At 53.8% G+C, this 60,948-nt stretch overlaps 3 protein-coding genes across 3 annotated transcripts; all 3 read right to left on the bottom strand.

Moving 5' to 3' along the window:
• Positions 1 to 24,155: 24,155 nt before the first annotated feature.
• On the bottom strand, positions 24,156 to 27,664 carry ADRA2B (adrenoceptor alpha 2B). The gene has a single exon (XM_041757556.1). The coding sequence runs from the start codon at positions 27,299 to 27,301 to the stop codon at positions 25,967 to 25,969; it is 1,335 nt and encodes a 444-aa protein (XP_041613490.1). The 5' UTR covers positions 27,302 to 27,664; the 3' UTR covers positions 24,156 to 25,966.
• ASTL (astacin like metalloendopeptidase) lies at positions 27,349 to 48,440 on the bottom strand. Its single transcript, XM_041756999.1, has 12 exons — positions 48,389 to 48,440; positions 47,605 to 47,733; positions 45,622 to 45,683; positions 44,023 to 44,113; positions 43,476 to 43,593; positions 42,528 to 42,709; positions 39,821 to 39,902; positions 39,575 to 39,729; positions 34,340 to 34,734; positions 33,698 to 33,739; positions 28,250 to 28,352; positions 27,349 to 27,584 (listed from the first exon to the last, which is right to left on the bottom strand). Exons 1-12 carry the CDS (start codon positions 48,438 to 48,440, stop codon positions 27,349 to 27,351), a joined length of 1,647 nt encoding a protein of 548 aa, XP_041612933.1.
• A 5,057-nt stretch (positions 48,441 to 53,497) lies between these two features.
• On the bottom strand, positions 53,498 to 56,072 carry DUSP2 (dual specificity phosphatase 2). Its single transcript, XM_041756146.1, has 4 exons — positions 55,604 to 56,072; positions 55,053 to 55,174; positions 54,423 to 54,642; positions 53,498 to 54,303 (listed from the first exon to the last, which is right to left on the bottom strand). The coding sequence occupies exons 1-4, from the start codon at positions 55,989 to 55,991 to the stop codon at positions 54,089 to 54,091; spliced, it is 945 nt and encodes a 314-aa protein (XP_041612080.1). The 5' UTR covers positions 55,992 to 56,072; the 3' UTR covers positions 53,498 to 54,088.
• Positions 56,073 to 60,948: the final 4,876 nt, after the last annotated feature.

Below are 60,948 nucleotides of genomic sequence, written 5' to 3' on the forward strand. Positions count from 1 at the left end.
AGGCTATGGTGGTGTCTCCAAGAAGATGAGAAATGAGGGAGGAGGAGGGAAGGAGCCACTATGGAAGGAGGCCAAGTGCCACAATGAGCAAATTTGAGGTTGTCTAAAAAGTTCTTTGCTTTGCAGGGTATGGTGAGACCCTCCCCCTTTCAGAATGACCAGCTGCTTAGAGGCATCCACTATTCCCACAATGCTTCAAGACGTGAGGGGGCTTCTTAGAGGCCCAAGGACCAGACCCCAGTGTGGGAGCCAAAGTGGGAAGAATAGGGGCCCATGAGCTCTGCCTTGTAGTAACAGACCTCCTAGAGGGCCTCAGGCCCCCCACCCAGAGCATGGGGCTTGGGGTTCTTGGCCATCTTATCTAGATCCCCAGGGTGGGGAGGTGCTTCTGACACTTGCATGATGCTCCCTGGTAGGTATGGACATTATTGAAGATGTCATTTCCCACACATCACAGAGTGCCCCGCTGAGGACCAGGGGGAGAAACAGCCCTCTGCCGTGGTTACCGGTGCTGTGTCTCAGCCTCACCATGTATCCAGCTCATGATCTGTAAATTGGGTCTCTAATCAGGTTTCCCACCATCACAATCAAGGCCCTCTGGTGAGTGTGCAGGGTGTTACAGAGGGCAACCAGGCATCCACTTTCCTGTTGGTGTCCTTTGAAGCACTTTTCTTTTTTAATTTTGAAGAAGTCCACCTTACCCATTTTTTTCTTTGGTGGCTTGTGCTTTTGGTGTTATACCTAAGAAATTGTTGCCCAACCCAATGTCCTAAGAGTACGTCTGTTTTCTTGTAAGGGTTTTGTCGTTGTAGTTCTTACATTTCAATCCTTGATCCATTTTGAATTAATTTTTGTATATGTTGTGACACCAGGATCAAAATTTATTCTTTACACATGGCTCTCCAGTGTCCCAACACCATTTGTTGAAGAAATGATTCTTTCCCCCATTGGATTATCTTGATACCATTGTCAGAAATCAATTGGATGTCCATGAAAGAGTTTATTTCTGGATTCTAAGTTCTATTCCACTGATAGGAATGTAAACTTGTGTCAGTACCACACAGTCCTTTTTAAAAAGATTTTATTTTATTTTGATTTAATTAATTTATTTATTTAAAATAGGTTCCATGCCCACTGTGGGGGTCGAACTCACAACCCTGAGATCAAGAGTCGCACACACTCCACCAACTGAGAGCCAGTCAGGTGCCACCACCGCCCCCCACCCCTCCAATCTTAGTTAAGGTAACTTTGTAGTAAGTTTTGAAATCAGAAATACTCTTTGTTCTCTTTCAATATTGTGTTGGCTCTTCTGGGTTCCTTACATTTCCACATAAACAGCAGGATCAGCTTTTCAACTTTTTGGAAAAGCCAGCTGGAATTTTGATAGAGCTTATGTTGAATCTGTAGGCCAATTTGGGGAATGTTACCATATTAACAGTATCAAATCTTCTGACCCATGGACATTTATTTTCATTTATTTAGATCTGCTTTACTTTCTTTTAATAGTGTTCTATGATTTCCAAAGTGAGTTTTTTACTTCTTTTGTTATTTATTCCGAAGTATTTTGTTCTTTGATGCAATTGTAAATGGAATTGTTTCCTTAATTTCATTATCAGATTGTTCACTGCAATTATATAGATCTCCGAGATTTCGATGTTCTCTTTCTTTCCTATTGTTTGGTCTCCCTTCTCTCTGGGCCATGGCCCTGAGCCACCCTAGGTTCCAGCAGCATGACCCAATGTCACCAGGGTTTGGTGCTGGCCTACATCCCCATCAGACCATGGCTCCTCAAGGGCTTCATTTGGGCACAGGTCCCAGTACTCAGGGCATGTTCATCCAGGGAATGAAAGAATAAGTGAACAAGTGAGTGAATGAGTAAATGGATGGACACATTAATCTATGCAGTATGCTGGACTCTGCATGTTGTGGGGCAGCTGCCCCCAGAGCACTGGCCTGTGGTCTTCCAAGTGAGTCCCACACTTGTCCCGTACCTTCCCTGGAGGTACTTCTGCTCCAGGCCCTCCACCCACACTCCAGGGAAATGGAGTCAGGAAGGCAGCTTCCTAGGACTTCCTGCAAGCTTCGAGGGGGCGGAGCTAAGTGAAAGGAGAAGGGAAGAGGGCGGGCACTTGGAGAGAAGAAGCCCCACCTACCAGCCAGTAGCTTGAGGCCTCCTCCCAAGGCAGGCTCCAGACAAGCAGCCAAAAAGCTGAAACAACCCAAATGTTTATCAGTGGATGGGCTGATAAACAAATTGTGGTATATTTATACAATAAAGTATTATTTGGCCACAAATAGGAATAAAGAACTGACACACTCTACAATAACTTTGAAAACGTTAGGCTTGGTGAAAGAAGCCAGATACAAAAGACCAGCCACGTATTGTGTGACTCCATTTACACAAAATACAGAGAATAGGCAAATCCATGGAAACAGAAAGTCAACCGGTGGTTGCCAGGGACTTGGGGCATGAAGGGGAATGGAAGGTTGAGAGACAAAGGGTACAAGGTTTCTTTGGGGGGCTGATGAAAATGTTTTAATATTGATTGTGGTGATCATCGCACAGCTCTCAAATATGCTAAAAGCCACTGAAGTGTGTCCTGGATGGGTGAATTATGTGGTATATTATCAATTCTATCTCATTAAAGAGATAGAATTGTGTATGAATTATATCTCAATAAAGATTTTTTCAAAATCTCCGTAGAGGGGCAATGCGGTAACTCAGTCTTTTTTTCCAGGAGAGGAAGGGGGGCAGTTTCTGGGTCCAGCCCCTGGCAGCACTACAGACCTGCCGGTCACCTTAACTAGGTCACCTCCTCTCCCTGGAGCTTGTCTCCTTGTCTCCAGAATGGAGGGACCAGGTCATTTCTGAGCGCCTTTTCACCCCTGATGTGTAAAGACTCAAAACATGGGAGTCCTTTGAGCCAGCAGCCCCAGTTCTGGAAATCTTGCCTAGAGAACCGTCCTCAGGCAGGAGAAAGCACTATGCTCAAAAATGTTCCGTGCAGCATTTTCTGTAATGCTAAAAAACCAGAAGCCACCTAAGCTTCCAAAAACAATAGAACAGTTACATAAATGGCAGTTGTGCTGTTTAAAACAGGGCCTGAAAACCCCAACAAACATGGGAAATGCTGCTGCAGTGACATTTGGAGCAAAGTGGGGACAGAGCTGAGCTAGGAGAGAGGATTGGACCCCATAAACATTTCCAGAGAGCAACAAGACAGACTGAAGCTGGCGTGTTGAGGAGAAGCCATGAGAGTGAGCATGTCTCCCACTTCCACCAGGAAGCCCAACAGGTCACCACAATGGTGTTTGTATGACCTACAAAGTGGGCCTCAGCTCCTCACTGTGTGGTCTGTGTTGCACAGGTGACCTGCAGGCTGGAGTCGCCTCATGGGGCAGGTGGACTCGGAGCCAGGGAAGCCAGGAGGCCAGTGGCCACTCACCAGGCTGCCTCAAAGCCAAGGTCCCCCAGAGGCAGAGCTCCTCCAGGGGGCAGCTGCCAGGACCCCTGGGGAGCTCCTGTAGGCGCTTCCCGCCCGCAGAGCATCCTCACCCAGCTGGGGTAGCCCTCAGGAGAAACTGAGGCTTCATCTGGGGACAATCACTACCCCGAGCCAAATTGGAAACGTCTCCTGGACAAAGACTTTGGAGGCTCACTCCAGTCTTGCTCCTCCACAAGGGCACCACTTTGGCCCAAAGCATCAGCGGAGGGGTGAGGAGGAAATGTGGGAGGGGAGGTGTCACCTCGAGGTCCAGCCCACACGCCCACTGCCCGAGGCGGGGGCTCCCCCTCCCAGACCCACCGGCAGCTGGGGCAGTGGTGGCAGGGGCGAGCGGGCCTCCCCCCACCCCCCGGCCGTGCCAGGTCTGGCCGAGCGAGCTCAGCACAGCGCTTCTGCCTCAGGCTCGGGCCACAAGGGCACCGCCTCTGCCAGTTCCCACGCCCTCCTCCCCTGCCCGCGCCTCCTCCGCGTAGCTCCCCTTCGGGCCTGCCCCCCACCCATGTCGCAGGGACAAAGAGGGCTGGCCACGAGGCCTTACCTGAGCCCCGGGGAAACCCCACACTCCTGACCCCCCACCCCTGGCGGAAGGAGGACACAGGAGATGCGGGCGTGAGGGAAGATGGAGCAGCTGGCTTCTGTCCGGGCTCTGCTCGTGAGAGCCCCCGCTGTCTGGTGGCTCCGATGGTCAGACTCGCGGTCCTCAGGCCCCTCTGCCAGCGGTGTCGGGGTCTGGGCCATGGCACAGCTGGGGAAGGCGGCAGGGCTCTGGCCCAGGTCACGGGGCTCACCTGAGTCCTGGCTGGGCCCGGCTGCCCGGGCAACGGCTGCCCTCGGGCCTCGGAGACAGAGCCAAGGCGGTGGCTGCGGCTCCCAGGAGCGGGGCGAGGCCAGGGCGGGAGACAGGGGTCTCCTTGAGAGTTTTGGGCAAGCTTTTCCATTTTCCAAAGTAGTTGCACGTGCAGGGCCTCCGTCACCCTCCAGACTCAGCCCTAGCCTGAGAGACAGGCAGACAGACAACTGCAAATGGCACAGTGAGGAAAGATGCCAGAAAAACGTGTCGTTGTCGAGCTGGCTGCCGAGCCCAGGCATGGGAGCCTGAAAGGGGCTCCGAAAGGCCTCCCGGAGCGGCGGAGGCTGGGGCAAGGGGGCCAGGCAACAGGAAGGCTTAGGGATGACGTCAGATGGCTTCAGTTTCTGAGAGCTTATCAAGTGCCTGCCATCCCCTCACTGCCTAATTCTGCAAGGTATTACTATCTCATTTCACAGATGGCAAGACTGAGCGTTATGTTACTGACTGGCCCATAGTTACCCCCAAGACCCTAATCAGTCAGGGTGGGTGAACAGTCATAACAAAGAACCCCCAAACCTCCATGGCTTAGTGCACACTGATTTCTTGCTCACTCCACACCCCTCCTCCCAGCTGTGACTCAGGGACCCAGGCTCCATTTGTCCTCTGGTACCACACTGTGTCTAGCCCGTGGCCTTGGAGGTTGCTGCAGAGCAGAAATTGAGTTGAAGTGCCCATGGGAGACTTTTATGGGCTAGGTGGAAGTGACATGTGTCTCTTCTGCCCCCTTCCCACTGGCCTGATTCATCCTTAGGTCCAGGGGGCAGGAAATGTGGTCTACTGGGCCCTCAGGAAGAAGAGGAACACAAGGATATCAGGGATACTGGACCACTCATCCCTGAGCAATTGGCCCGGAGGCTGTGTCCTTACCTGTAGGGTACTGCCTCCCGCACACTCTGGAGGAACGAGGCACCTTTGGCTACATGGCAAGCAGCTGGGGTGGTTCACATGCCAGGGTGGGGAAGAAAGAGCCCCGGAAGGCTGCGGGCCAAATGTGAGTCTCCAGCACCAACCAAGGTGTCTGGACTTTCTCCTTAGGCAGTGAGGAGCCACTTTAAGCCTTTAAGCAGGGAAGTGCCCTGGATAAGTCTGGGTTCTAGGGAGAGAAGTCTGCCAGGCAGAGGCGGAGGGGGTGGGGGGTTAGGTTATGTGACCCAGAGGGTCCCCGGTGACCCAGAGTTGTATCTCTGGCCCCCTGCTCTGGTGTTCATCCTCCTCTGTCCCAGCCCATCATGGAAGCCTCAACCCCCGGGTCTCCGCAGGGGCCCTGGGCAGGATACCACAGCCCCAACCTGAAGGACAGCTCAGGGAAGGCTGCCCTTGCTCTGGGAGGGTGGACGTGTAGCTGTAATTCTATTGTGTCTAGGAGCCGGCAAGGACAGAGGGACTGATAACCACGTTTGGTTCATTGCAGGCACCGGGACATCACTCAGGCCCAATGAGGAGCCATTAACCTAGATCAAGTGTGCCCTCGGGGAAACCATCTCCCAGCAGCCTCATTAGGACAGGACCTTGCAGCAAGACACAAAGGGGTGGGTGAGGTGGGGCCACTGGGGAGGCTGGGGGTGTCCCTCCTCAGGGGAAAGCATCAGTGGGGCGTGTAAGTCATCCAGCCCTGGATCTTGGCTCTTCATTGCCTGAGGAAGACAGGTGTTTCCTGATGTGGGTGGGCCACCTGGCGTCCAGGTACATGCCAGCCTCTGTAAACCTCCTCATACCCCTTTCTGTTCCTACACAGCCTGGTGACAATACCTCTCCTTTCTTTGTCCCCTGGAGACCCTCTCTCCCTACAGCCCCTCCCAGGCTTCTCACAGAGTGGGGGGAGGTGGGACTCTTCTCCTTGCCCCCCACCCCTGACCACAGCTCCTGGCTCTTCCCCTCCCTTGTCTCATTTCCCATCACAGCCTCCCAGCTAACCACACTGGCTGCCATAACAACCACCCCAGCCCCCCAGTGCTAGTCATGGGCAGGCCTATTCTCAGGCTCAACTTGCATTACCTCACCTTACCATGAATGAGCTGTGAGCACCGTGCTTCCTCAATCCACAGACGATGGATGGCTGCCCAGAGAGGGCAGGAAGCTTGCCTAAGGTCACACAGCAACAAGGGCTAGAGCAGAAATGCTATCTCTTCCCCTCTTGGCCCTGCCCTGTCCTCAGCCTTCTGTCCTCTCTCTGTGCTCTCCCACTCCAGTCACCCCTCTGGAGGAGAGCTCGGCTCTTGGTGGGGGTGCGGGGGGTGTCTTGTCTGCGGATACAACCTGCCCCTCAGGTCTGGGAGGGTGAAATCAGCTGATGAATGAACTTGGAGCTCCATCCCAGTGGACAGGAGCAAAGGGAAGGCAGCTTCTGTCTAAGGGAGCTGCACACCGTAGGTGGGTCCCCAAGGAGCCAAGGATGTTGTTACCTCCACCCCTCACGCCACCCAGGAGCACTGGCAAGCCAGATGTCTGCCTCTACTCGTGGAAGCACCCCCCCTCCCCGGGAGGATTTCAGCTGGCTGGCTGGGAGGCAGGGCAAGCTGGCAGTGAGAGGCTCGCCTCGGGGTGGGCTCTGAGTGCCCTCTGTCCCTGGAAGAAAGGAAGGGGAGGTTGAGAGGGGCTGAAGAAGAGGACATGAGAGAAGTATGAGAGGCCAATGGGAGGCCCAATCTTAGGATGTCTCCTCACTTCAGCCACTTGATGTAAGGAGGTCTCATCTCTAAGCCAGCCCTACATGAAAATTCCCTATACTCAAACTCCTTCACATACAGTTACAGGTGCCGCAGTTATGGGCACCTCCTCCTCCATATCTGAGCCTTGACCTGCCTTGTCTCTCTGCCTTCAGCTGTTGTCTCTGGGGAACAGAGGTCCAGGGCGGTCCTCTGGCCGAAGTAACCCCGTAACACTAACCTTGCCGGGGCAGGCAACCTTCGGAGTAGAGACCTGGGTGTCATTCTGGCCCTAACTGAAAAGCCATGTGCCCCTGGGCCAGTTGCTTCACCTCTCTGAACTTCAGCTTCCTGGAGTGTACATGGGCCAACATAGCCGAACTTGCATGGTTGTGAGGATCCCATGCCTCCAGTGCAGACCACACCTGGGCTCATGGTCCTCAAAAGCTGACCCTGTCGCCTCCCACTCTGGTTGCCCGGGATCCTGGCAACCTCCTGGCACTCTGTCCACTTCAGTGGCCTCCAAGTGAATGTGTGGAAAACTGAACTCACCAGTGGCCTCTACACCAGGTCCGCTACTTAAATTACACATGTCCAACCTGAGAATGATGATCGTCCTGTATGCTGAGGCTAAAAGCTACAAAATCATCTTTGACTTTGTCTCTTGGCTTAAATCCTTCTACCCAATGGTCACCAAGCTTGGGTAAATCCCTCATCCAAACTTGCCTTCATCCAGTCCTCTGTACCCAGACCAGGGTCAAGACCAGATCCTGTCCACAGCAAGGGCTCTCTCTACAAGCTCTGGGGTGTGGGTGAGGATGTGAAGGTGGGGCCCCGCCTTCAGGGAGCTTCCCTTTAATGCAGGAATCTGGCTTGTCCAACCTTCCCTGTGACAGAGGAGAGGCACCAACAGTCCTGTCAACAAAGACAGCCTGGGAAGTCTACAGGTGGCACTTGGATGGGCTATTAAAAGACAAGGAACATTGAAATCAGTGCTGCAGTGATGAAGGGCATTGCAGTGTAGGGAACAGCAAACTGTCCATTCAGTAATATTCTAAGCACCTATTGTGTGCAGGCACCTCATTCCAGTAACTAGGAGAGAAGACTCTGCTCTCATGGAGTTTACAAATTCAAACACAATAAGTATTATAAAGAAAATAAAATATAGCATGTGATGGAGAGTGACAGAGGGAAGCTTCTGTAAGGAAACATTTCCAGAAGGTCTTAATAACAAAAAGGAGCCCTGTAAAACTGAAAGGAAGAACATTCTAGGCAAAGAGAACAAGTGCAAAGACGATAATCCTGTCTTCTTCAGGGAACAAAAATACTTTTGACAATCCAGACAGTGTGGTTCTGGCATAAGGATAGACACATAGACTAATGGGATAGAACTGAGAGTCCAGAAATAAACTCATATATCTATAGTTAATTGATTTGCAACAAGGGTGCCAAGATTGTTCCATGAGAAAAGAATAATCTTTTTGATAAATGGTCCTGGGGACAACAGAATATCTATCTGCCAAAGAATGAAGGTGGTCATCCCCTGCCTTACAGCACATACAAAAATTAACTCAAAATGCGTAAATAAAGGCTACCCTATAAAACTCTTGGAAGAAAACATAGGAGAAAATATTCATGTTCTTGGATTTGGCAATGATTTCTTAGACATAACACTGAAAGCACAAGCAACAAAAGAAAAACACAGAAGAATTTGGCTTCATCAAAAATTTTTTTTAACTTTTGTACATCTGAGGCACCTGGGTGGCTCAGTGATTGAGTGTCTGCCTTTGGCCCAGGTCATGATCCTGAGGTCCTGGGATCGAGTCCCCCATCAGGCTCTCTGCATGGAACCTGCTTCTCCCTCTGCCTGTGTCTCTGCCTCTCTCTCTGTGTCTCCCGTGAATAAATAAATAAAATCTTAAAAAAATAAACTTTTGTGCATCATCAAGAAAGTGCAAAGAAAGCCTACAGAATGGGAAAGGGTATTTATAAATCAAATACTTACAGATTTGAAAAGAATCTAGTTTCCAGAATATATAAAGAACCCTTACAAATCAATAATGAAAAGATAAATAGTCCACCTAAAAGATGGGCAAAAAATCTGAATAGACATTTCTCCAAAGAAGATATATAAATGGCCAACAAGCACATCTGAAGATGTTGAACATCACTAGCTGTCAGGGAAATACAAATCAAAACCACCACGAGATACCATTTCACACTGCCTAGAATTGTTAGAAGTTTTTAAATGAACAGTAAAAAGTTTTGTTAATGTGGAGGAATTGGAACCCTCATACACGTTGGTAGGAATGTAGAACAGGGCAGCTGCTTTAGAAAACAGTCTGACAGTTCCTCAAAAATATAAACATAGAATTACCATACAACCCAGCAATTTCACTCCTAGATATATACCTGGAAGAATTGAAAACAGGTACACAAGTGTTCTTAAGAGTACTATTCACTGGGTTATGTAATGAGCACTGGGTGTTATATACAACTGATAAATCACTGAACTCTACTTCTGAAACTAATAATACACTTTATGTTAATTGAATTTAAAATTTTTTTAAGAAAAAGAACACTATTCACAGCAGTCTAAAGGTGGAAACAACCTAAATGCCCATTACTTGATGAATGGATTTTTTAAAATGTAGTAATATTCATTCAATAGGATAATAATCAACCATAAAAACAAATGGAGTTCTGATATCTGCTACAATGTGGATGAACCTGGAAAAAACCATGCTAAGTGAAAGATGCTAGCTGTAAAGAGTTACATATTATACAATTCCATTTTTTAAAAGATTTTATTTTTAAGTAATCTCCACACCCAACATGGGGCTCAAACTCACAACCCCAAGAGTAAGAGTTTCATACTGTACTGACTGAGCCAGTCAGGCACCCCTGTATGATTCCATTTATATGAAATATGCAGGATTGGTAAATCCATGGAGACAGATAGTAGATTCATGGTTGAGGGGAGGGAGCAAGCAGGAGAGAGAAATGGAGAGTAACTGCTTTGTGGGAGTGAGTTTTCCTTTCAGAGAGATGAAAATGTTTTAGAACAAAATAGAGGCGATGGTCACACAAGATTGCGGATGTATTAAATGCCACTAAACTGTACACTTTCAAATGGTGAATTTTATGTTACGTGAATTTCACCTCAACAAAAAAGACATTTTCTGACAAAATACTTATATTCAGTACATAAAGAACTCCTATGAATCAATAAGAAAAAGACAACCCAATTTTTTAAATGAGCAAAAGACTTGAACATGCTCTTTATAAAAGAAGATATCTGAATGGTGCATAAGCACATGAAAATGTGCTCAACATCATTAGTCAATAGGAAAATGCAAATTAAAACCACAAGGAGATGCCACTACACACTTAACAGACTGGCCTAAAGTGCTGGTGAGGATGTGGGACAGCAGGAACTCTCTCCCACTGCTGAGTGCTGGTGAGGATGTGGGACAGCAGGAACTCTCTCCCACTGCTGACAGAAGTGGAATTGGTAGAGTCACTTTTTTAAAAAAGATTTTATGTATTTATTCATTAGAGACACAGAGAGAAAGGCGGAGACACAGGCAGAAGGAGAGGCTCCCCATGGAGAGCCTGATGCAGGACTTGCTCCCAGGACCTCAGGATCACAACCTGAGCAAAGGCTCAACCACTGAGCCACCCTTGTGTCCTGGTAGAGTCATTTTGAAAACCTGATTGGCAACCTCCACTACAGCTAAATCTTTATCTTATGACCCAGTAATTCTACTCTTAGATATTTACCCAAAAGAAATGAGTGCACGTGCCCACCAAAAACACATCCATGAACATTCATATTGGCTTTATTTATAGTTGCCAAAAACTGGAAACCATCCACATGTCCATCGACAGGGAATGAATAAATAAATTGTGGTATTGGACCAATGCTGAGACAGTCTGGACAGCTCTCCCAGATGTAATATTGATCAATAGAAGCCAGACACAAAAGAATAGATGTGTTTTGATTACATGTATATGAAAGTTCTAGAGGAGGCAAGATTGATCTATGGTGCTACAAATCAGAATGATGTTCTCTCCTGGGGCTGTTGGCTGGGAAGGGGGACAAGAGACTTTCTGGGATAAAGGAAATGCTCTGTACCACTTTTTTTTTCTTAAAGATTTTTAAATTTATTTTAGAGAGAGAGGGCGTGAGTGCCTAAGTGGTGGGGAGTGGCAGAGGCAAAGGGAGAGAATCCCCAAGCAGAGTCCAACATGGGGCCAGGACCCCGAGATCATGACCTGGGCTGAAATCGAGTTGGAGGCTTAACCGACTGAGCCACCCAGGTGCCCCTGCTCTACCTTGATGTGGGTGGTATATACATATACATATAGTCTTGAGCTATACCCGTGGGAGCTGTGCACTTTCCTATCTGACCTGGGTTATCTTTCTTGGAGGCCCTTCTGAGTGCATAGAGGGGATGGAAGGGGGCTGACATGGCAGTAGGGGCCCATCATAACTGGCACATTTGCCCCGCAACCATTTCCTTGACCTGGTGGTCAGGCCTGAACCACACAGTGGCCTCAATCTGGGCCTCAGGCAAGAAGGGTCTTGAGGAACATTTTCTCCCACATTGCCCTGGCCTCAGTGATAAGACTCAGGGCCAGAGAGGAGGAGGGACTCATTCCACACAGGTGGCAGCAGAGCAGGGTAGCAACCAAGCCATGGCCTCCCAGCCTAGTACTCACTTCAGGCAGCAGGCTGCTCTTATATGAGGCTCTGTGAGAAGTAATGGTGTGTCCTTTGAAAGTCCTAAAAGGACCCCTCTATGTAGAGACACAGAAGAGCAGGAGAGGGTCATTCAAAGAACTGAAAAGTTTAGCATCCAGATGGGAGTGGGTAAGGCATTTCCACCCATCCTCAGCTGGGTGAATGGTTCAAAGGGAGGGAGGAACACAGGCCAGGTGCTCAACACACACCTGGCTCATTGCAGGACCCAATACATAGAGTGTTCAGACAAGTAGGAGTGAGCTCTGAGATGTCTGAAGAGGCTTGGGACCCAGTGGGACCCACACTCACTCATAGAGTGGTTCCAGCTCAAGCTAGAAGGGCAGGGGGATTTTTGAGAAAGAGCTACTTCCCTCAGAAGCACGGAAAGAGAAGGGGTTCTGGAATTGCTGGGCGCTCGATGGGACAGGCCTGGCCTCCCTGCAGGGCTGATGTGGCACAGCGCGAGCTCTGACTAGCTCCCAGAACTGCGGCTTCCAGAGGAGGGACCTACTTCGGAGGTGCCCACCGCTGCCAGGCCCTCCCTCATAGAGGACAGCTGGACTCTCAGGCCCAGGAGTGAGGGGAAAGAGAAGGGGGGGTTGGATAAGACAGGAGCACCCAGAGTTTGCATCCCCACCCTCTCTAGCGGTCTCTTCCTCCAGTGAGGAAGAGGCTCTGTCCGGGACTGAGTCTCCGCTGTTAAAAATAACCTGCCTTTCCATCATCCCGACAGCCGCACTCCAGGACAGCATGTTCCAAGGCCCAAGCTGCTTGCTCTCTAGGGACCAGAGCAACAGGGCTAGCAGGGCTGTGCCCAGGCCAAGAGAGCGTGCCCAGAAGCTGGCACCCCAGCCACATCAGGCTTCCTACCCACACTTCCCCCAAGATCCTGGGGTGTTGGGTCTGGCGGAAAGATCCCCAGGGGTACTTGGGGTGGTGTGGTTACCTTGGAGACCCACAAGAAGCTATAGGATTTGGAGGCCTCTCCTGGTATCTGGAACTCCCTTTGCCTTGCATGGAACCCAGCAAAGAAGAGGATGCTGCCTATTGCCTTCTGGCTTCCTTCTCTGATTCCCAAAAACATCCCTGGCTGGGCCCAGGGGAAATTTACAGGGGATCGAGAAAGAGAAGGAGGGACTTGCATGCATGTGAAGCCCATGTCCTCGTCCCTCTCTTCTGTGGCCTCTTCCCCATAAGAGAGGAGGAAGGGGGCACCAACACTCAGAGTTGAGAGCCCAGGCTCTAGAGGGAGAGAGATCTGGGTTCAAATTCTGATGCATCTCTGATCACAGAGTAACCTTGCAGAATTACTTCACCTCCCTGAGGCCTGACTCCCTCACTAGTAAATCGATGCTCATGGTTCCAGTGTGTGGGCTTGGTGTGAGGGTGACATGAATTCCAGCCATTACTAAATGATCAGTGCCCTACACACAGTGAACACTCCATAAATAGTATGATTACAGTGTCATGGTTAAGAGCATTGCAGTGGAATGGAGTTTCAAATCCAGCCTCCTCTACCAATCAGCTCTGCAGCCTTGAGCAACTTGCTTGACTCCTCTGATCTTTCACTTCATGGCTTGTACCACAGAATAAATACCCTTACATCCTGGGATTGTTGCAAGGCTTCTTTTTTTTTTTTTTTTTTAAGATTGATTGATTCTTGGTAGACATAGAGAGAGACAGAGACAGAGACACAGGAGGAGGGAGAAGCAGGCTCCATGCCGGGAAGATCGAGCCCTGGGCCAAAGGCAGGCGCTAAACCACTGAGCCACCCAGGGATCCCCTGTTGCAATGTTTCTTATACAGATGCTGTGACATTGGTGCTGAGCGTGTAGTGAGCACTCAGGACGTGTGCAAGTCCCCAGCTAGGGCAGCCTTAGAGCTGGAGGCCCAGAGAGGAAGAGACAGGGGTTGGAGGAGGTGAGGGAGGAATAAGGACCACTCCTTTGGTCCACCATTCTTCAGAAGCAGTTGGAGGTTGGGACGCCTGGGTGGCTCAGTGGTTGAGTCTCTGCCTCCAGCTCAGGGCACCATCCCAGGGTCCTGGGATGAGTCCTTTGTTGGGCTCCCCACAGGGAACCTGCTTCTCCCTCTGCCTATGTCTCTGCCTCTCTCTCTCTCTCTCTCTGTCTCTTATGAATAAATAAAATCTTAAAAAAAGAAAAAAAGAGAAACAGTTGGAAGCCTTCCTGGCCACACACCTCCCAGGCCAGAAGTTTTTGGGGCATGCCTGACCTGGGCTCCCCTATGCCCAGACCCACACAGTCCCACAGGCTTCCTGGGGCCCTGCAGAGCATATCCATCCCGGGCAACAGCCCCCTGTCCCCACCTGCCTTTATGCTATCCCCCTGCACTCAAGGGGAAAGAGAAGAAGGAGGGAGAGAGAGAGAGAGAGAGAGAGAGAGAGATGGAGACAGGGGGAAACCAAGAAAGAGGCCAGGATCCAGGAGAAGGAATGAGTAGAGAAGAAGGAAGAGTAGAGAAGGAAGGAGAGCCCAGAGGAAATGAAGGGAGAAAGGAGGCCCACGGTTGCAAACTGAGACCAAGAACAAAAGTAACAGAAAAATTCTGGGAATTTAGAAAACAGGAGTGGCCTCTCTGAAAGGACAAAACGGGAGGGAGGGAGAGAGGGGACCAGCAGGGGAACCCCTGGGGGCGGGGGGTGGGGGGCTTCGGGGGCAGTGATGGCGCTCAGGGAGCTGGAGACAGCCTGCCTCCCCTGCAAAGAGGGCTTTTACCTAAGGATGGGTAATATGTTGTCATGACAACAGATATAGCATTTAGGGTAATTACTGGTGAATAACAGAGAGAAGAGGTGGCAGCCCTAGCTGGTGCTGCAGCTGGGGAGGGAGGGGTGATCTTGGAGGCAGCCCCAGGGCCCCCTCTGCCGCTGCCCCATCCCAGACCCTTACCTCAGTCTTGGCCTAGCCAGGGCCTTCCCAGTCCAGAAGTCTGCCCTGGAGCCCACCTTCTGGGTTACCTGGGCCTGCCAGCATGGACTCCGTGACAAGCATTTGAGCGTAACTTTCTCCACAGCCCTCTGAGTGCGGTACTGCAGGGACCTCATGTTATGGATGACAATAGAAAACTCCAAAGTTGAGAAACTTTTCTGAGGTCACATAGCAAATAAGCCAGGATCTGAATGCAATTTTGTTGCTCTGCACAGCCCTCCCTGGATGACTCCTGGGAACAAGGCTGAGCCTGGGCTGGCCGAGAGGCAGGCTATTTCTGAGCACCTCACCTCCATCACCTGCTGGAAAGGGTCAGAGGCAGTGTTTGTAGGGGAGAAGAAAGGGAGGGGACGTGTTACTGAAAATGTTCAGTGAACCTGGCTCTCTACAGACATCTCATTTTGTCTGGAGATCATTCTGTCTATTTTATACCCGAGGAAACAGGCTCAGAGTGAAGTGACTTGCCCAAGGAGCCCACTGGATCAGGAACAGATGCCCTGTTTTGAGCAGCTATCTGCTCCGGAGCTGTTCCAGGCCTGATCAAGCTGGTAGCAGGGTGGCAAAGCAACTCATTGGGTACCCTAGTATGGGGCAAATTCAGGAGCTTGCCTGCAGGGTGACTGCAGGGCCTGGACCCTGTCTGTCAGGGGTCCTGAGTCTGAGGGCCTGGGGAGGCTCACAGGCCAGTGCTCCCATCCAGCTCCTAGCAGCCCAGGGCAGCCCCCACCAGGAAGCCCGTGATGTCCACAGCTATACTTCCTGTTTCCATCCTCTGGGCTATTGGCCTCATATCCACAGAGCCTCTAGACAGATGTCTACCTCAGGCCTGGCAGGACGAGGGGTAGTGGGACATCCCAGTCCCCAGAGCTCACCCAGGGCAGGGGAAGGAGTGGCCTAGCCCTAGTCAGGCAATCCTAGGGCAGCAGGAAGTACATGCTTGGCCTCGGCAGGAGGGCATGTTTGTTAGCGATCCTAGTCTCTGGGAGGATAAGGCTCTGGCCTTTCACAGGCCTTCAGGGCTCTCTGCCCTGGACCCAGAACTCTGCCTGGCTGGCGTCAGGGTGACAGCAGAGGCCCTCTTAACACCCCCAGGCCAATCCCAAGGGAGCTTCCTCAAGGATGAGACCCAGATCAGGGCCTCCCTAAAACAACCACCAGAATCTGGAAAGGCCAGCCAGGGCTAGAGCATGACCCAGTTGGGAGGGAAGAGGGCCAAGGGGCCAGGGGCTTTCAGAGGGTCTGGGCTGCCTGCCACTGGGGAGTGGGGCTTGAGGAGAAGGAGGGCACCCGTGCCTGTACATGTGAGTGAGGGGGGCAGAGTCTCTAATGGGATGGAGCTGTTGTTGGTGAGGCAGGGCTGAGGATTTTGAGCCCTTCTAGAGAATTTATCAACAAACTTGATGAAACAAAGAGGAGGGGGAGTAATCAAGGAGAAGGAATAAAGGGGGCTGCATAGGGGTCCCTCCTGCAAGCTGCTTGTCCACCCTGGACTCTTTCCCATGGCTGCTGGATGCAGCATGTCCCTGCAGCTAGGTGGCACAGGTCCTAAGTCCAGCCACCTCCTGAGGACCTCACTGCCCTCTCATACTGCCCAGGCCAACTATGACCACACGACGGTGCAGATAAACAGCGACAGGCGTTCAGTGGAGCAAGAGTGGCTCTGCACTGAGACTCAAGGATAGTGGAGTGAACTGTGACTTCTGGGTGCTCAGGGTTTGCCCCAACAGGGGCTCTTCTGCATGAGGACAGGAAGGAGGGTGGAGGGAAAGAAGGCTGTCCTGGTCACAGGCTCAATCCAGACCACATCTAGCAGACCTGGTGCTGGGAGTAGGTAAGGAGGGCTGAGGGGATAGAGAACAAGCCGCACCTGCTGAGGCCCACCCAGGCCAGAGGTCAGGACTCCCAGGATCAGAACAAGAGGGTCTGTGTCTATGTCACTCTGATGAGCTCTGCAGCCAGGATGAGAGGTGAGCGCCTCACTGGCCTTTGCCACAGAGCAGGGGGCAGAGAGGACAGGGCCCACCACATTTACCCTGGCATCTAAGAAGCTGCTCCCAACTTCTGGAGAGCAGGGTGGAGGGGAAAGCAGGTCACCAATAAGCCATGCCCCCAAGGTGTCTGGAAGCCTGGCAGGTGAGCTAAGATGGGTGCCACCTTGCCCTCACACCTTGCACCATACCTACAGCCCCATTAGCACACCTGCAGATGGGCTTTACCCCATCGTATGCCCTCCTGCTGCCCGTTCTTTCAAGGGCCCTGTGGGCAGTTGTGTCATATCTAGGCTGAAGTCACCTGTGGAAGCCTGCAGGCTGTCCTGGGCTCTGGTGTGGCTCCAAGAGAAGCCAGCCCCGTGACTGAGACAGGTCCCTAAACTACCTGCATGTGCAGAACAGAAGGGGAGAAATGACATTTGATGCACAGGGTTTATTCTCTTCCTCCCAACATGGTCTTTGTAACCTGGTCTCTTTTGCCTTCACCCACAGAGCTCCCATCTCCTGCTCTCCACTAACAGAGTCTCAAAGGAATGTGCAGGAAATCGGGTCCTCGGCATGTGGCCAGGAGTTTGGGGACGCCTGCAGGCCCGTGGAGACCAGTGCCCCTCACCCAAGCCCAGGGAGCAGCAGCCTGAGAGACTTCAGGCCAGAGAGAAGAAAATAAACAAACAAGTTTGCTGGCCGCTTTCAGCTGTGACTGTCTCCTCCCCTTCGCCTCCTCCTCGTCCTCCTCCTGACACTCATCATTCTTCCCCACTTCCTGGAGCCAGGAGACCCTGACATCCCTACTTATTTTTAGTCTGCTGCCTCTAGAGCAGGGCTGCTGGCCCTGGGCCTCACCCCACCCTGTCCCCTGTCCCTGGGGGGCAGCCTGGGGCCAGAAGGTACCTCAGATCGTGAGCAAACCCACACCCAAGCCATAGCAGGGACAGTGTGGCCCCCCCTGCTCCCCCTTCCACTCCCCTCCTGCCTGAGACACCAGCCATGACCTCTGCAGAGGCCTCCTTCTTGGCTTCCTGCCCTCCCCCAGCAACCACCCCTTTGGCCCTGCCTTCCCTCCAGGAATTTCAAAGGTTCTGCTGCTGCCCTCCATCCCTCAGTGCTCAGTGTTGGGGGCCTCTTCCTTGCCCCCTGGATCCCCCAAATGTCCCCCACTCTCCTCTAAGGTGCAGCGTGGTATTGTCTCTCTCCCAGACATTGGGTCCTCCACTCTACTGGTCATGGAGCCGCTGTCCCTCCTATGACCACAGCGAAGATGGGCACAGGGCAGAGAGTGGGAGGTGGAGGGCATCACTAGAGGCAGCCTCTACCCACCTCTGTGGTCCCCAGAAATCCCCCTGGGCCCCAGACATACACACTCCCCCCAGTCAAACCACAGCTATGCTTCAGGGGGACTCACAGCCCACCTGGCCCCCAGACAATAACCAATACCTGTTATAGTTTGAGACCATGTCTTGAGGCTCTAACTTCCCACCCTCTTGTCCACTCTTCCTCCCTCCCTGGGAGGAGGTTTCCTAATTATGGTTTTCTGCCCCCCATCATGTTTCCAGGGATATTTTAACACCCCTGGAGACTGGTGTTGGGGCAGCTGGCCAAATAGGCCAGCACTTACATTGTCACTATGTGTCGGGCGTGGTCAGGCCTGGGATACACAGTAGGCCAGTTAACCATCACAATCCTTATGGCGCTCACATTCTAGTAGGGGGTGAAGACAAGGAACAGACAGGTAAGTGGAATATCCAGCATGCTAGCCGGTCATAAGTGCCAGGAAAACTTACAGCAGGAAAGGGGGTAAGTGTTTGATCGGGAGGGACCAGGTGAGGCACAGCATGTCCTGATTCGTATGATGGGTGAGGGCCGCAGGGTGGCTTCGTGCTCTGCAGGTGGAGGGACCTTGAGCCTGGAACACAGAGAGCAGCAACATCTGCTCCAACCAGGCGATGGGACTCAGAAGCAGCAGAGGAGTAGGCCATTCACCTATTTGGGCCGGGTGACCCTTGAATCATCCTCGCCTTGCTTTCCATGCTCTTGGGAGGATCAGCCCACTCATGCCCCTGCACTCCTTTCCCCTCTTCCTGCCCTGCTCTGGCCTGGGTCAAGGTATGCTGGCTGCCACAGTCCACTCCGCTGTCCCACCAGCTCCCGGGCTGCCATGGAGGAATGTCTTTGGAGGTGACCCTTCTGAAGTTCATGCGGAAGTGGGGACCGGAGCAGGGAGCTGCTTCTTGAAAATGGATAAGTAGAAAAAAGCAGGGGTAGGGTGAGGACAGGAGGCCATTGATTGCCCCCCCTAACTCTGCCCCTGCCCAGCGGTTCTTAGGGCAGAACCCAGGACATCATGTGAACACGCTCCTGTCCAACTCCTTTATCTGATAATGAGGAATTTGAAGCCCAGAGAGATGAAGGCATTTGCCCAAGGTCACCGAGCAATTTGATGGTCCTACTGGGACCATGACCCGAGCCTCTGGCCCCTGGCCAACATTTCTGCCACAGCGGAGGAAATCTTTGAAACAGTCACCAGTTCTGCACCCCCCCCCCCAACCCCAGCTGCCAGGCCAGCGTGGGGCAGAGAGGCCAGAGCCTGCCCAGATGGGCAGCCGTGACAGCTGCATCAGAGCAGCAGCCCGGGGGCTGATGGAGATCACCCAGGGACCTAGTGGAGGCAGCTGCCTGGGGCTCCCCACGCCAGCCCCTTCCCATACTGGGAGGGAGGGCTGGGTTTAACCTTACCACCACCCCCCTTCAGTGTCCAGGGACCCCAGCAGCAGACTCAGGCAGCCTCCCACGTTGTCTCCCAGTTGCAGCCGGCCTTGGGTGAGAACTGGGACACCTGGGTCCCAAATGCCACCCACACCACCGTGGCCCAGCCTTTTCCCTCCTGAAGCACCCCAGGCCCCTCCGGGAGCAGAGACAGCAGCATAGCATCTGAGCTCTGGCTGCTGGGAGATGGGAGATCTGCCCCCCTCCCCAGCTCCAGAAGGGTCCTGCCACACACACCCCCATACCCCTCCCCGACCTGAGGAAACCAAAGGTCAGGACCCTCACATCCTGGGGCTGGGGCCCAGCACCTCCCCCGCCTGCCAGAGCACCAAGGACCCCAGAGAGCTGTGGCAGGGCCAGAAATAGCCCCAACTTGCCAGGGAGGGAAGCTCTTTTTTAGACTCTAGTATGTTCTGGTCCCCTTGCAACCATAATTGCCCAAGGAGCCTGCAGGCCCCATGAAGAGCCTGGACTATCCTCAAGGGGGAGGCTGAAGTCAGAGGGTCAGCAGGAGGCAGAGGGGACACTCAGGGAAGGGGGAGCAAGCCTCTGAGGACCCGGAAGTGGGAAGGGCCAGGAGAGGGGAGGAGAGGAAGGGAAGAGAGGGAAGAGAGGAGGGAAGGGGGATAGAGTCCCAGGGGGAGAGGGTGAGTATTAGAGGGGGGGGCGTGCTTCCTTTGAAATCACTGCTAATCAATAGATGGCCACAAGGCCAAGCCAAGGGCAGGAGCCTTTGGCCAAAGGCCAGGGGAGGGTGTGAGAAGATCAGAGCCAGCGAGCCCTAGGGAGGGTGCAAGCTGACATCCAGGCTCCTTCCAGTGCTGGCGTGCTGACAACAGCCTTCCCCACAGCCGGACGGAAGGACGGACGGATGCAGGAGCACGAAAAATCCCAGAATCTAATTTTAGCTGAGTGCTCCCGCCTCCCCTAACATAGAGCAGAGCTTCCCACCCCTGCCCAGCTCCCGTTCTAATGGAGGTACCAGCAGGCAGGGAGATAGCCCCCCACCCCGCCCAGCCAAGCCGTAGGGTCTCTACAGAGCAGGCCCTCCAGCTAGCACAGGGAGGGGCTTTGCTGGGTTGGGCGCCCCCCCCCCCCCCCCCCCGCCTGCTCCCCCATTGCTGAGGAGGCAGATACTGAAGCCAGTTAGTGACACAGTTGAGATTAATCTGGGTGGGTTGGTGTCCTGGCTCTGGATGACCTCAGGCAAGGCACTCAATCCCCCTCGCCTCAGTTTCCTCTCCTATAAAAATGGCAATTGTAGTTGCTTTAATCTTAGATGACGCACATCAGGCACTAGTCCTGATGACTCAGAGCTGTCATTATTCCTCTGTCACTGCCCATCTCAGAGGGCCCCAAATGGATCAGTCACCCCAGACCCAGCCTGCCTCTGCACTAAGGCACAGAAGTGAAGAAAACACAGCCCTAAACCTGCCTGAGAGTCTGACCTGAAGAACAACTGATTAACTCCAGGAACTTCTGAATCTGGATCTTCCAGAAGGCCGGGGGCACAGCCGAAATGGAGCCTCAAGCTAGGGGACCTTAGGGATCTTGGGGTCAACCCCTCATGGGCAGGCAGGGCACCGAGGCCCCAGGAAGAACCCAATCCTGCTCAGGGGCAGCTGGATAAAGGATGGCAAGAGGAGAGCCTGACCTTGGACTCCTAGCCACCTCCCCACTATGGTTCTCACTGGCACAAAGCCCCACACCAGCCCACCCCTTCACAGCGACCAGGCCCTCTAGGCAGAACTCCTGGCCAGCACCCGGGAAGCCAAAGTTGCCCTGCATCAGCTCCACCTGGGCGGGTGGGTGGCTTTTCAGGCCCAGCCAGCAGCAATCCCATCTCCACAGTCTCACATCCTGTTCTCAGCACCACTTCCCAAACACAGAAGAGTATGGGGAGACGTGGGGGCCTAATGAACTCACAAGCCACAAGCCCCCTCCTCCTAGCACAGGTACCATTTGAGCAGGTGGGATAGGGGTGCCTCCTGCAGCAAAGCCCCCAAGAGGAATTCTCAGCAGCCCTGAATTTCTCAGCAGCTGGCCTGAGGCAGAGGCTGAGACTGAACTCCCTTTCACAGGTGTCCCCTGTGATCTAAGGACCCGGATTCTTTTTTTTTTTTTTTTTTAATTTATTTATGATAGTCACAGAGACAGAGAGAGAGAGAGGCAGAGACATAGGCAGAGGCAGAAGCAGGCTCCATGCACTGGGAGCCCGATGTGGGATTCGATCCCGGGTCTCCAGGATCGCACCCTGGGCCAAAGGCAGGCACCAAACCGCTGTGCCACCCAGGGATCCCAAGGACCCGGATTCTTACGCAGTGTATGAAACTGGAGGGGTGATATCTTCCCAAGCCATCCACCCCACCTCTTCTTTAACTGTCTTCTTAATTGGTCCCTCCCTTTGCTGGGGATGTCTTAAGACAGGTGATAGAAGGGTCTTCAGAAGGTAGAAGTGCTCCCTGCCAGCGCAGCTCTCCTCCCCCTGGTGAACTGCCAAGGCTCCCTGCTGCCTCCTGTCCCTTACCCTCTCCCCCAAGGTGTGTGAGGGATTCCCTCCACCCCCATCTCTGCTGCTCTGTGCCCGCCTCTTCGACCCTCCACCCCCACCCCTCAGATGGGCTCAGGGTGAAATCAAAAGTAGGTACTACTCACACAGAACAGCAGGAATGGGGTGTGAGAGGAGGCGGAGAAAGCAGACTGCGAGCCAGGGCTCCTGGGATCCAGCTCTAGCTGCACCACCTACGAACCGTGTGACCACGGCCCGACCCTGGGGCTCTGCCCCTCAGGCTCTGCATCTGAGACCTGAACAAAGTAGCAAAATAGGAACAAGCCTGCCACAGGCCCCGGCATACAGCAAACTGTCCCAGATGTTTCCCGAATGCAGGCCTGTCATTCCTTGAGTCTGGATACATCCCCTTGGGTAGGATGGCGCGGAATGGTGGGCAGCGACGGGCAACCTGCGTTCCAGGCCAGCTCTGCCACCGTGTGCCTGGGACGGGTTGGGGGGGTGGTCAAGGTAAGTCATCTCTCTCTGGGCTCCAGTCACTTCTTGAATAAAATCCGGGGTTTGGCCTGAGCTGTCAGGAATGGACAACCTGCGGGACATACGTACCATCGCTTACATGTTCTGAGGCCGTGACAGACACGAGCAGTCCGTCACCCCACCACCACCTACTGAACCCTGCCAGCAGCAGGTTCCGAGTCTCCCAGCAGCTGGCACCACTGAACGAGAGCAAGAGGACCACGAAGCTTTGCGATTCAGGGACCCAACTGGGTGACCTTGAGCCTCAGTGTCCTCTTTGGCAAAATGGCCCCACCTAGCAAGATTGTGATGATTGAGGAAGCTAAGATATTCAATATTAGTATTCAAAACGGGCTGCCAGCTGTCCAGCTCCAGCAGGGGTTACTCTCTGCCACCATCTGGGCAGGGAGCTCTTCCCCCAGGCACGGGGGACCACCCCTCACAGACCCTCAGGTAACACTGACAGTGTGGTCTCTGTGGGTGACCTCTGGCAAGTCAGTACAACTTTCTGAGCCTCAGTGTCCCCTGAATAAAATGGGCTGATACTACTTTTACACAGTGGGCATGAGGATTACACAAGGTAATTAGGCAAAGTGCCAGGAAAGTGATTGGCTCAGTAAATGGGAACAAATGAGCTGCTTTAATCTACCTTCATCAGGCGCAGGGCCCTGGCTTTGGAAAGCCAGGCTGGTAGGAATTGCTGGGAGCTCCTCAGGCCAGGACGTGGCTTCTCATCAAGTCCCCGTGTCCACCAGCAATGGTGGATACATAGGAGTCTCCATCGGTCACCCGTGGCGGAAGCCATGGCCCTGGGAAATGTGAATCCTGGATACGGGAGATGGCCTCTTACCACCATACCCTGGGGCCTCACCGCTCCTCCCTCTGCCCTTCCTTCCCAGGCCTCACCCCTCCCTGGGGCCTCCTCTGCCCTCAGAACCAGGCCAACCTGGCTTGGGCCTCAGAGGCTACCCTCACTGAGGTGGAATGGGATGCCTGGTGGACCAACTCCTCACCCAACTCCCTGGGTGGCCCTGGGGTCTCAAAGGCCTCATTTGAGAAACAAAGAGATTGGTAGGAGTGATATCTGCAGATCTTCCAACTCTGGTGTTTGTGACCAAATCATAGTGTGAGAGAGCCCTGAGCAGAGCAGCTCTAGTCCATTCTCCTGCCTTCACGGAAGGCAGCAGCTGAAAGCACTCTCGGTTACCATCCTGCCCTTCCACCCATGCTCTTCCTGCCCCCTGTGGGTGGTGTCCGATGACCTGCTCTGGCCCCCAGCCGCCACACCTGACCACAAGGCAGGGCTAACTTCAGGCTTACTCTCAAACCATCACGAATCCACCAAACCACACCCTTGGCACATGCTGTCCCCTGTCAGAAACACCTCTCCTACCTTGCTTCTTGGCGTACTCCTGTTCTTCCCCCAAGGCCCCCTCGTCTGGGAAGCCCTCCTTTTCCTCCTTTGGCAAGCAGCCAGTCTCAGGCTACTCTGGCCACTCTCATCCCACTGACTTGCAATAAGGGATGCTGAGTGGACAAAGCAGGTGGGCAGGTAAGTAGGTACCACTTGCAGCCACGCAAGTGGCCCTGGGAGGGAGCCCATGCTTAGAGATACTATGCAAGTAGCTGAGAAATAATTACTCTTGGCAGCCTTTGGGCAACAAGGACACAGCTCAATTATTACAAAATATCCTTTATTGATAAAATAGCTCAGACTTTAAAAAAACAAAACAAAACAAAAACACCTGCATATCACAACAAGGGGGCCACAGGCAGCCACAACTGCAGGAGTCCCATGGGACACACACACACAAGACCAGTCAGCAGATGTCACAAGTCAGCCACTCCCCTGGCCCCAGCCTCCCCAGCCTCGCCCCAAGACCATGCCCAGGCCTTACACTGAGCTTGAGGGAGTCCCTATCCCCAGAAGGGACTCTCTTTGGTCCTCTCCATTCCCTGCACCCCAGAAAACTCTCTCAGGACTTCTCCAAATCTGGCCAGGCCCACCAGAGTGCCACTGTGCCAATACTAGATACCCGCTGGCTTAATGTCAAAGCAGGGCCACTCCTTGGAGAAGGGGAAACGTCCTTCAAATGCTCCCAAGTGCTCTGGTTGTCGGGTCCTGGGATGGGGAGACAACCAGGAGGGAGAGGCCCCTGGAGCCCCATCAGGGGGATAAAGCAATGGGGCTGGGTCAGAGATGGCCAACTGGCCCCCACCCAGGGTAGGGTCGGTTATACACCACAGGGACCCATTGGGGGCTTGGAGCCCTGGCCTGGGCGCTCTGGTGGGAGGCTCCTGCAGGAGTCCACAGGGCCCTCATTCACCTGTTCCAGCCCCAGCACCAAACCCAGGAGCTCTGTCACCCATCCCAGGCTCTCACCCCAGACTGCTCCCATGGTATGGGAATTTTTAGCTAGTGTGGGGAAACAATTAGCCTGCTTGATGACAAAAGACTTTTTCCCCCATTGGGGGGCCCAAGCCACTGAAAACCCCCATAGTGTTGTAGGTGAAATGTCAAGAAGTTGTCATGCAGCAGAATAACTAAACCCTTGCAGGCGCAAGAATGCGTTCTCGAAGAAGTCCTTTGACTGAAATAGTGGTTCTATCATTCCCCCCTTCCAGTTTGGGGTAAGAATTCACACACCCCAAGCACAGAACAAAAGTCTACAGGAAGACAGGTGGTGGTAAACACAGAGAAAGGGTCTTTTTATGTGACCAAATAATCACATTTTCTGGTTCTCTAATGCGTTTCCCCATAGAGCTCAAAGCTTTCTGCAAAGGCTTTTATCCTCCTGCAGCAAGTAGGCGGCAAGCCATTGTTGCCAGGTTTTTGCAGGGGGTGAATGCTAGTGATCAGGGATCTCCTGTTGAGGCAGAAGCCAGGCCTCCAGACCACCCCACCAAGGCGAGGCATCCACTGGTACACGCCCACCTCCCAGAGGGTGCCGGTGAGGAAAACGATTCCAGAAAAGGTTCTGGCCCTTAAAGGAGCTACAAATCCAAAAGTAGGTGGAAAGGGAAGAAGGCCCAGAAACCGTGCCAGACCTTAACCTCCCCCACCCAGGACCTGATGGGGACCATGGGCATCCAACGTGGATCCCTCAGTTCTGTCTCCTCCTCAGCAGCACATCCTCCTGGGAAAAGTGGAAGGCTGGCTTCCTGCTCTTTACCAGGGGAAGATGAGAAACAAAACCACCACAAGCAAGTGACCAGCCAGGAAACACAGGGTCCTGGAGAAAAAGAAAGCCCACTCATGGGCTTGCAGGGGCTTTGGGGTACTGGGAGGGAAGTGCTCTATCCTGGCCTGGCTTTAGAGGCTTCAGATGGACCCCTGCTAACAGCACCCCTGCCCCTCCCAGGGGGCTCCCAAGATGAGGTCTGCAGGACCAGAAAGCCCCAGGGAGGTGGCCACATAAAACAGGGAAGAATCAGAGTGGCCCTGGTGCCACCTGGCACCAACCCCACATGGGCGGCGGGCAGGTGGCTCACCATGCCGTCTGGGTCCACTGGCGGCAGAGGATCCTTCGGAAGGCACGGCGAAAGTCCTGGTTAAAGATGGTATAGATGACAGGGTTCAGCGAGCTGTTACAGTAGCCAATCCAGAAGAAGAACTGGAAGAGACCATGGGGCACCTTGCAGTGCTGTGGGCAGATGGCACCCAGGCTGTAGCTGAAGAAGAAAGGGAACCAGCAGAGCACAAAAACACCAATGACCACGGCCAGCACAAAGGTGAACCGCTTCTCCCTGGTCAGCTGTGCCCGCCGACGCCACCACTGCCCGCTCGTGGTGCCCACACCCCTGCCCAGGAGCACCTGGCCACGTAGAGTTGCCAGCACCCGAGAACCCTGTGGCTGCTGCAGGGGTGGGCTACAAGCTGACGGAGGAGACGCCGGTAAGGCCTGAGGCTCACACTCTTCCTCCTCTTCCTCCATCTCGGCTTCCTCCTCTGGTGATGCCCCACACACGCCTTCCTTCTGACTCTGGCCTGGGTTGGGAATGGCTGACCAGCTGGGTGGCAAGGCAGGGGTCCCAGGATCTTCAGAGGTATCGCCCTCTTCCTTCTCCCCAGTAGGCTTCGAGTGTCCATTGGCCTCTCCAGAAGCAGCCAGAGAGGCCAGGGTTGGCAGTTTGGTTGAAGCTGCCGTGGGGACTGAGTGGGGCTGCTTGGACTCACCCTCCCCGCGGCCCCCCGCGGCCCTGGGACCTCTGCGGTGACTGCGTTTGGCGATCAGGTAGATGCGCAGGTAGACAAGGATCATGATGAGGCAGGGTGCAAAGAAGGAGCCGATGCTAGAGGCCAGGATGTACCAGGCTTCTTGGTTGAGTTTGCACTGTGGGCGCCCGCGGGGCTGGGGCCCCTGGTCGCCCTTGTAGATAAGCGGCGGCAGGGAGATGACCGCTGCGATGAGCCACACGGTGAGGATGATGCACTTGATGCGGCGCGGGGTGCGCTTGGAGTTGTACTCGAGCGCGCGACTCACGGCCCAGTAGCGGTCCAGGCTGATGGCGCACAGGTGCACGATGGACGAGGTGCAGAAGAGCACGTCGAGCGCCAAGTACACCTCGCACCACGTGCGCCTGAAGTACCAGTAGCCCAGCAGCTCGTTGGCCAGCGAGAAGGGGATGATGAGCGTGGCCACCAGGATGTCGGCTGCGGCCAGCGACACCAGGAACAGGTTCTGCGGGGCGCGCAGCGAGCGGCTCGTCAACACGGCCAGGATGACCAGCGCGTTGCCGAAGATGGTGAAGAGGATGAGGAACGTGATGACCGCCGCGATGGCCGCGGTGGCCTGCACCGAGTAGGGCTCCTGGTGGTCCATGGCGGGGCGGGGCGGGGGCGGGGGCGGCACCGTCCTGCGCAGCGAGGCTAGACCGGAGGCGCGGCCCCCCGGCGGCGCAGGAGGCGCCGGAGCCCCATGGCCGGGCGGAAAGGGGCCAGCCGCCGCCCTCCTACATCCTCTTCCACCGGTACCGGCGTCCCCGCCGTCCTCCCCGGAGAAGTTTTCCAAGTTGCCCCGCTGCCGGCCCGGCCCCGCCCCGCCCGGGACCGGAGGAAAGTTGAGCCCTCCCGCGCCGAGGCTGCCGGGCGCGGGGCGCGGGGCGCTGCGGGCCGAGCGGGGGACGCGCCACCGGTGGTCGGGGCCGGCTCGCGGGCTTAGCCGGGAGCCGCGCCTGCAGGCAGCCCGCCGCGGCAGGGGAATGCGAGGAGAGCGAGCGCGCAGGAGGGAGGAGACGGGAGGCGGGCGGGGAGGCGGGCGGGGAGGGAGGGAGGGAGGGAGGGAGGGAGGGAGGGAGGCGGGGCGCGGCCGGGCCGACCCGGGGTGCGCGGAAGGTGCGCCTGGCGGGAGGCCCGGCCCGGCCCGCCGCAGCCGCCCCGCGCCCCGCGCCCCGCGCCCCTGCCCTGGCGCTCCTGCCCCTCCTCCTCCCGCCTCCGCGCCACGGGAAGTCGGGGAGCCCGGCGTCTGGGGTCCTCGGGACTCCGGGAAGGATGCTTGCAGGAGCGAACGGGGACTGGACCGAGGCGGGACCTCTCTGCGGCAGACCCGGCCCGAGCACCGCATCCAGGACGGTGGGCGCCGGCCGCTCCCTGCCCCCGCCGCCCAGGGGCCCCAAGGAGAGGTGGCTGGGTGGGGCCCCGGGGCGTAAAGAACCACACCTCCCACTCGGCGCCGGAGAAGCAAGCCGAGTGGATGGGGTGGGGGCAGCGGGGAGACTGCCCGGCGCCCCTTCCGCGAGGGCTTCCTTGCCGCGACCGGACCCCGTCGGACCTGCGCAGCCTTGGGAGGCGCGCGTGGCCGGGTCGCGGGCGCCCCCTGTCTGCAGCTCGCGGGCACCCGGGAGGCCCCGCGGGTCGCGGCGTCCTGGGGGGCCCTGAGGAGGTTCCCAAGGCCGGTGGGGAAAGCGAGTGCTCAAAGACTTAGGACGTCCGCTTCCCTGTTCCCCCCGCAGCTCTCTCGGTTTCCTTCACTAAAGGCAAAAAGGTAAGAGGAAAACTGGCTTGGACTCCAGTCTCAGCTTTTTAACACAACTCAGAGAAAAAGTGGGTGTCGGGGGCAGCTAGGAAGGTAGGAGCATCCCTTTGACTATGTTGTGACCAACCCCCCCCACCCTCCCCCGCAATCCTGCTCACTCCTCTACATATGGAATGGCTGTGGAAGGAGCTAGATACGAAATTTCAGATTAATCACCCCACCCCATCCCTGACTCCAAGAGCCATAGGCTCCCCCTCAGCCCTACTCACTCTGTGGCCACTGCCACCAGTGTCATTCTGGGCAGCCTTAAGGACACATTTTTTTTTTCCACCACTCCTGGAGCCCCTGGTGTTGTAACCCCAGCCTAGAGCCAGGCCTCATATTTATAGCCCATGGCTCTACAGGAGATCCTTTGTATAAATAAGCATCAAGCCACCTCTGAAAGTAGGGCTCCTCCAAAGGATCCCGCCTGGAGGCAGCGCACACACTGGGCCTTCCCGCCTGCTCATCTTCGTGGAACCAGACCAGAACGGGGACTGACCGCTCAGTGCCTACACGGTCTCACCCGGATCCAGGCTCGCACAGAAGTCGAGGGGCTCCTCCATCCAGGGCTGTCCCTGCTTCCTGCCATCCTACTCTGCTCCTTTCTAAGTCCACGTGCCCCTAGAGCTGATGGTGGGAGAGGACAACCAGCCTCTCTTACCTCTCCAGAGACAGATTTTATGGATGCATCCCCCACTCGCTGGCTGGGCTGAGCCTGGGCCTGTGGTTGCCAGAGCTGGAGGAGTCTCAGGAGCCCCTTCCCTGAGGAAGGACTGAAGGACCGCTTTCTCACCCTCTCCATACTCAGACCCGGGGGCTCTGTGGGTATCTCCCCAGACACTGCAGTCAGCATCAGCCCTGTGTTTCCTGACTCAACTTTTCCTTGAAAGGCACCAGGACCCCCAAAGGAGCTGCAGTCGGGGCTGCTCAGACTCTCTCTCCCCTGCCCTTTCCTCCCCACTTGGGCCTTTGCAAGGCTTCCCAGTCAGCTCTTCCCAAACTAGAGCTGACCTTCTATTGCCATTCCATTCCACCGGGGCTGGCCGACCTCAATCCCAGACCCAGAGCCAGAGCCTCCAGCAGCAGGAGCCGCCTTAATGCATTCCCAGCCACCTGCGGCAGGAGAAGAAAACCGTGAGGGGCACGGGCCGCCTTCCTGGCCCCACCAGGAAGGTGGTGGTCCCTGACCATTCCTGAGCTCCCACATCTCCAGTCCTTCCCAGGAGCTTGTTGTTCCTTCTGTGCTTGGTGAGCCCTCTCCAAGGCCCTCACCTCTCACCCTTCACCCTCCCAGGGAGAAAGAGGTACCCCAATGTCCACGTTCTTTGACTCCACGTACACAGTACCACTTTCACACTCAGATGTACTGAGGTGGTGGCATATGGCTTTGCCGTATCACTCTCCACCCCGACTTGAGCACTACATCCTTTGTCCCTAATACTGGCCAAGATTGCTAAATGATGAGGGGGAGTGGCAGCCTGGCATCAGTGGATGACATAACACAAGCCTCTCTCAGGTAGTTCCAGATGAAGGTGTCCCTAAGGGATGCCCTCGGAATGGGGGTGAAGGGGAGGTGACCTAGTACCATCTTTTCCAAAGAAACAGGGACAATGGTCCCATCCCTGCTGTGGGAGATGTGCCACCTTAGTTGAAAGCCCTGGGGCCATTTGTCCAGGCCTGAGAGAAAAGAGTGGCCCCAGATTCTCCTGTGCCAGGGCTCCATAGGGAGGATGTCCACTTGGGCTTCACACTCTAGCTTTCCCCAGAAGCCCCAGCCTTTCAAATCCCTAGGACCCTATCTTCCCAGACCCTTGAGTCATGTTCTCTATAATGCAAGTCCATCACCCTCTCCTCTATCTCACCTCACCTGACAAAACCCCAAGCCTGGGCAGACCTAAATCATCCACCCTGCTTTTGCCAAAGCAGCTGCTTTTTCTGGAGCAAAACACTCACCGCATCAACTGGCCTTGCTTTAAAGTCATAACCACAAATCTCCAGACTTTCCTAGTGTGCTCACCTTTCCCCTTCAGAATCGGTATCCCGCTCATCCTCCTCACCTGCACACCCTCCTCCACTCCAAACTGTGACTTTGCCCCAGACTTAGAAGATGAAATCCCTCAAGCAGAAATTCACGACCCGCACCCCCTGCCAGCACCTACAACTGAGTTCCATCTCTGCTGGGAGGGCAAGACCTTTGCATGTGTCCCAAACCCTCTCCTGTCCTCCAGGACTCTACTCCTGCAATCATCACCCTCCATTGTCACTCCTCCCCTGATCCAGGGCCACCCCCATGCCCCAGGAAGCCCTCTGTGCCCCCCTACAGCTGCTGCTGTCTCAAAGTGTTCACTGCACTCTCTCCAATCCTCACATTCGCTCTTTAACCCTCCACTGGGTGTCTGCACCCTGTCCTCCACTGAATCTACTCCTGGTGGGTCATTCGCGACTCCATGCCATCAAGTGTGTCCTAATTTCTCAGCAACATTTTAGACAACAGACTGGTCCCTTCCCTGAGAACACTACAGGCTCCCTTCCTTCTCAACCTCCTTTTCTCCCCCAGACTCCCAATCGCCGATTCTCACTGTGATTTTATTTTGCCCTTTCTCTTCCAAGGACATTTGGCAATCCAGTACCTGGAAACATTCCTGATGGTCACAACAAAAAGAAGGGGGATGGTACTGACATCTTGTGGGTAGAAGCCAAGGATGCTGCTGAACAACTTACAAAATACAGGACCACCCCCACAACAATTATAAGGCACAAAAACACTACTAATGCTGCCCTAATGTTGCAGCACTCTTGTTCAGTGCTAGGGGTCCTTTTTCCCTTTTATTCTGGACCCAAACTCTCTTTAGTAATTTCATCCAGGCCTATAACTCCTTCTACATGCTAAGGGCCCCCGAAGTACATTTCCTGCCCTGAACTCCAGGTTCATTCAGCCCACACACTCCCTCACTTACCCTGAGGGCTCTATGCTGTATGTGGTGTCCCTACCTGTACATCCAATAGCAAATGTGGTTGCCTCAACCTCCAAAACGTGCTCCAAAAGCATTCACTCTTCCCCTTTCCATACCCCATCACTCTGGTTTGCACAACTGTAGTCCCTTCCACCTGTTCTCCCTGTTTCCAGTCAATTCTCCATGGAGCACATAGGATGATTTTTAGGAGCTTAGAGCTCATCACTTCCCTCCTTAAAATCTTCTAGCAACTGCTCCCTGTTGCTCTTGGAATAAAATCATCCCTCTCCAACCCTGCCCTGCCCACCTCCTTCCATCTCACTTCATCCCTCCACTCACACCTTAACTCCCTCCTGCCTCAGGGCCTTTGCACTGACTAGTTTCTTGGATTTTTTCCGCGGTGTAGTCTCCATCATTCAGGTCCCAGTGAAATGCCAACAACCTAAAGGAATATCCCCCTTCCCCCCATCACTTATCAATCCCTGAGTACTTATTTACTGTCCATCCTTCTCCCACCCCCCAAATAAACTCCACAAGAGGGGCACCTGGGTGGCTCAGGTCATGATCCCAGGTTCCTGGGATGGAGGCCTCCCCCTCGGGCTCCCTGCTCAGTTGGGAGCCTGTTTCTCCCTCTCTCTGTACTCTCTCGTGCTCACTCTTTCAAAATCTTAATAAACTCCACAAGAATGGAAACCTTGCCTTGCTCACTGGGTTAATCCCAATGGCAAGAGCATAGCCAGCCTGGCACCTAATTCAATAGATTCTGTCGAATGAATAAATATGTGGTTGGGGGATTAGGGAATAGTCCAGAGAGCCTGAGATGGGTTGCTAGCCACCAGGTTCCAGTTAACAACCCATGGCTTCATCCCTAGCATACCCCACCCCCCTTCCAGGACTTCAGAGGCTGAGCCAAGGCTGGACCATAGGGGCAGGGTGGGGCTAGTGGACTAGGCCTGGAGAATGGGGTCTGTAGTGCTAGGTGACTTCATGGGGCGGGGGGGGGGGGGGACAAGGACAGCCTCATCCCTGATCACCCCCAAAGATGAGGAAGGAAACACTCTTGCCCTTGAGCCATGAGGCTTGGCCAGCCCCTCCACCCAAAAGAACCCAAATTTTGGAGAATCCAAAAGCCACATCCTAATGGTAATGGAGGCTAATGATGCACAGCTTCTGAGAGCTAGGAGGGCCTCACAGGGCACAGAGCACTTCATCTCCTCTGACCCAGTGTGGTCACCAAGAATGCCCAGCCCTGCACCAGAGGTCTCTACTTTGAGACCCATAGGTGGTCTCTAAGGTGGTAAGGCAGTCACTTGTTTCTCTGATAAATGGGGGCACTACATACACTCTCAATGTTTGCTTGGGAATCTCCCAGGGGAGCTGTCACCATGCTAGGAACATGGCTAGATACTCCCAGCACCCACCCACTCTAAACTCACCCAGACAATACTCTCAGGTCCAGAGGGAGGTAGAGGGACAGTGTGTTCCCCACCCATGACCTTTCTCTGCTGCTAATCCCTGAGACCAGGACCCTATTCAGTCTGAGAAAAATCCCTGGTTGAAGACTGAAACCCAAGATGGATGGAGGGCAAGAGGCTCCAGCCTCCTGCACACAAGCCCTCATATCCCCTGGCTCAGCCCAGGGGCTGGCAAAGGCCAAGCCCTCCCCAGAACCAAAGCACTGCAAGCCTCAGCCCTGGTCCCCCAGCCATGTCCACCTGTTTCCCAGAGTGGGTATAACCACCAGAGGGCCCCTCCCAGGTCAGCAGGATTAAATGCACTCACACGTAGCCCAGTACCTGGCTCCTGGAGCAAGTACCCAATTTTATTTCTACCTTCTCCCCAGAATATCAGAGGCACTGGGCCCCACAGGGCAAGGACACAGGCTCCTACTTCCCTCCTACTCCAACTGGGGCTCCCAGCAGGCCACAATAATACTTTCTCCCCAGGGCTAAAGACTTTCTTCACTCTTGGGATAGCCTTCCCCCAGGAAGCCAGGAGCTAAGGGTAGGGCTTTACTAAAGGAAGAACAGCAGGTTGACCCCTCCACCGCCCAACCCCCACCTACTCCTCCCCAGCCCCTTCCCACCTTCCAGGGCCTCCTCTGGCCAAGTCCCTGGCTGGTATGGGGGAAGGCTCCCAGGAACAGGAGAGCAAGGTGGAGAGGAACTTTGAATCCTGTGTCCAGGAGCCTCACATTCTGGCTGAGTTCCCCATTGTGCAGGGCTGGAGGGCTTCCACCCCTCCTTACCAGCCCATAGGGCAGCATCCCTGCAGTGGGAACCTTCCACCACTGCACAGGAGCAAGCAGAAAGTCTCATGGGGAGTGGGGCTGGAGGCTACAGCTGCAGGGTAATATTCCTAGCACCCAACATCAGAGATGTGAGGCTGTTCCCCGGGTCCCAGCCATAGGCTCCCCCTAAGTTCAGGCCCAAGGGAGAGCTAGAGGCAGTACCTTAGCATGCTAGGGGGCTGGGACTCCCCTAGAGAATTCCCAGGGGCCTTCAGGGCTGGAACCTGCTTCTGCCAGGCCTCTCTAGAGCCCTGGTCTCCTGGAGAGTATCACCTCCCCTTCCCAGCAGCCTCCAGGGCTAGGGCAGAAGTCGAGAGCAGGCACAGCCAGTCTCTTGTGAGGCCTGCCTTCTCCTGATAGACCTAGAAGTCCCCTTTGTCCCCTAGATCCTTCAGGAGAATATATAGAAAAGGAAGGGGCAGAGGGAGAGTCCTAGACCTCAGAGATGGTAGCCAGATTGGGGCTGAAAGATAGGGTACTGCCCGGTAAGGCCAGGAGTTACACAACCCAGCTACTCTAGACAGAAGATGCCCTTCCCACTTGGGGACAGAAGCCACAGGCTTGACCTCTGGGCATCCCCCTGAAAGGACTTTCAGGTACACGAGCTCCTGGCAGAGCTGAGTTCCCTAAAGCATCCTTGTTGGGCATCAGCTGGTCTTCTGCTTCTGGAGCTGTGGTTGGGGGTACAGAGGGCACTTGGGCCAGCCAGGAGGTCTCTAGAGAAATCCCAGGAACACCTGCTCCAGGCCGTGAGTTTAGGGAGGAATCTGGGATCTGAAGCAGCCCTGCAGAGGCCTCCCCACCCACCTCCCTCAGCGCAGGGAGCTCCCAGCTACGGGGACTCTCTCCAGGCACTGCAACTACACGCTGGCCTCTTGCCTTGGAGCCACTGGGGTCGGGGCTCCCAGATTGTGCCAACAATGCCTTCAGAAGCTGCTGCAGGTATGGTCTAGAGGCAGGAGTAGGGCTCCTAGCATCGCTGTGGGGCTGGAACCCTGAAGCAGGAAAGACAGGAGGTTATGTGCCAGAATCACAGAAGGAAAATGTGTGGCCCAGCTATAGAAAGCTGGAGCCATCTTCAGTTTTATTCACAGGTCTAGCTCAGCTCAGAACCTGCCACACCCCTGCTAGGACCTAAATTCTCAATTCCCACTTAAAGGTCTACTGAACCATCCCTTTCCCTCCCCTCTTGGCTCATGAGTCGCCACCAGAAAGTCAGGCCCCAGGGGTCTTCCATGACCTCCTGCCCATACCCCAAGCTGCTGATGGTCAACTCACCAGATAGCTGAGGGCTGATAGCACTGCAGCCCTCACTAGCCCAATACCTCCTGGGACCCTCCGTACTGAGCAACACCATGCCTCTCACCCCGCATTTGAGGCCTCCTACAGAACTTCTCCCACATGTGCAACCCCCTCCATCACCATCAGGCACATGCATTCAGGAGGACGGGTCCTCCTTGCTCTTCACTGCCACTCCTGGGCCATGGCTGTTGCTGGTTCCTTTGTAGAATTCCTCTTCCTAAGCCCAGGTTATCTGGCCAGGCCCCTCTACCCTCTCGGTGCTGCCTCTCACCCCTGTCACACCTGCCCATGCACCAAAGGCTTCACGAGGAACCCAGTCTTCCATCAACAGACACTGACTGTATCAGAGCTGACATGCTGCAACCAGACTCTTCTCCCTCTTCGTCACATTGACCTCAGCTCATTCCCTCCCCCAGACCTGGGCAATACCAGAAACTACCACTGCAGAAGTCTCAGTGCCTGGTAGCCCACTCCTGTACGTCCAGCCCACTTGTTTAAATATCACACCTCTGCAGCCCCACTGAGCTCATGGACCCCAAGGTCTTCCTGCTCTACCACCTTTTCACTTCTAGACCATTCTCTGCACCTGACTCGGGCTCCACGGTCCTCACTACGATTATTCCTCAAGTACCTTCCTCTGTCACACCTGCCCACAAAACCCCAGTCCTGAAGAACCAAGTTGCTAACCTATGCCATGCCTCCACCTGGCTGCCAGCTGCCCCAGCACCACCCACAGCCCCACAGGGGATCTCTAACTGGTTTCTTCTGCTGCCTAGTCAGCAGCATCACACCTTTCCCTTCACATCCATCTCCCTCTCCCCAACCTCTAGGCTAGTGACTTCATGTCATGCTTTGTGGCCAAAGTCCTCCAAAGCCCATGCATCTGCACATCAAGATCCACATGCAAAGTTAGGTCTGCTCCTGTCTTCCTTCTCATTAGGTCCAAGGAAGCTCAGATATATTCTTGGAGACCTATCCACCAAGAGCAGCCCCTACCTAAGTGTTTTAGAAATTCTTCCCTCCACTCTCTGAATCCACCCTTTTTCCTTTTCCAATGGGTCATCATCTCAGCATCCAAACATACTTGAATGTCTACCATCATTATAAACCTTCTCTTGACCTACAGCCCCTTCCAGCCACCTCCCAATTCCATTACTCATGGTAGTTACCCACAAGGCTCTTGCCACATCTATTATTTTTAACTAAAAAAATAAAAAAGCATATGATATTTGATAGTATGTATGGGAAAGAACAGCATAAGAAATGGTGCTTAGAACTACTGGATAGTCCCACGCAAAAGATTTAGGATTAAATCTTCATGACTTTGGGTTAGGCAAAGGCTACTTAGGACAGCAAAGGCACTGTTAAAGGATGGAGAAGTTAGACCCCAGTTGAAATTAAAAAGGTCGGTATTCAAAGGACACCATCAACCTATAGAGAGAAAGTTTGATAAGGGACGTGTATCTACAATACACAAAGAAATCCTATAACTCAGCAACAGACAACCCAACCCAAATGAAAAACATGCAAGAAGATTTAAACAGATTTCTTGAGGAGGATATACAGATGACCAATAAGCATATAAAGAGATCATTAGGGAAATGCAAATCAAAACAAGATATCACTTCATTCCCACTTAAGATGGATATAATCTGAAGAACAGATAATAGCAAGTGTTGGCAAGGGCATGGAGAAATTTGAACCCTCATACACTGCCCATGGGAGTAAAAAATGATGCAGCCAATTTGGAAAACAATCTAGAATTTAAATCTGGAGTTACCATAGGACACAGCAATCTACTCCTAAGTGTATATCCAAAGGAGAAGACCTGTTCACATCAAGCCTTGTATATGAACATTCATAATAGCATTAATCACGATACCCAAAAAGGAGAAATAAACCAAATATCTTTCAACAAACGTGTCTTATCCATACAATGGAGTGTCATTTGACAACAAAATAACAAGGACTCATACAAGCTACAATATGCATGAGCCTTGAAAAATGCTAAGAGAAGCCAGTCACAAAAGGTCAAGTGTTGTAGGATTCCATTTACATGAAATTTCCAGAATAGGCAAACCTAGAGAGACAGAATGTAAATGGACGATTACCTAGAACTGGGGCTGGGGGGGTGCACATGCAAGATGACCTAAGTGACGGAATATACACACTTCAACTTTAGAAGGTATCAAACTGTTACCAAAGCAGTTGTAGCAATTTAAACTCTTGTCAGGATATGAACATGATTTTTCCATAATTCTTTTCTAGTATTTGGTGTTAAGTTTGTAAATTTCTGCCATTTAAGGGGTGTAAAATGATAAAATTGTGGTCTTCATCTGCATTTCCTGAATTATGAAGGAGGTTGAATATCTTGTGTTTACTTCTCATTTGGTTTCTTCTGTAAGATACTCATTAGGTCTCTTGCCTGTTTTTCTACTTTGTACTTCCAGGTTTTTTTTATTATGCGTATTATATAACATATATTATGTATTTTGGATACAACTAGCTATGGGTTACAAAAGTTCTCTTCTGATTTGTAACTTGTAATTTCATGGTCTTTTGATTAATAGTTATACTATATTTTAATAGTTGTTAACATTAATATTAATATTTCCAATTTTTTCATTTGCTTTTGTCTTAAGAAATTCTTATCTTCAGGACCATAGGATAGGTATTTTACTATGTTTTTTCCTAAACGTTTTTCTATTTATATGTAAGCCTTCTATATATCTGAAATGTATTTGTACATGAGGAGTTGGGTTTTTTTTTTTTTAAAGATAAAAAGAGGCATTTAACAGCTAGTCTATTCTTTCCCTAATGATCATCAATGCCCCTTTATCAAAATTCCACTTCTTAGGATTCATTCATGGACTTTCCATTGTTTCAATGGGCACTTGTCTGTCCTTGCACCAGTGCTATGCATTTATAGAGCCATTTTATACACTATCATTTCAAGCCTACGTATATGTATTTTATATGGGTTACGTTTCTATAAATGTATTTTATAAACTACATATCTTGATATCTGCTAGGACAAGTCCCTCTTCCCACCCCCCCCCCAAGAGTAGCTTGGCTATTATCTGCCTTTTGTGTTTTTATATAAATGTTTTTGATCACTTTGTCAAGATTGCCAAAAATCTTCTTGGGATTTTCAATGGGAATTGATTGAATCTATAGATCAGAATTGAGATTTTTACATGGTCTATTAATGAACAGGATACATGTCTCTGTGTGTTTAGGAATCTTTAAGAATCTTTAAGGTTAATTTTTCATAGGGCAGCCCTGGTGGTGCAGCGGTTTAGCGCCGCCTGCAGCAGGGGGTGTGATCCTGGAGACCCGGGATGGAGTCCTTCCTGCATGGAGCCTGCTTCTCCCTCTGCCTGTGTCTCTACCTCTCTCTCGCTCTCTCTGACTGAATAAGTAAATCTTTAAAAAAAAAGAACTTTTTATATAACTTCTGTCAGTTTGATTCCTTGGGACATTATTACTATTATAATGGGTTTTTAAAAATTGATTTCCAACTATTGATATAATCAATATAGAAGTTATAGTTCTATACATCTTTTTTTTAAGATTTTATTGGAGAGAGGGGGGGGAGAGGGGGGGAGAGGGGGGAGAGAGGGGGGAGAGAGGGGGGAGAGAGGGGGGAGAGAGGGGGGAGAGAGGGGGGAGAGAGGGGGGAGAGAGGGGGGAGAGAGGGGGGAGAGAGGGGGGAGAGAGGGGGGAGAGAGGGGGGAGAGAGGGGGGAGAGAGGGGGGAGGGAGAGGGGGGAGGGAGAGGGGGGAGAAGCAGGCTCCATGCAGAAAGCCCGATATGGAACTCGATCCCGGGACTCCAGGATCATGCCCTGAGCCAAACGCAGACCCTCAACCGCTGAGCCACCCAGGCTTCCCTATACATCTACCTTTTAGATTTCTTATTGCTGGGGCACCCTGGGTGGCTCAGTTGAGCATCCCACTCTCGGTTTCAGCTAAGGTTCTGATCTTGGGGTCATGGTATCAACCCCCACATCAGGCTCAGCGAGAAGTCTGCTTGAGATTCATTCTCTCTCTGCTCTCTCCTCCCAAATAAATCTTTAAAGAATGAGATAAAATTTACAGTGCTTATTTGTTGCTTTCAATGTAGATAACCATCATCTATGAGTAGTTGAGTTTTTGCCTCCTTCCCAATCCTCAGAATTATTTCTCTTGCCATATTACCATGGCTAAGACCTTCACTGAACAGATGGGACAATAGTGGAAAAGCTTTTGATCCTGATTTTAGCACTTTAACATTAAAAGTGATTTTTGCTCTGGGTTTTTGGTAGACCCCACATTAAAGTTAAGAAAGTGACCTCTACTCCTATTTAGAGTTTTTAATCATAAATGAGAATTTTCAAATGCTTTTTCTACATCTCCTGCAGTAAACCCCTGATGATTTTGCCCTGCTCACCTCTGCAACCTCAATTCTACTTCTTCATCCTTATCGACACCACTTCAACATAGGAGCCTGCTCCAGATTCCTCCCATCACTCTGCCCCACCCCATCACTCACCTCTCCCATGGGTGCCTTGACCACTTGGATTGCAGTCATAAAGCTTGAGTACTCGTGTGATGTCTGAGGTGCTCAGGTTCCATCGCTGGCCAATATGGACATTGGAAGCCCAGAGTGGTGTAATGGTGGGCAGCCCACGCCGGCTGAAGGCAAGCCTGAAACCCAGCAGGTGGGGACCAGAGTCCAGCTCACACTGGGGGCTGGCAGGGCAGTGAAGGAAGGAAGAAAAGGAGAGGGGACCCTCACCTCCCATAGTGCATCACTGACGAGTAGTCATAGGGCACTAGCATGTTGCTGCTCCGAGATTTGATGAAGTTGATTTCAAAGCCTGGGAGAGAAAAAAAACCAACTCACAAAATTTAGTGATTGGGGAAGAGGGCAGGGAGAATGAGGAGTGATCAGGGACCTCCAGCAATCTGTAACCTATTGAGCTGAGGGGTCCAAATCATAGCCAGATGTGTCCCCCCGCCCCAACCAAGTACTAGTCCCTGGTCCCCATCTCCTTTGTGCCTTCACTGCCTACTCTTCCTCTTTCCAGGAAGGATCCAGACCTCCACTAGCTGATGGAACCCCATGACTTCCTAAAGAGTTCACTCTACTTGTTCCACTCAAGCTTATCTGTCTGCAACTATCTTTGTAGAACCTATACTTTCCACCAAGTCACACACTATTCGGGGTCTTCAATGTCCCCTGCCCGCGAGATAAAGTACCGACCCTTCAATCCAGCGTTAGAGACCCGTTAGTCCATCACCTGCCATTGAACTCCCACTCCCTAGTAGCAAGCCACCTTGTTCCTCTGACCAACACACCCACTTCCCAGGTTTGAGTTCAACACTTCTCTACTAGCCAGAACACCCACTTTTCCCCCCATCACTAGGATCCCCTAGGCCTGGGAGGGACAAGACTCCCTCCCTCAGCTGCTCTCCTACCCTTCACAATGAGCCTCTGAAACGACAGATACACCTTCTGTATTTACTCCCCCAACCTTCCTAGGCCCAGCCAGCCTCTTCCACACCTGCCTCTAGAGAATTCTTAATCCTTTCTATTAAAAACCCCTAAGATATTTTTTTTTAATTTTTTATTTATTTATGATAGTCACAGAGAGAGAGAGAGAGGCAGAGACACAGGCGGAGGGAGGAGCAGGCTCCATGCACCGGGAGCCCGACGTGGGATTCGATCCCGGGTCTCCAGGATCGCGCCCTGGGCCAAAGGCAGGCGCCAAACCGCTGCGCCACCCAGGGATCCCCCCCTAAGATATTAAACTGTTTTAAACAGGCAACATATTCATCTGGTTCAAAAGTCAAAAACTGTTGATCTATAATAAGCCTCCTACTCCATCCCCCTTCTGAGTTCCCACCCCCCACACAATTATAGTTATTAGTTTGTATATCTTAGCAATTTGTTCTGTACATAACTAATACCGATGTATTCTCATTTTTCTTCATTCTTAATAATGGGGGAAATTGCTTAAGAAAACCATTTCAGTTTATGAGTGCTATTGGTTTTCTAATTCATTAATTTCTGTCTTTAACTTTATTCTCTCCTGCTTTACTTCTTGAAGATTGAAATGCTTATTTTTTTTTGTTTTTATTGATATAAGTATTTTAGTCTACACATTTTCCCTGAGGGTTGTGTTAGCTGGGAACCATTGGTCCTAGTATGTTGGGTTTGTTTTTGTTTTTGTTTTAAGAATTCCTGCAATTCTTTAACCCTGGAGCTAGAAGAAAAGATTGTTTTTTAAAACTCCTAAGTAGAACACTGTTTTGGTTATTTTTATTTTATATCACAATCAAAACATTTGAATTAACTTTTTCAAATTTGAAGTTTTTCTATCATATGGTATGTTTTCCCCAAGTATTCCAGGAGCACTTGGAAGGATTATAGTATTTATTTTCAGGGTATAGTCACTATTATCACCCCTTTCCTTAGGATAATTTCAAATCTCAAGTTTCATCCCTTGTCTCATTATAAGGTGCTAGCTAAGTCCCCCCAACAAGACACCCTTTCTCCGGGGCCCCATGCATGCTAGTCTCTTGAGTACCTTCCCCCATCCACTTCACCTGGCTCACCCACAACAGCAGCAGAGGTGCTCACAGCTAGGAGCTCTCCGCCTACAGGAAGCCTTCCAAACCTTCCCCTTTACCCTCACATTCCCCCAGACCAAACTCCTGATCACATATCTCCTCTGCTTCCCTCCTTCATGAGCCAATTGTCTCTACTCTTCTCACCTCTTGAATCTGGCTGTCCCCCCACAAGGGAGAGATCCCACCATTACTGAGATCAGATGCCCAGCACTCAGTGCCACACCTAGCACACAGTTCCTGCTCACTGGCATCCAACACAGTGGCCCACTCCACAAGCCAGCGTCAGCTCTGCTACAGCCCACCTTTCAAGGATGTGGTCTCCCCACACTTCCTATCCCATATGCCCATCAGTGCTCATCTCACAAGGACTGAGCCCCTGCTCCGCTGTCCTCAGCCTCTAGGATCGGACACTTGGCATACACAGCCTACTACTTCTAGAGCTCCTGTCTTGGCTCAACCTTTGCAGCTGGAACACAGCCCCTGCCCCAACCCCACACAGCAATGTCTGGCACATGCAGGACTGCTAGTTGAATACACAGTGAACAAGGGTTAAAGGATACCACTAACTCCATCCTCAGGTAACTGGCTGTGCTTGTGAGAAAAAGAGGTGGCACAAAGCAATATAGTGATGCCCTAGCTCAGGCAGGGCTATGGGCAGACAGATGGAAGGCTTGGAGCCCACAGCAGTAGTATCTGGACCACCTCCAGGTCTCCAGAGAAGCAGGAGCCCCACCTCCCCCCATGGTAGACAAGTAGGTGGTGGGAAAGCTGTATAACCTCTTTTGAGGGGGCCTGCAACTCAGGCCTGGCCTATGTCCTCTACCCCCAGGATCCCAGGGTTAGTTTGTGCTGTGCACGATTTGGCTTACCTGGGATGATCTCATTCCAGTTGATACGAATGTACTGGTCCCGATCAGCCCGTGAGTGCTCATGCCAGAAGCCCAGCACATGCATGAGTTCATGCAAGACAATGCCTGGGCCTCTCTGGAGACAGGTAGGTGCCAAGGATACCACCTGCATCCCTCCACTGCGTCCCACACTGGAGAAACACCTGCAGGGCCACAAGGGAGCAATGGGTAGGCACCAGCCCCGAGATCCAGAGCATACCTAGGCCCTTCTCACCCTCCCCGCGCCCCCCCCCCCCCCCCCGCCGTCCTGGGATGAATGAGCACCAACAGGTAGTCCCTATCCTGCATGCTGGTCCCAGGCTTGCAGTTCCCAAGTCCATTCACTGCCATGCATGAAATAGGTGTCTTGGAATCCCATTCCCAGCCTGGGGTGCAAGAAGATGTAGGAATAGGGAAGAGCACCAATGATGGTATAGCAGCTCATTGAACGAACATCCCCATGCAAGGGTCCCCAAGTCAAAGCTTTCACACAGGATCTTATGTCCCTAACAAGCTAGAAAATGGGTATTTCCATCATCCCCATTTCACTGACAAGGCAGGAGCGCCTCAGAAGTTAAGGCACTTGCCCAGTGTCAGTGTAAGGCACCTGCCCTGCAGGACCCAGATCCAAGGCCAAGTGGGTCCCACAAAAGCCACACCCATTCACCAGACCATGAAGTCCCCTCAGAGAAGGGTTTTTGTGAGGAGGGTCAAGCACCTCACGTTCCCCTCCCTCTCCACCCTAGATCCAGCTCACACCTGGCAAACCACTCAGTGGGCAGGGTGGCTTTGGACCTAAGAAGACAGGCCCAGAAACAGGTTTTCAACGATGGCTTCGGTAAATCCAGGCTGAACTCCAAAGAAAGCAGAAGAACTCCCCCACTGTGTGTGCATGCTTGGGCATGGTTACACATGCCCAGGAACACTTACCCAGACATGGGGATAATGGAAATGAAGTCTCTCTGGCCCTCGTAGGCGACAAACCTGATGCACGTCAAGCGCTCAAACTCTGCAAATGCCTTCAGGAGGACCTCACGGCTGGGTTTATCTGGGAAGGTGACATCCTGGCTGATCCTCCAGCAGAGACCCCAAAGCCCTTATGACCCCTCGGAAGGCCACATGCAGGATGGGAATGGAACCTCCAGTCACTCTTCCAAGATAGAATGTCAAGAAAGGGCAGCCTGGGTGTCATGGGGGGGGTGGGTAACAGGGGAAGCTGGGTCCCAGACAGGCCCTGGCTGTGCAACCTTGGGTGGGTCCCTTCCTCTGGAAGCAGAGGCAATAGTCCTTATATGTACCCCCAACAGCTCTTCCAGGCTTTTAGCCCTCCTAGCCCCCCGGGGCCCTCGGTAATAAAGGCTTCTTGTGGAAGGGCTCTAGAGGCAGAGGAGAGAAGACCAGAGAGGAGCCCAGACTACACAGGGGAGTACAGAGGCTGGCCCGCAGCTCCCAGGACTGAGCGCACATGCCCACTCACCATACTTGCTGGAGAGCAGGAAGGGGACCTCTACAACCTCCCCGTTCTTAGGCCACTTGTTGCTGGTAGTGGAAAACAGCCGGAAGGGACTCTGAAGAGAGAGGGCGGCTCAGGGACCCCTGGGCACACAGGCCAGCCAAGCTTCCTGCCCCCCAGAGGTGCCACATCTCAGGCCACAAGAACCCTAAAGACGTGAGAAGCAGGACGCAGGTGTGTGTGTGTGGGGGGGGGGGGGACAGAAGGGTGGGACATCCGGGCCTGCTAGGAGAGTCAGGATACACAGCAGGACCATTTGTTCTACAGAAGAAAACTAACTTATTCTGTCAAAGGGAACAAAACATTTGTTCCTAGAGAGGCTGACAGGAGCGCCAGCTGATGGGGGTGGGTGGGGGGGAACGCTGGTTCAGAAAAGCTCGGAGCTCCAGCAGCAGCCCCATGCTTCCTGAAACACAGCAGTCAGCCAAGCATCCCTGAATGTCCAAAGACCAGGAAGGGTCCTTGTAACGCTGATGTTAAGGCGACGCTCCTGGCCTTAGCAACTCCTTTTTCAACTCTTCTGCCAACCAAAAAAACCCTTTGAAGCAGAGGCTTTATGGCACCCCAGTGGGTCCTGCCCCACTGGCTACCATGGGTTTTACTGGATTCTCCTCTTACTCCTTTGTCCTCACTGGGTGACCAAGAACAGGGCCTCGCTCCACCCACCAGCCCTAGCCCAGCCCCTGGCTCTTCAGCCCAGCCTCATGCTGTGCCGCCATCAGTGGGCCACCTCCAAACAGCAGGATGGTCTTGCTCTCACCAGGTAGCTGTCCTGTTCAGGAAGATATTTCTGCCACCCAGTCTCTTTTTTTTTTTTAATTTTTTTTTAAATTTTTATTTATTTATGATAGTCAAAGAGAGAGAGAGAGAGAGAGGGGCAGAGACACAGGCAGAGGGAGAAGCAGGCTCCATGCACCGGGAGCCCGATGTGGGACTCGATCCCGGGTCTCCAGGATCGCGCCCTGGGCCAAAGGCAGGCACCAAACCGCTGCGCCACCCAGGGATCCCCTGCCACCCAGTCTCTTAAAAGATGGCCCTGTTCTCCTGAACATAGTACATTCTTGTCTCCCTGGCAAATCACCCCAATTCCCATCAGCCTTCTCCCTTTCTGACTCTACCCCTCACTTCCCACCAGGACGGGGCCCCTGCATTACTTCCCCAGACCATGGCTACCACCCCCAGTGTTCACCACCACCACTTCCCCACAGCCCCACCAGCCCCTCTGCCAGTCTGTGCTCAGCTCTTCATTCCAATACTTTCTGAGCACTTCCCCTGGACAGAGTACTGCTGGATCTTGAAGGCTCAAACTCCCTCCTTCAGGAAGCCCTCCCAGGCTGACTGCCATACCACTGCAGATGTTACCTTCCCTCCCATTCAGTCTGGCTAATTCCTTCTAGAATATTCACCATGATTTAGCAAAAAGCTAAAGCTCTCTCAAGCTACAAGCCACAGAAATCGATTCCTCACATGTCCCACTCCCATGACACCAGAGGCTACACTCAAAGGCCTCTCATGCTATCTGTGAAATTATTCACACTCTTCTGTGTACATGCTCACACTCACTGGCCGAAGGATATCCCCCTCAAGGAGGAAGCTGCTCTCTGGAGTTTCCTCTGGGATGAGCCCTAGAAAGGGAGGGATGTGGGTAAGCCCATGCCCCCCAGAATCCAGACTCTAGGGACAGGCCCAGAGTCTATCCTTCCTGACTCTGAAGCTGGAACTTCCCTGGGCCTGGAGGCTGTGTGACCTCAGGCAAGTCACACGGCCCCTCAGAGTCTCCAGTCCACAAACATGCATGAGGCTTCTCAGCCCAATAGCTCTCTTGCTAGAGCACAGTCCGTGGCTCCTCTAACCCATGCAAATCCAGTCCCAATTTTTCCCTTTACATTGGAGTCTCTCTGCTAATCAGGATCGGCCTTTTCTTCCAGCTATCCCCTAGGTCATCCCCGCCTCCCCACTCTGGGAACATGCCCTGGGCTCTCCTGTCCTTCCTCACCACCACCTTCCATCTAATTCCTACCCATCTGTGTGGTATTCGGGGCCCTCACAGTGACAGGTGACCAATTCCAACTTGCACCACCACAGAAGGGCAGGGTCTGCTCCCACGAGCCTGGCCCTCTGGCTCTCCCCACTAACCCCCACCCCATGCCAGCACACCTCTACTGTTCTCTCCAGCCTCCATCTCTGCCACAGCTGGCAGCCCTTCTCCACAGCCTCGTTACTAAGAGGTCAGCCCTACGAGGAACCCTAGAAAAGGGTCTGGCCCTGAAGGTATATTAGATTGGGCTCCCTAGATGCAGAGCCTAAACAGGGAAGTACCTGCGAGTGATTTATTGAGGGGGTGCTGGGGAAGTGGGGAAGACCCAGGCTCTGCTGGACTGCAGCCTCAGCCAGATCCCCCAGGAGCTCTGGACCCCAGATGGCACCAGACTTGTTCCACACTAAGGCAGGAGGCTGCCCCAGGCCGAAGGGGAGTCACTGTGGGTCGCCCTGGCAGGGGAGGGTAGCTTCCAGGCATCCCAGCAGGCCAAGGGCCCTCAGCTGTGAGGCCCTAGCAGCCAGCATACCCGGCAGCTGCGGGCGGCCTATGCTTCCCCGTAAAGGGCACCTTGGAGAGCTCTTGGGCCTCCCACAGCCCCACCAGGGTATCCTCCGTGGTGCTGAAAAGTCAGTGCGGGAGAGCCTCAGATGGCTTCTAGCACCTCTGGGCCAGTCACAGTCACCGAAAGGTAGCACACTGCCCTGCCCCGCTCCCCAGTGCTGGGGCTCCCAAAGAAAGGGCAGAACTACGTGTGGGGAGATTCTCATCCCTCCAGGCAAGGTCACCCCTTGGTCCCCCTAACACTTCAGCTCCAGCCCCCAAATTCCAGTCTCCCCCCTCCACCCCCCACAGCTTCATCCCGGGTTATCTATACATTATCTTCAGCTGAGATCCCCACTCAGGGAGGCTTGGGGCCTCGTGCTGCTTGGTCTACCACCCCCCACCCCCCCAGCTCACACCTGCACACAATCCTGCCCCAGGTGGCTGCCATCTTTTCACACAATCCACTAATGACTTAGCTCAACACCACCTGAAGCAGCCCAAAGACCCATACTTTTATCAGGCCAGTTTTTAAAACCTAAGCTTTTCTCACTTCTGATAAAAGTAACAATCCAGTAGCGAGGATACAGAAATATGCACTTTTTAAGCATTGCCCACAGAGGGCGCCTGGGTGGCTCAGTTAAGCATCTGCCTTGGGCTCAGGTCCTGATCCCAGGGTCCTGGGATGGAGCCCCACATTGGGCTCCCTGCTCAGTAGGGAGCCTGCTTCTCCCTTTCCTTCTGCCCTTCCTCCCTGCTTATGCTCGTTCTCTCTCGCTCTCAAATAAATAAAATCTTAAGAAAAAAAAAAAAAACAGTTGTCCATAGAACTAAGAACTGCTAACCCAGTAAACTGGCACATTTCCAGCTTGTTCTGCTCATCTGCATGTTCGGCATGGTCTTCACCACACTACAGGGACAATCTCAGAGCCCCTCCACCCCACAAGAAGACACAGTGACCTCACCTTGGTTAATCGCAGGGATGTCCTTGTCCCAGGACGTCTGGGTCTCCTCCTCAAGGTTGAGGTCCTCTGAGAAGCTGGTTCCACATGCTTCTGGGGAGCTAGAGACTGAGGGTGCTCCTAGGATCAGACCTGGCCCAGACAGGTGCATACACATGAGGCCCAAAGTGCCCTCATTAGTGAGAGAGGACAACAGGACATGGGGGAGGGTGGAACCAGGCCCTTGACAAAGGCAGCTCTCCAGAAAGTAGCCTGACCTCCCCTCAGTCCCAGATGATGACCACACCTAGACAACTTTGAGGAAGGAGCTCCTTTAAGGGGACCAACATTGGGTTCTAGAAAGCAGCCCCAGGCCTGAGTAGCTAGCTGTGTGTATGAGATAGGGAGGGGAGCAGAAGGGAGGCAGGGAGAGGCCCCAGATGACAACACTGAAGGTGGTACAGGTAGCCTGGACCCTGTCCCGTGCCTCCCCTCTTAGCCTGAGCCTCTGGAAAACAGACTCGGCTGGGCAAGCCTGGCATGCCAGCAGAACAAGGACATCCGGAGCACCACACCTGCCACCTCCTGCCAGACGCCGCCGCAGTAGGCTTTCAGGGTCTTCAGGAGGCCTCCCCTGGGTACCCCTCGGAACTGGTTTCTGGGAACATCCGCAGCCCATTCTCTGAGCTATTCAGATCAATTCAGATCCCTGCGGGCTCCAGCCACACCCTGCTCGCCTCTACCCACAGGCACTTCGCGTGGGCTAGAGCCAAAACTCGAGAAGAGAAAGACAAAGTACCCGACTTACCTGGCAAACAGAGCAGACCCATCACCCAAGGCCAGAGGCCTCCCATATTCATGCTATCCGGTGGTCCCCCACGGCCCCGCTGCAAGCAGAAGCACAAACACCCAGCAGGGACAAGCCAGCCACCACCACCACCACCACCACCCACTCCTTAAATAGCAGCTTCTCCAGCCTCCACCTGGAACCCCACCCCAACCAATTCCACCTGCAGCCCTGTCTCAGTCAACTCCACCTGGAGCCCTGCCCGCCCCTACCTGTATCCCCCACCCCCAGCCCAGGCCGGAGCCTTCCGGACCCTGTTCAAATCCTTCCCAGCCTGGCTGAAGTGGGGAGAAGGTGAGAAGCCAGGAACAAAGCAGTCTGCAGGGACTGAGGGTACCCCTTGGGAGTGTGCCTCTTCTGCGGTCCTCTCCCACCACCAGGGGGCAGAGAAACATCACAGAAGGGTGCTGAGGGGAAAGCTGGAATGGACCTGATGCTCCAACATGGGGAGACCCCTTTCCTGCCCACCACAACCCACACACACTCAGAAAAGGGAAAAGCTGCCTGAGACCCTGAGGCACCGCCAGTCTGTCTGCGGAAGGAGGAAAAGGTCACTCGTTTTTATAAGCTTTTACTTCAGTGTGCACATAGGAAAGTGGACAATCACAAGTGCAGGGATCAGGAAAAGTTTACACACTGAACGCCCAGCGTAACCAGCACCCCAGAGAAGCCTGCCATGTGGAGAGGAGGAACTTTTGGATACCTAGACCCTTGCATGCACACTATCTCTGTCATCCCCACAACAGCCTTACAAAATTGGCATTTATCCCCATTTCACAGATCCAGAAACTAAAGTTCCTTATCCATACTCCTCCTCTTCTATGCTTTTTGGCCTCAAGAGGCCCATTCTCGGGGATCCCTGGGTGGCTCAGCGGTTTAGCGCCTGCCTTTGGCCCAGGACGCGATCCTGGAGTCCTGGGATCGAGTCCCGCGTCGGGCTCCCGCATGGGCCTGCTTCTCCCTCCTCCTGTGTCTGTGTGTGTGTGTGTGTGTGTGTGTATCATAAATAAATAAATAAATCTAAAAAAAAAAAAAGGCCCATTCTCAATACTTGGCCACCAAGGGGGCCCCCTGGACTTAAATCTAGGTGAAGGATTGGGGACCTCCCTCACCAATGCCCAGTGAAGGGAAGTGACAGCCGATGTAGGGTCACCAGCTACTGTCCACAAATGCCTCTCAGCATCCTGCCATGCGTGGAATCCAGCATTTCTCAAAAGAGAGGAGTCCGAATCACGGAGAGAACAGAGAGATGCCCCTGCTGCCCAGGCAGGGTATTAATGTATGTAAAAATGTATGGATGGGCCACTTCAGATGAGAGCTTGGTAAAATAATAATAAATAATCACCCTGCTGAGGTAGAGAAACAGATTCTGAGTTAAGAAATGCAGTTTGAGGGGATCCCTGGGTGGCGCAGTGGTTTAGCGCCTGTCTTTGGCCCAGGGCGCGATCCTGGAGACCCGGGATCAAATCCCACATCGGGCTCCCGTTGCATCGGGAGCCTGCTTCTCCCTCTGCCTGTGTCTCTGCCTCTCTCTCTCTCTCTCTGTGACTATCATAAATAAATAAAATTTTAAAAAATTAAAAAAAAAAAGAAAGAAATGCCCTTTGAGGAGCATGTGGGTGGCTCAGTGGTTGAGCATCTGCCTTCAGCTCACATTGTGATCCCAGGGTCCTGGGGTAGAGTCCTGCATCAGGCCCCTTGCATGGAGCCTGCTTCTCCCTCTTCCTATGTCTCTGCCTCTCTCTCTCTGTGTGTGTGCCTCTCATAAATAAACAAATAAAATATTTTTTAAAAAAAGAAATGCAGTTTGACTTGAGGACATTATGCTAAGCAAAATAAGCCCTTCACAACAGGGCAAATATGGTATGATTCCACTTATATGAGGCGTATAGTCAGATTCAGAGACAACAAGTAGAAGAGTGGTTGCCAGGGCCTGGGCGGAGGGGGAAACGGGGAGCTGTCCTTTAATGGGTATAGAGTTGCAGTTTTGTGAGATAGAAAAGTTCTGGAGATCTTGAATATGCTTAACGTTACTGTACATTTGAAAATAGTAAAGATAAGGGGCACCTGGGTGGCTCAATGGGTTAGGTGTCCCACTTAATGGGACACTCACCTCAGGTCTTGATCTCAGGATTGCGAGTTCAATCCCCGAGTTGGGCTGCATGCTGGGCACAGAACCTACTTTTAAAAAAATGGTAAAGATGGCAAATTTTATGTTATGCCGTAGTCCCCCTTTATCGGCAGAGGATACATTCTAGGACCCCCAATAGATGCTTGAAACTGTGGCTAATACCAAACCCTATTTTTTCATACAAACCTATGATATTAATGTATGCATTAGGCACAGTAAGAGATTAATAACTAATAAATACTGTAACTAAAGTTATGTGGATATGATCTTCTCTCACTCAAAATATCTTAATGCATTGAGCTTGCCCTTCTTATAATGATGTGAGATGTAAAATGCCTACATGATGAGATGAAGTGAGATGCATGCTGTAGGCATTGCAAAGAGGGTTAGGCGACTACTGACCTTCCAGTGATATGTCAGATGGAGGATCATCTGCCTCCAGACCTTGGTGGACTGGGGGCAAATAAAACCACAGAAAGTAAAACCTCGGATAAGGAGGGCCTACTGGATATTTTTAACCACGACTCAAAAAAATTTTTAAAAGATTGATTTATTTATTTTAGAGAGACAGAACATGAATGGGGGTGGAGAGGCAGAGGGAGAGGGAGAAGCAGACCCCCTGCTAAGCATGGAGCCCAACTTGGGGCTCATCCCAGGACCCTGAGATCATGGCCTGAGCTAAAATCAAGAGCAGCCTTCTCCACCAACTGAGCCACCCAAGCGCCCCACAATTTAAAAAATTTTAAGCAATAAATAAGAAGGAAGGAGAGAGAAATTCAGTTTGTTTGGAAAACTAACTTGAGGCACCTGGGTGGCTAAGTCGGTAGAGGATCTCGCTCTTGATTTCACTCAGGTCATGATCTCAGAGTGGTGAGATCAAGCCTGGTGCTGGGTTGCATGTGGAGTATGCTTGTGACTCTCTCTCTCTCTCTCTCTCTCTCTCTCTTTCCCCCTCCCCCCACCCTTGCTTGTTCTCTCTCTCTCTTTCTAAAAAAAAAAAAAGAAAAGAAAAGAAAAAAAGAAATTAAAAAAAAAGACTTAAAAACACATGTAGGGAAGGCTGGGCATGGTGGGTGGGTGGAAAGAATGGGGTAGGAGTGAGGATGGGGTGGGCAAAGGCCTCAGCCACCAGTCCTGCTGTTGGTGACATGGAACTGTGTGATGAGAAGGCCCTGATGCCTCAGAGCCCGCAATGCCCTCCACTCCCGCCCCCCCCAAGCTAAGTGTTGTTGGCAGGTCCAAACAAAGCCCACTCAGGTCCTCAGAAAGCCTTGATAGCAAGCCCAGCTCTGCTCAGTTCCGACCAGGGAGCAGCTCACTCACCCCCAGACAGCAGGGGGAACAAGGCTTTGGGGGCAGGCTGCTCATCCTTCACCTGCCTGTTGAAATGAGTGCTGACGTGTGCCAGACTCAGGCTACAGAGGGCAGAGCAGACCATAGGTTCTGCCCTCTTGAGCATCCAGCCCGGGTGAGACATACAGGTACACACCTGAAAACCTTCACTTCACGAGCCATCAGTGGCTAACAGTTCCTGAGCACCTACTATGTGTAGGTGCTAGGCTAAGCCTCTTACATGGATTGATTTGTGTCATTCTAGATACACTAACTGGCAAGGGCTAATGATAAAACTCCATTATACGGACAAGAAAACTGAAACGCAGGGAGAATAACTGGCCTCCTAACCATCGGACTCCATCCCTCAGGTGTACCCTGCCAGGCACACAGAATGCCATGAAGAAGAGCCAGCATTCTGCAGGGGTGACCCTTGAGCTGACTTTGGAAGGACTGAGTTAGCCAGATGACACTCCGAGTGGCCAGAAGCATCAGAGTGGAGGCCGAATGAAGCTGGCTGAGCTGTCCAAGAGCTGACCTCAAGAGCCTCAGCACCCCTGCTCTCAGGCAAATCACAGCACCCGTTTCTGGCAGCCTCAGCAGGTACCCCCTCCACTTCTGGCTTGGGCTGGACCCGTGGGCCTTCCCAGATGGCACAGTCCCATGCCAGGCAAATACCCAACATTCAATCAAGACATGCTAGCTGGGGGAATGTCTGAGTGGCTCAGTGGTTGAGCGTCTGCCTTTGGCTCAAGGCTTAATCCCGGGGTTCTGGGATCAAGTCCCGCATCGGGCTCCCCACAGGGAGCCTGCTTCTCCCTCTGTCTGTGTCTCTGCCTCTCTCTCTCTGTGTGTCTCTCATGAATAAATAAATAATTAAAATCTTTTTTAAAAAAAGACATGCTAGTTGGGTGGGTGTAAAGAGCAACTAAGCCCACCCCTGGTGACATGTTTTCCATACCAAACATCAAGCCACATGGCTTCTGGGGACAAGAAGAAACTCTGGCACATGGGCTGCCATGAGCCCCAGTGCAAATAGGCATTCCGAGGCCTGGGGCCCCAGCCGGAGTAGGTGAGAGAAGAGGGGAGAAGTTGTGTTGCCCTACCGTGGGGAAAAGGAGGCCTGGCCTAGCACGCCCATGCACAGCCACTGGAAGAGCCATGCACACAGGCACACTCACAGATACCTTCAGGTGCATATGACATGCAAGCGTGTGCTCGGTAGGAAGAGCAGACACCCACACCCATGGGAACAGCCACACACACAGGTGCACACACATGCATATCCATCCATGTCCCAAAAAGGAAGTGCAGTCTGAGCCATGGACCCAAGCTTTTTCCCACAGAATCGAACGCCAGTAACAGAAACGAGGTTGGAGTCAGCCTCCCAGAAACCTCCTCTTTCAGCTCTAGAGATGGAACACTGCCTGGGCTACGACACCAACAAAAGGTGACAAGGCCCAGGAGGGCACCTCCTATAGGTGAGCTCACACGAGCACCTTCTTCCTTCTACTCCTCAGGCACAAGGATAGGTTGAGGTCTGATGAAGAAACAGACCAGATGCTTGAGAAATTGTTTTTTAAACAAAACAATACTTTATTGACACATCCTCAATGTTCTGTATAAATATAAAGTGCTAAGTTTCCAACCCCCGCCCACAGGGCTGGGAGGAAGTGGGGGAGGGAGTGTTAAATGTCAGCTGAACACAAAAAAAATTCCAGCACCAATACAGGCGTGAAATGCTCACACACATACACATGTGCACGCACGCAAGCAAGAGGTCCGGACGTAACAGACACATCACTTCCCTGATGCCCAGCTCCCCAGGAGTACAAGGCTCAGGCTCCGGGCCTGTAGTGGACCACCCCCCAGACAGGGCTCCTGGTTGTCACAGCTTGTTCCTTGGAGCTCTCAGGCTGCCAAGGGCCTCAACATGGTGCTGGGACCAGTGGGAATCCATGGGTGTAGAGTCCAGTTAGTTTCCGCCAGAAGAGAGGGGGGGGAGGGGAAGCAGACATGCCCTCCATTCTGGTCCCCAGAATAAGGGCCAGCCCTCAAACCCAGCAGAAGAGCACCAGGTGAGTAAGTCCAGAGTTCCTGCATTCCCAGCACCACCACTTGGGGGGCTTTTCAAATTTCAGGGGGGACGGGGGAGGGCAGCTTTCCCTGAACTGGAGCTGGCATGGTGGGGCCCTGCCTCAGTGACACAGCACCTGAGTCTCAAACTGTAGTAGCTGCCCCATGAAACTGAAGTTGGGGGAGATGACTCCCCGGCGTTGCTTGACAAAGTCAAAGGCCTCGTCCAGCCTCACGCGGCGGCTCTGTATCAGGTAAGCCAGGCAGATGGTGGCAGAGCGTGAGATGCCCGCCTGACAGTGTACCAGTACCCGGCCTCCACTGTTCTTCACGGAGTCTGCGAGGGAGATAGGGAAGAGGGGGTCAGCCAGGAAGGTAGGCAGGGGAGGTGACAGGTGCCCCAGTCCCCTCACCTGGGTGTCCCTTCAGGTCCCTGGGTGAAGCTCCCCCTCTTACCAATGAAGCTTATGGCCTCCTGGAACCAGGCACTGATCTCCACCATCTGGTTGTCTTCCACCGGGATGCTCTTGTAGCGGAAAAGGCCCTCAAAGTGGTTGGGACAGCTGGCGGAGACGTTGAGGACCGCCGTGATGCCACATGCCTGCAGCCCTTGCAGGTCCGAGGAGTGGCTGCAGCTGCCCAGGAACAGGTAGGGTAAGATCTCCACAGGGCCGCCCTGTACCGGTGGGAGAAAAGGGATGATGAGGAGGAGGTCTTCTCAGCCCAGGCCTGGAGGGCTTGAGTACGCGGGGGCACACAGGGCAGGCTGCCTAGCAAGAGGAGCCCTCGGTCTATCCTGACCAGGATCACTCTGGAATATGAGGACACGAGGGGACACACAGAGATACACACAAACACACACCTCCCCATCAAAGCCCCAAATATGCTGCAGACACGGATTCACAGAGGCGCACAGGAGCAGCCCACACCAGACACACAAAGATGTGCTCCCATTTGCTGCGGGGACACAACCCACGCACACAGGTGAGTGTGGACAAGGAGAGGCCGCTGGAATCCACCAGCGGCAGCCTCCTATCCCGCAGAGGCACGGGGTGGGCGGTGGAAGCCGCTGTGATCCCAACTCACCTGGTCGTAGGACGGAGCCCGGGCGTCAGAGCGGCTGTTCTCGACCCCGGCAGACGACATGGCGGGGGCGGGGGACTCCGAGCACAGGTCGGGACAGCAGGCCTGGAAGCCGTCGAAGCCGCCTGCGGGGAGGGCGAGGGGCGGTGAGCCGGTGAGCCGGGAGGGCGCGGCGGGGGGGGGGGGGGGGGGGGGCAGGGTGCGGGGGGAGGGGCCGGGGGGCCGGGGCGGGGGGGCAGGGGGCGGGGGGGGGCCGGGGGCGGGCAGGAGGGCAGGGGGGCCGGGGGGGGGGCCCGGGGGCCGGGGGGGGGGGCCCGGGGGCCGGGGGGGGCAGGAGGGCCGGGGGGCAGGAGGGCCGGGGGCCAGGGGGGCAGGGGGGCCGGGGGGCAGGGGGGCAGGGGGCCAGGAGGGCCGGGGGCCAGGGGGGCAGGGGGGGCCGGGGAGCAGGGGGGGCCGGGGCGCAGGAGGGGCCGGGGGGGCAGGAGGGCCGGGGAGCAGGAGGGCCGGGGGGCCGGGGGGCAGGAGGGCTGGGGGGGGCCGGGGGCCGCGCTCACCTCGCAGGAAGCACACGGCCGTGGGCCCGGCGCGGGTCTCCGGCAGCAGCGCGGCGAGCAGCGCGTGCGCGGGGCCGTCGGGCGGGAGCGCGGCCACCGAGGCACTGCCCTCGTCCAGCACCACGGCCCGGGCCAGCTCCCCGCGGGCCAGGCGCGCCCGGAGCGCGCGGTCGGGCAGCAGGCAGGCGAGGGCGGCGGCGGGAGGGCCCCGCGCGCGGCGCCGCAGCAGCGCGTTCCAGGGCACGGGCCGCGCGTGGCGCACGTGGCGGCGGCAGAAGGCCAGGAAGGGGCGGCAGTCGAGCAGCAGCGTGCGCTCGGCCTCCCGCGGCTCCCGCAGCAGCGCCCCCAGCGCCGCGCAGTCCAGCTCGCGCGCCGCCTCCAGCCCCATGGCGACCGCCCCGGCTCCCCGGCCTCTGTCGCTGCGCGTCTTCGTGCCCGCGCGCTCCCGGCTGTCGCGGCGGCCGCGCTGCCCCGACCCTAGTGTTCCGGCCCCCGGGCGGCGCCGCGGCTTAAGTACCCGTGGGCCGGCCTCCCGGGTCACCATACAAGGGCAGCGCAGGAAGGCGCCGGCGCCCGCCCCCGCGGCCTCCAGCTGGCGCGAGCTGGGCGGGCCGGGGCCCGGGCGGGCTGAGGGGGGCGGAGCGCGGGGGGGGGGGGAGCGCGCGCCCGCCCCGGAGGAAGGGGTTTTGCCGGGGTCAGTGGGGCTCCAGTGCCCCCCACCTTTGCGCCCCAGCCTCGCAGAACACTCCCACCCTCTGGCCTGCTCCCACCGCTCAGTCCTGGGGACGGGGTTCTCCGCGGCACATCCCCATACCCAGATGCCCCTTGCCAGGCTCTCTTCCTTCTCCCTTTCTCTTCCAGGATTTTCGCTCTAGGAATTTGTTACAACAAAACTTGACATTGCCCTGATTTCTACCCTGGAGAGTGGGGAGCCGTGCTGAGATGCCCCTTTTCTACCTTAGAAGCCTTGTGCAGAGGCACTTTATTTCTCCTCCCGTCCCTCGCCCATTGCATGGCTGAGACCAGCACTCTGGGTCTTGCAGCAGGTTAGCGGCCAAGCCAGTCCAGACCTTTATCCTCTGGGCCCAAGACCCTGGACATTGGCATGAGAAGGACCCCTGGGCCTCCAGAGGAGAGGCAGGGGGGCCTGTGATAAGTTTCCAGTTAAGAGTGAGGCAAGGCTCCCCTGGGGCCCAGGGAAACCCCAGAGGCCCAGGGTGAAGCACTTCCCCAAGTCACAGGCCGGCTAGCAAGGGGAACTCTGCTGACGTTGCCGGGCTCTCCCTGGGGCATGGTGGGAATTTCAGGAACCTCACCAAGGGGAAAAGGTAGAAGACATACCAGAATCGGCCTCCTCCCCCCCTTTACCACACCCCCTCTCAGCCCTCCCTAGGCTGTAGCAGCCCCCCCCCATCCCAGAGCCAGAGAGCGGGGACCTAGGACCACCTGAGCAAGGGGACCTAGGACCACCTGAGCAAGGTGATGAGCAGTGAGAATGGGGAGCTGGGTAATCTACATCCCTTCTGCCCCCCCACCTCAGCTGCCAGCCCAGGGACCGGAAGTGGTGAGGCCCAGGTGTGTGTGGGGGGAGTATCTGGCTCCATCCCGGGGTTGGGGGCCAGAAATATAGACTGCTGAACACCAAAGCAGAGATGTTGAGGTGGATGGAGCAGCTTCTTGGAGCAGGAACTGCTCCCATCCCCACCACGTAGCTGTGTGGGATTTCAGAACCCAGGCCCCTCAGCGCCCATTCCCCTGCATCAGTGCCCTCTGTAAGATCCTTCCAGATCTCTTCCAGTCCCCTATGTCCAGACCGTCTTGGAGGGTTACAGATAGGACCCGTGTTGAGCCCCAAGCCCTCCACTTGGCTTATAAACTTTAAACTCCTCAAAATGGTGTGTCATGCCTGTGTATGTTGTGTATGATCTGAATGCAGTTGCACAATGTTTGAGACAGTTTGGAGCTCATATGTGCTATGGGGAAGAGGGGATCCAGGGGACAGAAAGACTCCAGAGATTCCTGGGGCCAAGTCACTCTCTCATGCTTCATGTCCCCATCTGCAGGATGGGAGCTCGTAATAGACCAGCTCTTCACGCAACGCTGGTGCCAAGGCTATGAGGCCACACTGCTGCCTGGGTGCCTGCAGTGTCCTGTCCCTCCCTACAGGCCAGTCTGGGGGCTGATGTGGCAAAGCCCACAACAGAGCCGGGGAGTCTGGGCCACAGATCCCAGAGGCTGATATGTGGCCCTTATCCTTGGCATCAGACTGGCAAATGACTTAATGGCTGATTCCAGGGGCAAATTACAGAGCACGCAAAAGAATAGTCAGGTCCAGTCTTGCTAACCCGTGGGGCTGGCGTCACCTGCCATGCTGGGAGCCACAGCCTTCCAGCTCCTTGGGGAGGAGGAGAGAGAACTGGCCAGCTGAGATCCTGGCTCAGGGATAAAAATCAGCTCAATGGTAGGGGCTGCAGACCCCTGAGCTTCTCCCCCTCCTAGGGGGAAGAACAACCTGTACTTTGCTGGGAAGTTCCACTCGGGAGTGGGGGTGCGCCACTAAGGGTTTGCTCTAGTGGCACAGTCCCTGGGGCCCTGCCCAGCGCCCTGCCTGAGGTAGTGTGTGTAAGTCACCCCCTCAATGCCACCTGTTTTGGGGCTGTCCCTTTTGCGGCTCTGCAACACAGACTTAAGGATATCTGACTTAGCCATGAAAGAAGAGCTTCCCTTTGTCCCCTTCCCCTCTTCCCAAACTGGGGTAGTCCCCACCCCCAATAACTGGGTAAAAGCCCAAGGCCAGGGTAACACGAAAGGGAGAAGAGAACGCAAACCCACGTCCCACCCCCACTTCTGCTCTGACTAAAGATCCCCAGACCTCTGGTGAGTCATGGCACGGGATGATTTCCTTCCTTTGCCACCTCCTGAAGGAACACCATTCCCACAGCAGAGACGAGGCAGGGCTCTGGGCCCTCCGGTGCAGTGTGAGGAGGGGTCTCACTTAGACTTGGTACCCCACAGGCTGCAGGTTCTGGAGGGAGGACCCCACGCCTCATCACGAGACCATAGGGATGGCAGGACGGGGGTGTCATATGCAGAGGTTTTTGGGTGTTTTATGTTCCTGGCCTGGTGGTTACAGAGCAGATACTATTAAGTCTGTTTGGGACCCAGCTTCATTTTTTTAAAGATTTTATTTACTGGGGATACCACGGTGGCTCAGTAGTTGAGTGTCTGCCTTCAGCTCAGGGCATCATCCTGGGGTCCTGGGATGGAGTCCTGCATCAGGCTCCCCGCAACGAGCCTGCTTCTCCCTCTGCCTGTGTCTCTGCCTCTCTCTGTGTCTCTCATGAATAAATAAAGCCTTTTTTTTAATTTTTATTTATTTATGATAGTCACAGAGAGAGAGAGAGAGAGAGAGAGAGGCAGAGACACAGGCAGAGGGAGAAGCAGGCTCCATGCCCCGGGAGCCCTATGTGGGATTCGATCCCGGGACTCCAGGATCGTGCCCTGGGCCAAAGGCAGGCGCCAAACTGTTGCGCCACCCAGGGATCCCTAAATAAAGCCTTTTTTAAAGAAGATTTTATTTATTTACTTGAGAGAGCAAGAGAGAGTGAGCATGAGGGAGGAGGAGGGTCAGAGGGAGAAGGAGAAGCAGACCCCCTGCTCCACAGAAAGCCTGCCACGGGGCTGGACTCCAGAACCCCGGGATCACAACCTGAGCGAAAAGTAGACACAGATACTCAACTGACAGAGCCACCCAGGCGCCCCTTCATTTTTTTTTTTAATTAAAATACCTAACTGGAACAAATGTGTTATTCTTTGTAACCACCCGTTTTGACAGTAAAGTGTCATTCCCCTCCTGCCTCGGGATTCCTGGCTTCCCCTGCCACCCCCCAGCACATCCACCCAGCCCCCATGCAAAGTGGTTTCCCTTCCACAATCACGAAGCTTGAAGCTCTATACTGATGTGGGCTTGTGTATGGTGCTCCTTCCCCCTCCTTTCAAACCCACACCCCAAGCCTGTGCCCCAGGGGGGAAGGAAGAAATGAATGGTGTGGCCATCATCCTTATGCCAGGTAGGTACGAAGGTGAGAGTGACGAGTGGTGGCCACCCGCAGCCTCATCTGAGGAGTGAGTCAGGATGACGTCAGATTTCCTGTGCCAGGCCTCAGCCTAGGAGGCACTGTGGCCACCCCCACAGGCACCTGCCAGGCGGGAGCAGTGACTCTATACTCTTCAAAATGGCCCTGTCCAGCCCAGTGGGAAGGATGGGGCAGAGTGGACCTTGACCTTGGGCATCCAGCCCTCGGAAGAGGGTCCTTCCATGGCCAAAGGGGAGACACATGCGTGTCACACTGTCACATGTATACGTGGGAAGGAGCATGGTCAGGCAGCCTGCTGGGGAAGCTCTCCTTAACACAAGGAGTATGTTGAGATGAAAGTCTCCACTTGGAACTGAAGTGGTGCTTTCTTTTTAAGATTTTATTTATTTTTAAGATTTATTCATTTAGGTGGTGGGTAGAAAGAGCATGGGCAGAGGACAGGGCACAGGACAAGCAGACTCCACGCTAAGTGTAGAGACCAAAGTAGGACTTGATCTCACACCCCTGAGATCCTGACCTGAGTCCAAAGCAAGAATCCTAACTGACTGAGCCACCCAGGCGCCCCAATGTGTTTTTTTTTATTAGGGCCTTCCCCAAGCATCTAGATCCAGATCACTCTTTCCTTCCTGCATTTGTTCATTTACCAGCCCCTCACTCAAAAAATATACTTTGAGTACTTGTAATGTGCCAGGTAATTTTCTGGGTGCTGGGAATACAGCAATAAATCACAAACCACTGCCCTCAGGGAGCTGACCTCATTGTTTCAATAATATTTGTTTTTGTGATTGTGTTGTATTCGTGGCAAGTGAGACTAGTCATTTACCTAGAGTAATGATACAGTTGAATGGTACAGATGGGACCCAAAGATGGTAGAGTGTGACACAGGTAGGAGATGGGACACAGGTAGGAGAGTCAGGAGAGTTGCCTGGGAAAGGATCCTCACAGCCCCTTGCAGCTTCTGTGCAGTTCTGTAGGGTCTGGTTCTCTGTTCTCCCATGGTCTCCCATCAAGAAAGAGCATGAGGCATGGAGGGGAGAGGACCACAGCCCTGAGGAAGAGCATCTGGGGGAGCCAGTCCCATTGCCAAGGCCAAAGCCAGCTCCTCTAGTGGAGACCCATGCTCCATGGGCATGTCCATCAGAGGGACCTGGGTTTGACTGCACCCCTGGATATGCCTGGCTTGGGCCAGGGGACATCTCTCTTCACTCTTCTGTCAGCAGGCACCCACCCCAGCACACCCTGGGCCCC

Source organism: Vulpes lagopus, chromosome 5 (genome assembly GCF_018345385.1).
Source record: "Vulpes lagopus strain Blue_001 chromosome 5, ASM1834538v1, whole genome shotgun sequence".
NCBI classification, from domain to species: Eukaryota; Metazoa; Chordata; class Mammalia; order Carnivora; family Canidae; genus Vulpes; species Vulpes lagopus.

Coding starts and splice junctions, on each gene's coding strand:
- DUSP2 (XM_041756146.1), bottom strand. CDS start 55,991: ATGGGGCTGGAGGCGGCGCGCGAGCTGGACTGCGCGGCGCTGGGGGCG. Junction 54,643..55,052: donor GGGCTCCGTCCTACGACCAG/GTGAGTTGGGAT, acceptor CCACCGGTACAG/GGCGGCCCTGTGGAGATCTT. Junction 54,304..54,422: donor GGAGGCCATAAGCTTCATTG/GTAAGAGGGGGA, acceptor TCTCCCTCGCAG/ACTCCGTGAAGAACAGTGGA.
- ADRA2B (XM_041757556.1), bottom strand. CDS start 27,301: ATGGACCACCAGGAGCCCTACTCGGTGCAGGCCACCGCGGCCATCGCG.
- ASTL (XM_041756999.1), bottom strand. CDS start 48,440: ATGAATATGGGAGGCCTCTGGCCTTGGGTGATGGGTCTGCTCTGTTTG. Junction 44,114..45,621: donor AGGGGGATATCCTTCGGCCA/GTGAGTGTGAGC, acceptor CTCTCTCTTCAG/AGTCCCTTCCGGCTGTTTTC. Junction 28,353..33,697: donor GGATGCTGCCCTATGGGCTG/GTAAGGAGGGGT, acceptor GAACCTCCTCAG/GGCCCCCCAGGACGCCGCGA.